At 37.3% G+C, this 72,089-nt stretch overlaps 1 protein-coding gene and 1 pseudogene across 1 annotated transcript; both read left to right on the top strand.

The window, feature by feature from the left end:
* Window positions 1-908: 908 nt before the first annotated feature.
* Window positions 909-29,322, top strand: LOC101444096 (olfactory receptor 4K13-like). The gene is made up of 3 exons (XM_004475503.2): window positions 909-1,824; window positions 7,137-7,371; window positions 29,169-29,322. The coding sequence occupies exons 1-3, from the start codon at window positions 909-911 to the stop codon at window positions 29,320-29,322; spliced, it is 1,305 nt and encodes a 434-aa protein (XP_004475560.2).
* Window positions 29,323-29,504: 182 nt separating this feature from the next.
* On the top strand, window positions 29,505-40,217 carry LOC105744373 (olfactory receptor 4K17-like; annotated as a pseudogene).
* Window positions 40,218-72,089: the final 31,872 nt, after the last annotated feature.

Below are 72,089 nucleotides of genomic sequence, written 5' to 3' on the forward strand. Positions count from 1 at the left end.
GAAGAAATTTAAATTAGTCAACTTCTGTAAGTGTTGGTCTTAAAAATGGAAATCTTAGCATTTCTCTATACTCACTACATGTGAACACATATGCATTAGCCAGGAGTGTCAGATCAAAACGGTTTTCTCTTCCAATTTTGCAACACTTCCATGAAAAAGTACAGGTGGAATACAATTACTTTGCTCACATATACTGGAATTTGGCAATGGCAGATGGCCATCTATAGTTTTTAGAGTAAATCTATGTAATTCATGTCTGAATCCTTACTTTTTCTTAAAAATTGTGTTTAATATCAAATAACTTTATAATTGTCTCAACAGTCAACTTTATGTTAACAATATGGTCATGGTCTTTAATTAGCATTTTATAGTTCCATTAGGGGAAACATATGCAAATTAAGAGATCTCAGTAATAATTTTTGAATATGGAAAATAACTCACATTACTATATTCTGAGGATTTAACACAAATAAATTAATAAATTTACTTTCAGAAAGCTACAATAGGTAATCTACACTTGTTCTGCTTTTTAAAACTTTCCTCTCACTCTAATAAGCTAAGTGTTCATGTAGAGCCTGAGCTGGAGCTGATTATGAAGGAAGACCAAGTATTCACAAATGTTTTACCGATCTTGTCTTGCAAACTAGCCAAAACATAATCTTGATTGATTTGACTCCATATCCCCAACAATTTCTATTGGCTTTGTGGTGCTATGCAATTGCTCAAACTGAAAATTACCAAGGCATATGTACAAAGTAATCTCAGTGCCAAGAAGGCTATTTCCCTGAATAAAGATTAGGAGTCTTAAGTAATGATTAGGCTTACTGCCTTATTAGTCTCCATGAATTCCTTTTGTTTCTTATTTTCCCCCTTTAGACAGTATCTAACAAAGACATACAAATGGATAAATGGATCTCCTGAGTAACAGATCAAGTGTCTCTGACTTCATCCTGCTGGGACTTTACAGTTCACAAGAAGTTCAAATTTTGTTTTTCTCAATCTTCTTACTTGTCTATGTAGCCATCATAGTGGGAAATCTTCTCATTGTGATATCTGTGATATTTGATAACCATCTTCACTCCCCCATGTATTTCCTTTTAGCAAATTTATCATTTTTCGACTTATGCTTTTCCTCTGTGGCAACTCCCAAAGTAATTGCAGACTTCCTGAAAAAGCGCAAGACTATATCCTTTTGGGGCTGCATGGCCCAGATATTTTTTATGCACTTCTTTGGGGGTGGTGAGATGTCTCTCCTGATAGCGATGGCCATCGACAGATACGTTGCCATATGCAAACCCCTGCACTACAAGAACATCATGAATTCCAGGGTGCTCATTGTGTTTCTATTACTGTCATGGACGATAGGGTTCGTACATACCACAAGCCAGATGGCATTCACAGTGGATTTACCTTTCTGTGGACCCAATGTTGTGAACAGCATTTTCTGTGACCTTCCCCTGGTCATCAAGCTTGCCTGTACTGAGACATATATGCTGGAGCTCCTGGTGATTGCAAACAGTGGACTTCTCTCACTGGTCTGCTTCATTCTCTTGCTGATATCCTACATTGTCATGTTAGTCACCATCTGGCAGCACTCCTCCCGTGCTTCCCCCAAGGCTGTGTCCACTCTGTCTGCTCACATCACTGTAGTGACTCTCTTCTTTGGCCCAGTTATTTTCATCTATGCTTTTCCATTCAATAGTTACTCTGCGAATAAATTTCTTTCAGTGTTTTACTCTGTGATCACCCCCTTCCTTAATCCAATTATTTATACTCTAAGGAATCAGGAAATGAAGGCAGCCATTAAAAGACTGAGCAGCCAACGTATTAGTCCCTGGCTGATGCATTATCTATTGTAGTTCGTAGCATGATGTTTTTTTTTTTTAATTTTTGTCTTCTGCTCCTTAAAGGTTTGAGCCTAAACTATTTATTGAAATAGTTACAAAGAAAATATAATTACATCAATTATAGTTCCTCAAAATGCTTAGAAATAAGATTTTTGATTTAAAAATTTTAATAGAAAATATTTTCAAGTCACAATGCATTTTATGCATCTCTATGCCTTAGATTATTTAAAATATAAAAACATAATGTATCCTTGACAAAATTTTATAATGTTCCTATGACTCAAGATGTAAATAGAGAAAACTTCAGTAAAGTAACATAAATATGAAATCAGTATAAGTTTCATTTTTAATTTATTTTATTACTGAATGGCTGTTAAAAATATAGATCAATGTATATCAACTTCATGGAGATTTCCTGGAGGAGTTTGAAATAGGATTAGGATTCAAAGTACATTTTTATTGCATGGCCTCAATATGCCAATCATGCAAAGTAGAATGTAGAAATATGCTTAGAATTCAATATTGCAAACATTTCTTGAGTACTCAGTTTTCTGAAAAATCAATGTCATCTGAAATATTGTGGGTTAAAATCCAGAACCATTTACTGTTTCTTCATATTCTAAAAGACATGGACTTGTCAGTGTTTTGCAACTGAATTCAGGCATTCATGAATCAAATTCTAAAAACATTTACTATGTACCATACATTGTTCCAGTAAACATACATATTGATAATGATACAGACTTTGCCCTGCTCTCATGACAATAACAAGGGCAGAGTTATGTATGTTAGGTACAGTGGTCTCAGAAGACCACTTGAAGGAGGAACCTTTTAAATCAACACAATAACACACTAAAAATTTAGAAATTTTGGAGTGAGCTAGAGCATGCACTGAAGGTAGATCTTTGTAAATTAAAGTTAACAAATAAAACAAATAAAGTAAACAAAAGTGAGAAAAATCCTTGCTAAAACTCTGAATTCATTCAATGATTTGTAACAATAACTGTGGTTTATTGCCTGCACAAAAAGAACTTCCACAGCCTAATGCACAAAACCTATAATTATGCAAACATCTACAGGACCATCTTCTAGGATGGTGATGTCATCTTTCAAAACATAACCAAATTTTACCTATGCCATATATTTCACAGGAAGTATGATTTGTGTAACGTATTCTGGGTATCCAATTTTGTACACATTATTTTTCTAAGTTCTATATTTAAGAATTATCTTCTTTCTTAACAACATCTACTCTAAAAGTGATACCACACTAAATCCTGGCACATGTCTCCTCACCAAAGAAATTTAAAGGAGTTTTTCCTTTGCATGGCAATTGTAATTGATAGCAAGTAATTACATAGAATATTAAAAAAAATTCTCAACAGACTTATAAATAGTGAGTGATCTACTAGAAATGTCTGGTAAGGGCTTATGAAGTGAATGTGGAACCATATTTAAAATACACATATTGTCTTCACTTCTCTCTATTCTTTTCCATGTGGTTGGAAATGTTGGGGAAATATGAGTGGTTACACATAAGAATTAACATAAAGAAACATTCCTTCAGCAAATGAACTCATAGGTCATCATTTGTTGCTACTCAGCCAGAAGTACAGTACTCCTTCCTTCCTTCCTCCCTCCCTCCCTCCCTTCCTTCCTCTCTCCTTCCCTCCCCTCCTCTGTCCCCACTCCCTTCCTTTATTTTCATAAAATTTAGTAATGTTGCCTCCATGCTTTTCCTTGTATATTGTTGAGTGTCGCATCATGAATTTCTATACAATATTAAAGGACCTAGTGAAATTCTAAATACAGTGGTTTATTGTTAAGCTTCACTAATATTACTATAAATCAACAAAGAGAATTTAGCTGGTGAAAACCCACTCCCTCTCTGTCTCTGTCTCTCTCTTAAAATATATTTCTCACTCTCCCTCTGTCTCTATATCCTTTTTGTCTGCAAATGCCTTTTATACAATAATATAAGATTTTTCTTTTTGTTAAAGGAATATTAGTCTATGAACTTCCTTGCAAGCCTTGACTGGGATCAACACTGCTTATTTTAAATCATTTAATTATTTTATCATAAACTCAACTATGAAGTTAAATTATAAATATTCAGATTTATAAAATTAAGTTATTACAATTATAGTTTACCTAATCTTGTCATGTATGATTAGTTCATATCCTATCAATGTGCTCACCCTCCAAGACTGTACAAACTGATTGGTACTTTCTAGATAAAACACCTTCTAGAAAACTTTCTAGAGAAAATTCACCTGGCTGATACACTTGGTGAGTTCACAGTCCTCTTAAGCAATGAGAGAGAAAGTCCTTGTTCTACCTTAAGGAAAACTAACAGGTTTAATAACTCCATCTGATAGTTGATAATCTGTCTGCATTTTGAGTATAGGTTATCTTTTTTTTTTCACTTGCTAATGATTGTTCTGTACATTCCTGGAGGTAAAAAAGATAATCCATATATATATTCAGAATCTCAATGTATGTATGTTTCACTGAAGCCACTACTCCTCGGCTACAAATGATAGGTGAAATGCAATGGTATTTAGCATGTTGCAACTGTATATTTTTTAAAAATAATTTTACTACTGTACAATTGTATGTAGTATGTAACCTAATTTTTACAAGGAAAATGATACCAAAGATGTTGACAAAAGGCAGCTAAGTAATTATATTGATTATAATAGAGCAAAATGCTTTCATTAATATAGCTTTTTCTTTACCATTCTTCCATAGTAAAATTCTTTTTGAACTTCTTTGTATGAATAATCCCACATTTATTAGAAAATATTAAAGAATTAGAAAAATTTTAATGCACATAAATGACACATATGTATACAAAGAAACATAAATAAATTATATATATGTTATCTTTGAGAGGCTTATAACAATCTGTTAGGTTAAAGAGGTGATTTATTTTAAATTTACCGAAAAATAAATGAGTTCATAAAAGGACTGACACTGTATATTCCTAGAAAAATTTGAGGCCAGGAGTAAATTTTAAGTCTTGACTCTTCACTTTTAAAAAAAATTCTTATATTTGAACTAAACAATATCATCTGAATATTTGATGACTATTAAGTAAAAAAATTGAAATCCAGACCAGATTTTCCACATTTTGTTCTGGTGCTACATATCTAGAATGTGGTATAAGTATGTGTTTATGTGAGTGTGTGTTCATTTGTGTGTGGCATATCAATACATATGTTTTAAATATAAAAGAAAAATTAAAAAGAAAGATGTATTCAAAGATTTAAGTCAAGTTGGGACAAATATATTAGAAAGCTGGGATGAACAGATTTAAATCAAGACTGAGAAGTAAGATACAAGTTAGCATTAGTATCAGTTTAATCTGGAGTATCACCTAGATTTAAATGCCGAGAATGAGGTTCAAAACACCAATAACAAAAATTTTGAACACTGCAAAACATTTATATTCCTGCCAGAAACTTCCTGGAGAGTTCATTGTGTTTTTTAAGCAATTATATTGAGATATATTCACATACCTTGCAATCCATCCAAAGTGTACAATCAATGGCTTGTAGTATAATTGCAGATTTGTGCATTCATCACCACACTCAATTTGAGAGTAATTTTCATTACTCAAAAAAAGCAAAACCCCACACCCCTTAGCAGTCAACTCTTAAAACTTCTATCATTCCCTAGCCCTATATAAACACTAATCTAGTTCATTTTCTATAGATTTATTTATATTTACATTTTATACAAATGGAATGGGGAGCTGATGCATAGTTTGGGCAGAATTTCTGTATGGCTAATTGAAAATATTTGGAAATGGACAAAGGTGATGGTAGCACATTATTGTGAGTATGATTAACAGTGCCTAAGTTGTGTGTGAATGTGGTTGAAAGGGAAAGTTTTGGGTTGTGTATGTTACTAGAAAGTAAGCTAGAGGATAAAACATGGAACTATATAACACAGTTAACCCTGTGGTGAACGATGACTGTGATGAATGGAACAAATATAAGTATGTTCCTTTATGAATTACAACAAATGTATGTCACTATTACAGGTGTTAATAATAGATGGTAAATGGGAAAATACACCTACCATTTTAATATTCTTTCATATATTGAAACAAAGGTATCACACCAATGTAAAATGTCAGCAATAAGGGTATATGGGAAAATGATGGATGTTTTGCATGACTTTTATGTAAACCCACAACTTTGATTTTTAAAATTACAATAATTTTTAAAAAACCTGTATGCCAAGTGAAATGAACTAGGCAGAAAGCATTACATGCAGTATGATTTCGTTGCATTTTATTGTTGTACGTTCTCTGTGGGGAAGAGGGTAAGAATATGTTGCAAAAAAGCATATATTGCAAACTATAGCCATTTTAATCCTTCAGATATAACTGAAATTATTGGTATATATTCTGAGGATGAAACAGAGGTTAAAAATATTATCTGATATAACAAAGAACACCAAAGTAATATGATGAAGGGCCATTTAATTCCACTCAATTGCATATATCTGACTATTTCAAATTAAGGGAAGATACAGGGGTAAAATGTGAATGCTATATACAAAAAGATAAACTCATCTGACTGACAGTAATTTCACTCATTTTGCACATTGATTCATTGAACTCACGGGTCATGAACTCATGAACTCGTGATAGTAGCAACATTAAATTAATATGGAGATACAATCTACCCTGGCATACTACATTAACATAGCTTTACAATATTTTTCTCATATTTTGCACCTTTCCGGCAGAAAAAAAAATTCAGTACTATGAATATCGTTTGTATTAATCTGTTAAAATGAATTTTTCAGAAATGTTCATCTTAACTGTCTTCCTATAGGATCAAATATTCACTTTTATATAACCTGGCTTTCAAAAGTTAACAGTTTAAATGGTAACATTTTCCAGATAATCTTCATTTAAAAGGCTTCCTGAAAATCCTACATAGACTAAACGGACAAGATGAATAGCTCAATGATATCTGAGTTTCTTTTAATAGGATTCACCAGCACTTAGGAACTTGGAAGTTTTCTCTTTTTTTCATATTTTTGTTGGCTTATGCAGCAATCCTGACAGGAAACCTTTTCATGTGGTCACGGTAATCTTTGACTCCCACCTACACTCCACTATGACGTACTTCCTGCTTAGAAACTTCCTTTTTCTTGACATGTCTATTTCCACAATCACAACCCCTAAGTTGGTAATAGATTTCCTCAGGAAGAATAAAACTATATCCTTGTGGGGCTGCATGGCTCAGATGTTCTTCCTCCACCTTTTAGGAGGCAGTGAGATGACTCTTCTCATCGTTATGGCTGTTGATCGGTACATTGCAATATGCAAACCTCTCCACTGTACAGCAATCATGAACCGCCGGGTACTCACGGGTTCCGTGCTGCTGTCATGGGCTGTCGGTTTTGTGCATACCATGAGCCAGATGGTTTTTACTATCACGTTGCCCTTCTGTGGCCCCAACGTAGTAGACAATATTTTTTGTCATCTTCCCCCAGTTCTAAAGTTTGTCTGCACTGAGACTTATGTTCTGGCGTTGCTAATAATTAATTGCTATCTTCATTTGCTTCATACTCTTGCTCATTTCCTACACTGTCATTCTGATCACCGTCCGTCGTCGATCCTCTGGTGGACTATCCAAGGCCCTGTCCACCCTCTCTGCTCACATCACTGTGGCCACTCTATTCTTTGGCCCATGTATTTTCATTTATGCTTGGCCATTTAGTAGCCTTTCAGTGGATACATTTCTTTCTTTCATTCAGTTATCACACCTTTACTGAACCCCATTAATTATACTCTGAGGAATAAGGAGATCAAAGCAGCGATGAATAGACTGAGAACCCAGCACATCAGCTCCAGACAGTCTTTCTAAGCAACGACCGTGATCATTGAAAGTGTTCAGTGCAAAACCCATCTGCATTACATCTCAGAATAAGCTGTTATTAATTTGTTTTGTATGTAGATTTTAGAAAACATATTCATACTGTTTACTGAAATTATAAAATTTCCCATAAATATATTTCTATCACATGTTGGTTTTATTGAAAGGAATTATATAAATTTGAATATGTTATTGAATATTAAAAAAACGTGTAATTGAATAGAAAACTGGCTCATTAGCTATAGTTGGAAGCCCATAAATGTCCAAGACTCAATGCCCTTAAATAAAGAGAAATCAAATATATATTCATTTGTCTAATTCTAGTTGAAAATTTGGGGACTTTCTGCTAAATTGTTTATATAAATAAATATGCACAAAATTATGTGAACTCTAATCATTCCATAAGCTGACACTCATACATCCACAGTTGTTGTTTTTTTCATATATGGAAGTATTATTGCTTTTCTTTTTGAAAGACAAACACTAATTTTTTGAGTGTATTGGCCCATATAGTTATTGCCTCCCACTGACATGAAGCACATTTATTTCATTTTTAAGAAAACAGGAATTCCACCTGACAAACATGTGACAAGAAGTTGCATTTTCTTTTCTTCTTTTATTTATGTTTAGATTTGTATTTGCTCATATATCTCTTGAGAATCAAGTAAGAACCTATCATTGGGTTAATCCCCATGGACTAAGAATTAATGAAGAAGTTTTTCTAAATTCCAGGGATTCACATCACAATTTATGGGGGAAAAATTCAAATGGGTTAAGTTGCATAAATAATGTCAGAAAGTTTCTGCGTTATAAAGGTTAATTTAAAGTCTATGGACATTAGTTGTAAATAGATTCTCCTTTTGAATATTAAATTCATATTGTTGTTTTGTCCCTAACACCTAGTGTCATTTTAGAGTTCTTTTCGTTATTTTTCTTTCATTTCCTCTTAAGCAATATGTATAATAAAATAGTTAGAGGCCAAAGGAGACTTCAAAATGTATTCCAAGCCATATGAACATGGCATAATTTAGACTAAATTTTTATTTAAAAAAATGCATTGAGGAGGACAGCAACTGGATCCCTGGGGATCTGTGGGCATATTCACATGTTTCTTCTAATCTATTTCAGTTAAAGAGTTAACTGTTGATGCTGTTACAACATATAACTTTTCAAATTTATACTATTTTGCCATGTTTCTTTCAGATACTTTTTAACTTTAAAAAATAGATTGTTAGAGTCAATGAATATCTCTGAGCAAACTTCACATCAAATTATTTTATCTTTGTAAAGATAATAATGATCAAGCCCATAAGCAGTATTCCTTTGTAAGATTTTAATTTTTTGTCATGTATAAATACACTGTGCATTATTTACTCATGTTAAAACTTGATATAAATGTTATTTTAAATTTTATTTTAACTCAATTTTGTATTTTAAGATTTATTTAGTTAGATATGTCATTCTAGTCTATTCATTCTAATGGCTATGAAGTCTTCTTTTATTTGGCCCTTCAAAAATTTATTTAAATCTCCTTCTTTTGGAAGATAGAGTATTAATATGTCCTGTTTTAAATAATGTTTCAACTGAATATAAACATTAATTGCTTTTATTTGGTTAATACAAATTTAAGCATCATTTATATATTAATTGGATAATCTCATTCCCTTTGAAGACTTTCCAATTGATGTCCATTGCTGATTTATATATTGGTTTAAATTTTATAAGCTGTTTTTAATAATTATACATAATATAAGATCATTTTATCCATTATTCAGATATATGTACTGCCAATGATTTTACTCCTGTAAATTATTTTTAATGTTTTGTGTTTTAAAAAATATATAATAAATAATATATTCACATTTATCAGTTATTCCCTCATAGTTTGGGGTTATTTTACTGTAAATCATCTCTACAATTGAAAAGTCAAAATAGTTATTGTATTTTTATTCTTCTTTACATTTGGTTATTTAATCCAACTGGTAGTTAGTTATTGGTATTTAATAGAAATCTAATTTTTAAAAAAATATGGTACAAGTAATTATCCAAATACCATGTATTGAATAGCATTTTCTTGTGGATTATGGTGTCATTTTTACAATTGATCAAGTATCCTTATATTCCTGAGTCTGTTTCTGGACTTCCTTCACCTATGCATTTGCCATTTTTATTCTGAAACAATACTACACTTTCTTACATATAGTTTTTTATAATAATGTTAAAATTTTAATGTAGTGAATTTTATAAATTTTATATGTTAGTTATTTATTTTAAAGCTGGCATCTGTTTGCTAATTTTGTTTCTAGCTTCCTTCAAAAGACATATATCATTTTTATTATTAATATTTATATTTTGATATTTATTAAAATGTTCCTTTTGTATTTATTTTTTAAAGATTCATCTATAAGATATCCTTCCTAAATTAGATTAGCAATATACATCTCAACATTTTATTCTGTAAGTGTTTCATTATATTTTTTACATTTTGCTGTTAAATGTTTCTGGAGTTCATATTTGAAACCATAGCCAAGGTAGTGACCCAAGTTTCTTTATCTCCTTGGAGTCGAACTTTATCCCAGCAACATACACAAAACCATCTGCTCTTTCTCAATTGCGTGGTTGTGTCATCATATAAGACTATCAAGTCAATCTATCATCTATTATGAATTATCTATGTGTGGATAGATGTCTCTATCGATCAATCTATCACCTTCTATCTTTCTAGTGTGTGTTTATCTAATTTTCTATTCAGTTCCACTAATTTTTAATTTACTATTATTTTATTATTTTTGGTATTACGACTTTGCATATGTTTAGTATCTAGTCTATATGTTCATTCCCTTTGTTCTATTTAAATCTGACTTCACAAGCTGTGCATCTTTATTATGTACATTTTAAGATGAGTTTGCAAAAGGCTAGCTGAATTTTTATGAGAATATATTAATAGAAATATATATTATAATATTGACACCTTTTCTATGTTTTGTCATCCCTCTTGTGATTGGGGGTGTCCCTTCGTTGATTCAAGTCAAAATTTATAACCTCAGAGTTTTAAAATTTCCCCCATGATTCCCTCCCTTTATTTTCAACTTGCAAATATTTTAAAGTTTGCTGTTTGTAGGTAATTAATTATATTTTTGGCTGTAAAATCACTGTTATTAACTATTATTTGCATGGGTTATATATAAGATATATAATATTGTATGCATATAATGAATATACATTCCATATATTTTTATTTATTGATATATACATATAGATATGTGGATCCATTCATATATAAAACCTTATTTGTGTGTGTGTGTGCATATATATTCTATAGGACCTTGTAGAGTAAGTTAAAGACATGATATCCTCTTACTCGTAAATAACTCTGTTTTCCAAAGGAAGGGTGCAATTTTTAAAATTAGGAAATTATTAATATAAGCTTCAATACCTAATATATAGGCCTTATTTAAATTTTTGCAAATTGTTCAAATATTGTCTTTGTAGAGGAGAAGGAAAAAACAATCTGGCCCAGGAGCCAACCTAGGATCACAAGTTGTATTTCACTGTCATGCATCCTTATTACACTTTATTCTTTTTTATGATTTTCATATTTTTTAAGAAGACAGATCACAGAAGTTGTAGAATCCATCAATTTGGGTTTGATTCATGTTTTTCATAATTAGATTAAAGTTGTTCATTTTGGGTAGTAATACCACTAAAAATGGTGCTGTATTCTTTTAAGTCCTTTATACCAGAAAGTAAATGAGGTTGATTTGCCCATCACTGGTAGTATTAATTTTGAGAACTTGGTTGGGATGATCTCTGCTAGGTTCTCCACTCCAAAGTTACCATTTTCCCTTTGTAATGAATAAGTATTTTGCAGAGAGTAATTTGAGACTATGTAACTATTCTGTTTCTCATCAAAATTTTATCCATTAGTTTTAACTTCCATGTATGATTCTTGCCTGAATCAATTATTATAATGATGGGTTCCTAATGGTTGTTTTCTAATTCATCCTTTCTTCTGTATCCTTCAATTGTTACTCTTCAAAAGGCAGGTTTGTAATTTCTTTGCTATTTATTTGTTTATTCACATATTCATTTATATCTGTATGGACTATTTTCAATTTTTTTTCATTGGTTTAGAATTTGTTACCATAATTATCATAATGCTTAAATTGTCCACAGTGGGTTTCATTTCAAGTTGTCTTTTCTGTGGGCATGCACTCAGCATTCTTTGAGGACATCATTACTTTCTGGTACAAAATGATGTTCCAGACCATTATGTGATATTCCACCTAGCCCTTGGAGTAAGACATTTCTACCAAAACCCTCATCCCTTATAATGCATAAAGTTTGTTACCAAGATTTTGGAACTATTTTAACTCATTGCTGCTGCATAGTCAGTTGCTTTTAGGCCCTTTAGAAGACAGAGATAAAAAGGAAAGAAATGATTTTGTTTATATATAAATACAGATAATATTTATACTTATATGTGTGTAATTGTATAAAACATGTGTAAATCCATAAATATATGTCTATTAAGTAAATATTTCATGTGATAAATATAAAAACAGTCATTCATACTGATATCTTCAAGTCCAATCACAAAACACACCGATTCTATCCTTCTCTCTTCAATACTTTTAACTCCCTTTTCTAACATTGAGAAACCTGGCACCCTTTATCCACTGTATCTCTTCTTGCTTGCTCAATTCTAAAGTACATGTAGTGTATCATTCAGAAATTTAAACCATACCACTGTGTACAATTCAATTTTTATGTTTAACAATTATTTTTATTTATTCTTGTGGCATATAGACAAAGCACTGTGATCAAAGTTAATTGAGGGAAGGGGATGTAGCTCAAGCAATTGGGCTCCCATCTACCATGTAGGAGGTCCAGGGTTCGACACCCAGGACCTTCCTGTGAAAGCAAGCCGGCTCATGTGGTGAGCTGCTCCATGGTGAGTGCCACCCTGTACAACAGTGACAGCCGATGCGGAGAGCTGACACAGCAAGATGATGCAACAAAAAGAGACACAGAGCAGAGATAATAAGAGACTCAGCAAACCAGGAAACTGAGGTGGTGCAAAACAATGCTTACCTCTTTCCCACTCCGGAAGGTCCCAGGATCAAATTCTGTGGTTCTCTAATGAAAATACAAGCAGACACAGAAGAACACACACAGAATGGACACAGAGAGCAGGCAATGGAGGGAGAGGGGAGAAATAAATAAATCTTTTTAAAAAATGGTTAGTTGTGTTAATTCTACAGTGTCCTCTTTTATGTGGTTAGTTTACCTTTTTGAAATAAGCTAAATTTATTTTTCCTTTCATTTTTTATTGTATGGTATTCTTCTCCTCTTTGCTAAATATATATTGGATATACATACATAGATATGTATGTATGTGTGTGTGTGTGTGTGTGTGTATATATATATATATATATATAACTTTATTATAGTTTCAAAATTCAAAACTACAAAATGGGATAATCCAAACAATAACACTCCCCTCTCAGCCTTTCAAATCCATTTCCAGTTTTCCACCGTTTCCAAACACTACTTAAAAGTAACCAGTCTCTTTATTTTGTGGTTTCATATGTTTCATTTTTCACAGTGGATTTTTTCCTGTTTTCTTTTTTTTTCTTTTGCTCTTTTCTCATAACAATTTATCAGGGAAATATCAGGCCATATGACCTCTCTATGAGGTGATAGTCATCTTCCTCATTCCTTATTACAGTTGTATGTCTACAATGTTAAAATAAACATAATAGAAAGGAAAAACAAAACAAAACAAGGAAGATGATTCAAATGCTCTCTGGAAGTTTATCACATAACCCTGGCAAACAATTTTCTGTCTATATCTAAAGTTTCTTTCCCATATCGAATCAGGATCACCAGCTGCTTCAGCAGGGTATTTTCACACATTTTAATCAAGCTTCTTAAATCACTCACTTTCTTCTCATTTCTGTGACATTGATAGATTGTATCTCATGAAGTACCTGTCCCCCAGTGGTTTGCTGCCAACTTTTATTTTCACACTAATTTATAAAAACATGTTATGTGAATTAATTTTTCATCCCTCTGTTGCTGAGGTTTTATTCTTTAATTTATTCAAAATAGGAACTATCAAAAACTTCCACCATTTCTTCAACCTGCTCTTCAGACAATTGGACAATGAGAGCTTGAACCACATTCAAATTCCATAGATTTAACCTGATCACATATTCCCTGTGGTGTGGGGTAAGGAGGTGTAATATGTCTGCCTTTTATATCTGAAGTAACTAACAGTGGTCATATTGATGGACACCTCTATCACTCATAACTGCTTAAAAGCTTTTGAGCACCCTTTACACATGCTTTTAATCTTCACTGAGTGCCCCCTGTCTTGCAAATAAAGAATAAAATAAAGACAGTATTTCCCAACACGTTTTTTAAAGATACTTAGATTACATAAATGTTGCATGAAAAATATAGGGGATTACCATATACCTGCTCCCCATACCTCCCACAATTTTCCACATTAACAACATCCTTCATTAGTGTGATACATTCATTGCAATTGATGAACACAATTTGGAGCATTGCCACTAAGCACAGATTGAAGGTTACATTGTAGTTTACACTCTCTCCCACCCAATTCTGTAGGTATGGCAAGATATATAATGGCCTGTATCTGGCCTTGCAATGTCATTCAGGACAATTCCCAAGTCTCAAAAATGTTCCCTCATTACTTATTTTACTCTCTCCTGCCCTCTGAACCTCCAGTGGCCACTGCCACCACATCAATGATATAATTTCTTCCATTGCTAGAATCACAACAAGTTTATAGTAGAACACCAGTAAGTCTATTTTAGTCCATAGTTCATTTCCTAATCCTGAGGACTCTGGGACAGTGATGTCCACTCCACCTCCAAATGAATAGGGGCTGCATCCATTAGGGCTGATGGATGCTACTTTCTTCCCTGCCGTTGTAGACTCTCCACTCCTTGTATAGTAAATGGCCACCACCATGTCTTTGCTGGTTGTCCTGGGTGAGACCAATGAACTGGAAAGTAAATGTTCAACTTGGTTGAGATTCCAGGCCCACCTCCAAGTGGACAGCCCAAAGATTCAAGTCCCCTGGACATACCCCTACCCACTCCAGCACTAATTAAAGGCTCAAATAAAAGGACAGAAGAGCCATGTGTAGGGAAACCACAACTGAGTCCAACCTTGTCACTCTGGGGAGCATAAATTCCAAAGTAGGGCCCACTGTCAAGGCCCCAAACTCCTGAGCTATCTGCACTGACTATAGTGTCTGGACATCTCCAGAGCTCTCAGGAGCTCTGTTATTTGGGGTATTATCTACTTTGGCAGTCAATGAGATCCTGCTGAGAGGTGCATAAGCACAATATTTGGAATGACCTGCCGACCCACAAAGAAGTCTCCTAGCCATACAAAATTCCTTTGCCTCACCTTTCCCCCTTTTGTTCAAGGTCTTCTAATGCCTAGTGGCAAATATATGACCTAAATTCCACCCATCAGTTTTATCTACCTGTGGGATACTTTTATTTGAATGTAAGTCATATATATATATGTATATATATATATATAGCCATTATATATATAACGGCAGAGAATGTAAATACATTGTTTTTCCACCAGTAACTGCAAGTCTTCATATTTGTAGGGTTAGCAATGTCAATGTCATTTAACCTATTATAACCCCATGGGAGTGGATGCAGGATCAGCAATAAGATAAGGTCTCCAGAAATAGTTTTGCAATGTAGGTTTGGGCTTTGTTCCTATAAACAATGCAAATCCTGTTTTTCTACTACTCCCCACATTCTATGAAGGTTCTAAAGACCTCAAAGAACCATTCCTGGTAAAACCATTAGATTATGTTACATAGTTTGAAAATAAACATTTCATACATTTTGACAAATTACATTTTTCCTATCTCTTTGGGGACCGACAGGGATTATATCTAAGAATATTAGTATTATAATGTTACAAACGAGAATAGTATGTTTTGGCATGGAATGAAATTTAAGGACTTAACTATTATTCATAAGCTTCTATTATATATTACCATTGCTAAAATTATATAGCATATTTCTTGTGATAAAAGGTTATATTGTGGTATTAGGTGTCTGTGTTGTGGTAAACTGCTACTGCCACTGTAACATTTTGTTGAATCTACATTTGCCCAGATGAAGGAAAATTGTCAAATAAGAATACCTTGCATTCTGACACACTAGGAAAAAATTTTAAGGGTACTCTCAGAGGGCACTTGAACTTTGTTGCTTATTTAAAATATTTTACAATAGAAATTATAATAATGGATTTAATTGAATTATATATAATGAATGGTCATGGAGTCAGAGTATAAAATGAGCACAAAGAACATAGGGCTTTTTTAAACATAAATATAAGAAATCTAGACTGTGGCTGCACAAACATTGTGACTGGATAAATTTCTGAAAATTCTAAACCTATTGTTCCTCATCTTTAGATGGCTAAAATAACAATGACAATAATGACAATTATTAACATCAATTTTAGGTGAGGAGCAATTGTAGGATGTATATTAAAGTTCAGCCCAACAACTAGAATATAGAAAGCCCTGTATAGATCGGATTTTTAAAAAATCAATTAACTATAAGCTTATGATGAACTAGGAGTTTGTCTTTGTTCTTCATCTCCTGTGTCTAGGCTGGAGTCTAACAAGAATAACTGTTTGCTTTAGGAATTAGGAAATTAACAGATGAGCATGTGAATGAAATTAATTTATGTTTGGAACATCAGAGAAGTAACTTGGCATATAGTGGTAATATTATCATTAAACTCCAAATTTAAACTTGACTTTCCTCCCAAGAGCCTTCCTCACATCCCTTTTGGGGCCTTGTCTATCTCTCTATAAGACAATCTGTATATCTCCCCTCCTTAACATGATCCAGCACAGTAAGTTCCTTTGGAGCACCTCATAAGAGAGGTGACATTTATCACACCAGAAGAAAGACCTTAAGTGTCTCCTCAACATTCTTTTATTTTCATATAATTCCTTATTAATTTTAATTTCATTCTTATAGAACCAACAACCAAAATATTATGGTTCTACCATCACCTGAAGATGAGAGAAAAAACCAAGCCACCAGCTCTAAAAACCTGTCCAATATCCCTAATCAATAAACCGCAGGTGTCATATCATATCTAAATTCTTATTGATATTAACAAGTCACACTGCCATGGACTAGTGTGTAGCTCTAAAGCATCAGTCCCACAGCTGGCACAATTCCCATTAGAATCACCTTTAAGTATTCTCAGGGTTCCCCATTACTAACTGGACACTATCTAACACAACAGACATTATATTAGGAAGACTTCAGATTGAATTTTATATGATTTTGTGACCTTTTTATGGGTTACATGAGCAGAAGTCTCCTGGACTTCAAGATATTTTCTCTTCTGAACACATCGCCTATTACTGCTTCTAAACTGGTAAGCTGAAGAGACATTTCTAACATCATCAAATTTGCCTGTTATAGCCCCCACAAAATATCAATTGTTATATGAGTTTGGCATTATCAATTTTGAAAATGCACTGTGTCAGGTTTGGAAAAATGTGACAGAAATTCTGGACAAAGTCCTCCAAAAATGAAATAAACTCAGTGTTATGAAATCAAAATGAGGTGATTTATGTGAATTTCCTATTAGTAACCCTGGTAAATAAAACTCCATAAGTAATTGCATTTATTATTATGAGAAGATAATTTGAATGTGTATTATATACTAGGACTTATGTTCTGTACTAAGGTACCACTAATGAATAAGTCGAAGAATTCAGAATCTTGGAAGGAAGACAAAAATATATTAAAAACAAAAACAAAGCAAAACAAAAACTAAATCACAGTACCATGAAACACAAGAGAAGAGAAGAAACAGTTCAGACTCATTTCATTAGAAAAGGCTCCTGTTATGTTATGTGAGCATGGAAAGTAAATTTTAAAAGTTTGAAATCAAGAGAATGATTCATTGATTTGTGTGTGTACATTTCATCTAAACAAGGAGCTAATTTCCTGAGACCATCCTTTTAGCCTTTGTGTGATTTGTTAGACTGCTGCTGAATTCAAGTCCTTAAAAGAAGCATCCAACGTTCAATAACCCATTCTAGTATAAGAGAATCTAAGCATCTTTATGTCCAAACAGACACCTAAATTTAGGTTTTTGCTAGGTGTTGTTGTTGTTGATTAAAGTACAACAAGTTACAGGAGAAAAAATTTAAGAGCCAGAGTTGCTCTTTATAGATCTTTTAATGAGAAGCTGGTTAGAATAAACAAAAGCTTGGAAAATATGTGATTAAGATGATGTTGTTGATGATGATAATTATAATAATAATACAGACCTTCCTATATTTGTGTTAAAACTGTAAAACATAAGTTTTACTACACTGACCCCAGCCATAATTGATTCCTCTTTTCTTTGCATGACTCCCCATAACAGCATAATCTCATGAGTGTATCTGTCCAGTTTTTCTCTCCATTTGGAAGACTGCCAACTCAATATTTTTTAAATCGGGCTGAAAAGCAAAGGAAAGAACTAGAATTCTAAAAGGCCTGAATAGGTTGATGTCAAAGAATAACTTTAGATCAGGTCATTTTTCCAGAGGACTGAGGAAAACAATGGGAGGTAGGGAGTCACAACATAAGGTTTGGGGTGAGAGCAAGGGGGAGTCCTGGTGAGGGAAATTATTGAGGAATCTTGAGAGCTGCGAGTGAAAATCAGAAATAAAGCCAGTTCCTGCTTGTTGTTATTTTTGTTTTGTGTGACTACTTTTAATCCGCATGGAACATACTCTTCATGGCCTGAGCAGTGCCAGGGTCATCTAAAATAAGAATCCAATTGAGGGTCAGTTTTCTTGTATCACAAAGCTATCCAGGAAAATCAATTTATCAGGAAAGTTTATTCCTCTTTAACAAGCAAAACATACAACTATCATATCTGCTCTGTAAACCTTTACTTTCTGTCCCACCAGAGTTTACAGAGGGTTGAAACACATTCAAAAGGCAGGTGAGCAGAATGGAGTCAGGGTTCCTCAGTTGTTACTGATCAGAACAAAGCAGTGTGTTCAAACTATGGGGAAGCAGGCAAGTAGAAACCAGGAAAGCACCAGTAACCTAAGTTAAAACAAACTAGTTAGGTGAAGCCCTAACACACAGTCCTCCAACAGGCCATCCTCATATCCAAAGGGGGTGGGGAGGGACACAATCCAGACCAACAACTAAAGTCAACTAGGAGTAGGGGGTGTTGAGTAGGAGGGGGTCAGCAGCATAAAGTAAGAGAAGACCAAAGTGCCAGCTCATAAAATTCTAGAATCTGGAATAAATGTTATCCCCAAAGAAGATCTGCAAATTATTCCTCCTGGGTTGAGACTTACAAATATGTACAGGTAGAGGGAAATGAATTTGAACTTCTGGTGTGAGAAGTATTTCAGTATATTTCAGATAAAATACATATGCATGAAAACTTCCAAGTTCAGGACTAAAAATATGCATCCTGTGATGGAATGATGAAAATAATTTAAATTTCCTTTACGTAAAAGTGTTTTTGGCATGCAGGCTTGAATTATTGTGCATAAGTACTCCAGTAAAGCATCACATAGATATGAATGTTAAAATTTTAGTTTTTGAAGCAACTAATGATACACTTAGTTACAGCAATGTATAAAATACATTAATTCAGGGTAGAATATAACTTTTTGTGAGTAAGGAGAAAACTATCACAGCTAAAATTAATTTTATACTAAACAAAGATTACATGTTAACTAAGTCATGTGAGTATTTTGACTTGGAATCTCAGCTGGAAGACCACAGGGTCTCCTAGAACAGACTGGACCATAACCAAAGAACATTATGAACAATCCTAGGCAGAAAGCTTTTGGATACTTATGCCTTATACCTCTTAGCCATTCCCCTAGCACTTTCCACTCCTAGATTCTTTGTCACATATTCTGAAACAGGTAAGCAAGCAAGATGTCTTATTTATAGAACAATAGAGAATCTTTTTGTACACAATATGGTTGTCACATTCTTTCATTCATAAGAACCTGTAAAAGATAGAAACCAGTAGTAAAATAAATAGAATAACTAAGGTGGGTCAAAAAGACAAGGTGTTGATTGTCAAATGGGGGCAATTTTGCCGCCCAGAGGACATTTATAATCTGGTGGCAATTTTGGTCATTGTAATTGAAGCCCTACTGTCATTTAGTAGGTAGGGGTCAGGGATATTTCTTTTATTAAAATTTAATTTAATTTAATTTAATTTGTAAAGAAGCTATAGATTACATAAACGTTGTATCAAAATACTAGGGATTCCCATATACTGCACCCTTCCTGCTCCCACACTTTTCCCCATTAACACCTTTCATATATGTGGTACATTTCTTACAATCCATGAACACATATTGAAGAATTGCTCTTAACCATGGTCTATAGTTTACATAATGGTTTACACTTTGCACCTCACAATTTTATAGGTTTTGACAACATGTATAATGTGTATAATGGCCTGTATTTGCCATTGCAATGTCATTCAGAATGTTTCAAAAATGCCTCATGTTATACCTATTCTTCCTTCTCCCTTCCCTCAGAACCTCTGGTGACTATTGCCTTTATTAGTGTTACAGTTTCTTCCATTACTAGAATAATAATGTCTACTATATACCACAGTTGCATTTCCCCCTTATGTTTGTTCATTCCTCAATCTTGAGGATTTGGGGATTGTAATGCCCACTCTGCTTCCTATTGAGAGAGAGCTTAGATACCAAGGTGCCAATGTATGCAACTGTCTTGCATGCATTTATAGATCATCTGTCTCTTTGTTAGTTGTCCTGGGTAAGCCCAATAAACCAGAAACTAGGTGTTGGTTGCAATTCTGTTGAAATTCAGAGCTCAACTGACATTTGAACAGACAGAAGATTTACGTATCTGGGACACATGCTTAACAGATCTAGTGCTAATTATAGATTCAGATAAAAGGGGCATAAAAACTGTGTGGAGGAAAATTCTAAATGAGTTCCAACTCTGAGACATAGGTGGGATAGGTTATCATAAGTTTCAAGATAAGGACCACGGACAGGGTGCTGAATTCCTGACATTGTCTACCCTGCCTATAGTGTCCAGATGTCTCTAGAGCCTTCAGAAACATCCTTCCTGAGGTACTGTTTACTGTGTCAGTCACTGAGATCCTCTTAAGACATTCATAAGTGTATCCTCTGGAATGACCTCCTGACTCACTTTGAAATCTTTTAGCAATAAAAATTCATTTGTATTTAATATTTCTCCCTTTTGGTCAAGGTCTTTTCCCTCTTACATTTTTCCCTATTAATAACATATTACATGTATATGGTACATTTGTTACAATTGATGAAGAAATATTGAAACTTTGCCACTAACCATGGTCAATGGTTTACAATATGGTTTACATTCTGTACCACACAGTTTTATAGGTTCTAACAAAATACATAATGGTTTCTATCCATCATTGCAAGATCATGCAGAACAGTTTCAGTGCCCTAAAAATGCACCATGCTCCATTCGTTCTTCCCCCCCTCTCCCTTCAGAACTTATGGTAATCACTAAGTAGCAATTTATGAAGAATAAAGTTCAAAATTACATGCATTAATGTTGAGGGCTTGTCATATTTGCCCATATTCTTTTATTAGGCACTGCCTATGTTCTTGAGAGACTTTTACCCCTCTATTTGAGAACATAGCAGGACTCCCCAGGATGGGGACCCACATGTTGTGATAATACTCTATAACAAGATGAACACTTTAATATTCCATATAACCATGCCCTAGGTGTGCTCTTTTCCACATATCTCCCCAACCCTGATGCCCTGCACTGCCAATGTTCCCCTATCATATTTGCTAAAAGAACATTCCCACCACTGTAGTTTTAACCACAGACCTACAAATCCCCTGAGTTCATGTATTCCTTCCTCCAGCCATCTCTCCCAGTTCCATGGATAGTCCAACATAATCCCCACCCTGCTCACACTCACATTCCAACACTGTCAACCTCACTCACATCCCTTTACCACTAACACCTCATCCACTGTCAGACTAACCCATTCTACCTCATCATAAGTTTTGTCCATATTGAGCATCAACTCACCATACTCTACTCAGGGATACTTCTAAACACTCTACAATGCTCAGAAAAGCCCCCTGCAAAAAAAAAAAAATTGTACAGTGTAAAATGTCAATAGTGATGAAAAACCCTGGAATAAAGGAATATAATGGAGTGATTCATAAGGACTTGAATATTAAGAGATTTTTCTATATGGAATATAAATTTAAATATTAAGCCAGAGTTTTAGTAATCATTATCAGAAGACAAAATAATTTAGATGATTTTAAGGAGTCGTTTGTGAAATGCAGTTTTAACTGGTTTGGGGTTATAGAAGACTGGAATAAGCCTCTTCAGGAGGGAAGTTCTCTGGCTACACACTCATAATGGGGGAATTGGAGCTTCTAGGGCTTCTGGTCAAAATTAAGGGAGGAATATGGTTGGGGTAGAGACAGTAAGTGGGTCAGTTTAGGTAATTATGGGGCAGAAGGAAAGAAAAGTTTTTATGAGCTCTTCCTCCATGAGCTTTGTTCTGGCTATATATTTATGCATAAAAAACTAACACAAAACTTAGTGGTTCAAAATATTTATTATTACCTCTTGTAATTCCATAGTTTGATTGAGTTGAGATTGGTGTTTTCTCAGATATCATTCTAGCCATTGTGCAATATTATATCATATGGATTTCCTATATTTCATTTAGGATTATGAATACCAGTTATAAGATACTTAGGCTGCATTAAATAATTATATATAAATAATGCTTTCATGAGAATTTTATAGCCTACTTACACAATCATTACCTTGAGATAAGTTCTAAGGAATGGAAGATTGGTCTCAAAAGTTTTGTACACTTTAAAGGTTTTGAAATATTTTAAGTGGAGAAACTTTAGAGACTAGGTCACTTTTAGACGCAGATGAGCACAAGGAGTTGACCAAGTGGCATGAGCATTAGAGGCCAAAAAGAAGTGTAGTGGGACCTTCAGCTCAAAAAAAGTACAGTAAACATATAGGGTAAAGAAAAAGTTACAAACAAGAAGGAAAATTCTATCTAAGACAGGAGGTAAAATATTTATCACAGAGAAAGTTTAGACAACGATTTTCCACATAAGCATCAGATATTTATATGAGTTAATTCAAAGTTAAAATCAAATTAACTAATAAGCAATAAAATCCTGAAATGGGGATAGAATAATAGACACATTGTATTTGTAGGCTGAAAAGGAACCCAGAGATTCAGATCCAAGACCTTGTTTTACAAATGAAGAAACAGGTCCAGAGGGAAAGTTAGACTGATGATTGAAGGCAGAGTTGATTCTCAGTTGCGGTCACCCCTCGGGCTGAAGTGTGGTTTGCTGGCCTGGCGGGGGAGCAGCCGCGGCAGGCCAAGCCGCTGCCCCCATAATAGGGTGGCTGGTCGGACTCACCGCCACTGCTGAAGGGAGCTCGGCATGGGCACAGAGTGCCCTCAGGTCTCCCCTTCTCGGCAGCCATGCTTCCGCGGCCGCCCCTCCTCCTGGATGGCGCCACACGATGCCTGTGGGGCGGCACCCTTCTTCTTCTTTCTCCCTGCACAGGCGCAGGGCGGAAAATTCCAATCTGCCCTTTTCCCCTCCCCCGACAGCAGCAACAGCCAGGCGTGGGCGGAAAAATCCAGTCTGCCCTTTTCCCTTCCCCCGGCAGCAGCAACAGCCAGGCGTGGGCGGGAAACTCAAGTCTGCCCTCCACCCCAGCAACAGCAGCCACCAATCCCTAAACCCTGCCCCTTCCCCCAGCAACAGCGACAGCCAATCCCTAACCACCACCCCTCCCCCGTCCAGTACCGCCCACTGACCTTTCGCCGGCAACCAATCAGAACAGGGCGTGGCTTCGACCAATCAGCCTTCCCCAGCCCCTATAAAACTGTTGCCTCTCCCTCAATAAAGTGGACTTGCGTGTTTACCTTGTTCCGCAGTAGTTCTTCTGCCATGCGCCCTCCAGTCCTGAGAGCCCCCGACAAGGCCTGGCCTCCCTTGTCCCCAGTTCGTCGCCTGCTTCTCCAGGCGACCCCTTCATCGCCGGCTTCGCCAGGCGACCCCGTCAGCCGAACCACGCAACCCCTGTGAGACCGACCCCTTGTCTGCTGCCGGACCGACCCCTCGTCCCAAGCGGGACCGATCCCTCGTCCCAAGCGGGACCGACCCCTCGTCCAGAGCTGGACTGACCCCTTGTCCGCAGCCAGACCCCACCTCTACTGACCGAGCAAGCCGCCGCAGTTGGCGCCCAATTGTGGGCTGGGCAACTCCACCACAGCCTCACTCCATAACCTGGCGGCCCCCCCCCTTCTCACCGTGGGACTTCTCTCATGCAACATTGCAGCTACCTGAGCCTTGGCTACCTCATATGATCCACGGCGGTCTGGGAGAATCGCTGGATGGCTTTCTCCTTCCATGTTGGGGGCTTATACCAACCCGCTATGATTAAGAGGAGCCTTGGATTTCTCGGGAGCGCGCGCTTGCACGTCTGAAGCAACCCTACCACAGCCCTACACCCTCCTCTCTTCTCAACCCTATCTTTTCGCTCTGCATTGCTGCTCCTGAACCTTGGTGACCTCATATGATCCACGGCGGTCTGGGAGAATCGCTGGATGGCTTTCTCCTTCCATGTCGGGGCTTATACCGACCGGCTATGATTAAGCGGCGCCAATAAAACTCTCAGGAGCGCGTGCCTGAGCACCTCCACACCTGCCTTCACCTCTGCCTCCTCCCCTCTGTGCTTGCTCCCCTTTGCCTTGCTCCACTGCTCGTCGTTCCGCCCTCCCCTCGTCGGGGCCTTCTCTTGGCCCGTGACCACCGTCGGAGTCCCACCGGCTCCGACCCCTCGTCTCACCATGCACCTCGGCTCCCATCACCGTGCTCTCAAGGTAAGGGCCCCTTTTCTTATCAGCTCCAAAAGGCCATTAGCAATGGGTAACATCCTATCTGCTAAGCAAGCCCCACAAGTTCGGGCTCTTGCCGGTCTCCTAGACACTCACCGGTGTAAGATCTCTTTGAAACAGCTCCAAGTATATTGGGACCTTCTTCTCCCCTTTAATCCATGGCTCACCACATGTCAGCTTTGGGACCCAGACACCTATAATCGCCTTATAGATAGGGTCACTTCTGCTGTGGAGCAGGAAGGTAAAAAATTCCCTCCTGGCTTATTACAGGCAACATGAAGTCCAGAAGAAATCTTGAAGGGTATAATCTATGATATGCTATATAAAAAAGGATTTAAAAGCAGCTATACCAAGAAAGTAAGAATTATGAGTCAACTGTAAATAAATTATATATTTCTGTTAATGTGTTGTAATTGTTCTGTGTTTGTCTCTCTGTTTGTTCAATGTCAACGTATATTGTGATACCTCTGGATGGTAAATATAAATTACTAGAAATCTTTAAAAGAGCTCTATTCAAATGGCCAAAAATTAAATAAGCGCTTATATTAATACTTAAGTTTATTATATTAATACATAAGTTTAAATGTTAATAAGATATCTACAATAAAAAAATTGTAAGTCTTAATTAACAAAATTAACTGTATGTCTTCATAAAAAGTTGTTCTTGCCTAGATTAAAATGAATAACTTATTTTTCTTCACAGGATAATATAAAGAATGTAAAACTTATATGAATATTAAAAAGGTTAAAAGTTTGTAAAAATGCTAACGGAAATGTAATAAGTTTTGCAAAAAGACGTATTTTGTCCTAAAGTAGGATGGCTAATTTTTCATAAACTCTTGAAACTTAATTTGCATGCGGCAAGTGTAAAAGGTATTGTGATAACTTTACGTAAGGGAATGTGTTCTGTAAAGATAAAATTTATCTTCAATAGTCTATATGGTTATAAATAATAATAAAAGGTTTAATAAAGCATTGTTTGCATTAAGGTATTAAATGTCTAATTCCAAAAGGTCATTCTTAAATATATATATATATAACTGAATTGATGATAATAATAATAAAAGGTAATTTTATAACAGGAAAGATTAACAGCAACCAACCTCCCCTGCCAACTTGCTTTTAGGAAACGGTTTCTAATATTGCATGCTACCAAGAATTTAAAGAAAAATTCATTATTTTAACAAGCTTGTTTAGTGTTCACAGTATTGTTATAAGAAGTTGCTTAATAACTTTGTATGTAGGCTATATGGAATTTGTTTTATTTATTAAAGAAACAGAAAATAATTTTGTCCTGAAATAAAATAATTTTGACTATTGGAAAGAGTAGAGTATAGGACGGAACCTGAGTGAATGCTGAAACTGCAGAAGATTAGTGGACACAGAATTTTTACAGTTAAACTTAAATAAAATTTAATGGGTATAGCTATAAAACTTTACAGGCTTTGGTGTCGGGTAGTATGCTGATGCAAAGTTAAAAATTTTTGTTCTTTCTCAAAGCCAAGGCATCATAGAACGTGCCCACCGCACCCTAAAAAACACTTTAAGTCACTTAGCTGAAAGTTCTCTTGGTCTTTCTAAACAGTGACCACGAGACCTTCTACATCATGCTCTCTTTGTCCTCAATTTCCTTACCCTGGATATGAATAGGCAATCTGCAGCCGACAGGCACTGTCATCCTGCCACACAAACTCAACAAGCTATGGTTATGTGGCGCGACCCTCTAACAGCGCAATGGAATGGGCCTGACCCCGTAATCATCTGGGGACGAGGCTCTGCCTACCTATATGACCAACAAGGAAATGGCCCTCACTGGCTACCAGAAAGATTGATAAAACATTGCAATCCCCCACTCCTTCAACCACAAACTAACCCTTCCAGGGGGATAATCTCCCCCTGAGAAAAACTCCCTCTTTTCTTTTACAGCTCGTCCAATAGTCCAGAAGAGGCCCCTATCACCATGACAACCAACACCAAGAAGACATCATATCTCAACTAAAGGTGACTCAGCCTTTCCAACTCCGCCTAGTGAAGACACTTCATCTCAACCAAGCAGCTCCAAACAATGCCTCTGCCTCTCCTGGCCTCCCGGAGACTTTGGCCTTCTTGTTGTCCTCGCCTACGTCTCCACCACTCCCGACGCTGCCGCCACCACTGCTGCTGGTGCCCTGACGCGACTTGTCCTCACAGCTGCCATCCTCTAGACCATCACACAGTCTGCCTCTACCGCTCTTCGCCACCAAGAAGAGATCAACTACCTGTAACGCGCTGTCATCCTGGACTTTTAACAACAGATGGATCTTATAGCCGCCGAGATCAACAAGAATTGGACATTGGCCACCCTTGCTTGCGACGGCAAGATACCGCCCCCTAAATTGTACATTTATATCCCCGTCATACTCACCTCCCTCTTCAGCCCCGCTTCCCTCATTGCTTACTGCCTCTTGGGCCTCGGCTACTTGTTGCTGCTGCCATCCTGGCCCTTATTTGAAAAGAAGGGGGAAATGCGGTCACCCCTCGGGCTGAAGTGTGGTTTGCTGGCCTGGCGGGGGAGCAGCCGTGGCAGGCCAAGCAGCTGCCCCCATAATAGGGTGGCTGGTCGGACTCACCGCCACTCCTGAAGGGAGCTCGGCATGGGCGCAGAGTGCCCTCGGGTCTCCCCTTCTCGGCAGCCATGCTTCCGCGGCCGCCCCTCCTCCCGGATGGCGCCACACGATGCCTGTGGGGCGGCACCCTTCTTCTTCTTTCTCCCTGCACAGGCGCAGGGCGGAAAATTCCAGTCTGCCCTTTTCCCCTCCCCCGACAGCAGCAACAGCCAGGCGTGGGCGGAAAAATCCAGTCTGCCCTTTTCCCTTCCCCCGGCAGCAGCAACAGCCAGGCGTGGGCGGGAAACTCAAGTCTGCCCTCCACCCCAGCAACAGCAGCCACCAATCCCTAAACCCTGCCCCTTCCCCCAGCAACAGCGACAGCCAATCCCTAACCACCACCCCTCCCCCATCCAGTACCGCCCACTGACCTTTCGCCGGCAACCAATCAGAACAGGGCATGGCTTCGACCAATCAGCCTTCCCCAGCCCCTATAAAACTGTTGCCTCTCCCTCAATAAAGTGGACTTGCGTGTTTACCTTGTCTCCGCGGTAGTTCTTCTTCCGTGCACCCTCCAGTCCTGAGAGCCCCCGACAAGGGCCTGGCCTCCCTTGTCCCCAGTTCATCACCTGCTTCTCCAGGCGACCCCTTCGTCGCCGGCTTCGCCGGGCGACCCCGTCAGCCAAACCGCGCAACCCCTGTGAGACCGACCCCTCGTCTGCTGCCGGACCGACCCCTCGTCCCAAGCGGGACCGATCCCTCGTCCCAAGCGGGACCGACCCCTCGTCCTGAGCTGGACCGACCCCTCGTCCACAGCCAGACCCCACCTCTACCGACCGAGCAAGCCGCCACACTCAGTTCCAGTCTTCCATCTTTAGTTTAGTGTTCTTTCCAAATGACATGCTGCTTGTTCCACATCTTCATTCATTTAAGCATGGCTATATAGCTTTCAATCTGTTCTCTCTGTTCTTTAATTTGTCTCCTCAGAAAGAGTTTTCTGCAATATCTCACATCCACACAATGCAGCATTCTCCATAGTGAAACATCATGGTCTACCAATTTTGGCTTCATTGAGTAATTATTAGAGTGCTCTCCCTATCTGAGACTTATAGAATGGGTGCTGTCCCCAGCTCACGTCCAGATTGTTGATGGTGCTTTACATGAAGGTCTAGTGAAGAAATTGGTAAATGCATGAATTGTAAAATCTGGCATTCAAGTATACAATTTTATATTTTGGGATGCAATTGGCATGGGGACTGCCCATGACAAAAATGTACAGTGGTCATATAGAGTAAAGAAAATGAAGGAGGACATTTAAATGTCACATGTAATGTCATTTGTAATCACAACATCTTTCATGCTCACTTCATAATATATAACCCTGTTTGAAACTGATAGGACTGCTAGAGACTCTGAACATCAATCCCTGCTGCTTCACCACAAGTTGTCTTTGCAACTTCTGGGCCTTTTCAAACCTGTGTGGGAAAGTGAGTTTCAGTCACAGCAAGCCATGGGCAATATAATCACCTTAGAAAAAATGTCCACCACAGAGGCTTCAAAGGAGTGTCCAGAGCAGAAACCCACTTACGGTTTGATGGGAATTCAAGAGGAAAAAGATGGCAATCTAGTCCAAACCTTTAATCATTTATACAGAGCAGCTTTATATCTGCTGCATCATAACCCCGTTAAAACCTGAGAATGATTCAGAACTAAATCAGAATTTCTTAAGGTAGTTTTTGACAGATTGTAATTTCAAGATTCACTAAAAATATGAATTTTAAAGAGGTTTTGCACATTGTCTCTATTCCCCAAAGGATTCAGACCAAGGGATCTCACTTCCTGCAAAAACACAATGTTCTTGAAAATGGAGTATCGCCTTTCACCTATGATGATGAAGCATATGCCTCTGCATTCATGGACTGTTTAAAGGAACTAAGAGATCCATTTAAGTTTTTACTCATAAGCTAGGTTTAGAGTCTTCTGGGAGGTGGGCAGTTTCAGTTTATCTCCTTCCTCTTAGAGGTTGCAGAAAATGATGAGATGGTTGAAAGAGCCACACATGAATAAAACAGCTTGGCAACCTCCATGGTATTACTACTCTCTTCTTTTTCACTACAGGTCATCCCAGTGCACACCATAAAATGGAGTCCATGGAGAAATTAAATCAACCTAAAGTATCAGAATTCATTTTGCTGAGACTGACCAGCTTGCAGCAAACACAGTTTATTCTCTTTCCACTCTTCTCTATTAAGTATGTATGCATGGTTTTGGGTAACCTTCTCATTGTTATCACAGTGTTTTCCACTCCAAACCTGAACACCCCTATGTACATTTTCTTTGGCAACCTCTCCTTTATGGACATGACCCTTGCTTCTTTCTCCACCCCTAAAATGATAGTGAACTTAGTTAGAAAGCATAAGACCATTTCCTTTGCTGGATGTTTCACACAGATCTTTCTCCTTTACTTACTGGGTTAGGTTGAAATGGTACTGTTTGTTTCCATGGCATATGACAGGTATGTGGAAATTTGCAAGCGCCTACACTACATGACCATCATGAAAAAGAAGGTATGTGTTTTGCTGGTATTTACTTTATGGTTCTCAGGTCTTCTTCACTCAGGGCTTTGGATACCCTTTGTTGTGAACTTGCCTTTCTATGGTCCCAATGTGGTGGACAGCATTTTCTGTGATCTCCCTCCAGTTACTAAGCTTGCCTGCATAGATACTTGTATTTTAGAGATTTTTTTTTATTGACTTTGTAATAATATTACATTAAAAATATATATACATGTGAGGTCCCATTCAACCCCACCCCCCCACCCCCCTCTCCCCCCCCAACAACACTTGTTCCCATCATCATGACACATCCATTGGATTTGGTAAGTACATCTTTGGGCACCTCTGCACCTCATAGACAATGGGCCACATCATGGCCCATACTCTCCTCCATTCCATCCAGTGGGCCCTGTGAGGATTTACAATGTCCAGTGATTACCTCTGAGGCACCATCCAGGGCAGCTCCATGTCCCAAAGACGCCTCCACCTCTCATCTCTTCCTGCCTTTCCCCATACCCATCGTCCACCATGTCCACTTTTCCCAATCCAATGCCACCTCTTCTATGTGGACATTGGATTGGTTGTGTCCATTGCACCTCTATGTCAAGAGGAGGCTCAGATTCCACATGGATGCTGGATGCAATCCTCCCATTTTCAGTTGTAATCACTCTAGGCTCCATGGTGTGGTGGTTGTCCTTCTTCAACTCCATCTTAGCTGAGTGTAGTAAGTCCAATAAATCAGATTGTAGGTGCTGGAGTCTGTTGAGGCTCAGGACCTGGCTATCACATTGTCAGTCCAGAGATTCAAATCCCCTAAATATATCTTAAACCCCAACATTAACTGCACCTCCAGCACATTAGCATGAAAGTCTTATGAAGGGAGATCCCATCTGAGTCCAGATTCATCACACATAAACACCATTTCCAAAGAGGGGCCATCTGCCCTGGTAGTTAACCCCATCGGCCATGACCATAACTCTCATGGGTCTTTTTAGCCTTCAAAGGAACCAATATCTGGGGGTTGTATCTGCTTTATCTGTCTCTCTGACTCTGCTCAGTTGTGCATGAGGGCTATCCTTCTGCCAGCCTCCAGACTCTTTTTTAGAAACTCGTAGCCATATAAACTCATTTCTCCTTTCCATTTCCCCCTTACTTTAGGTCAAACAGCATTTTAAAGTCATGTTATTTTATGTAGACATGGATATTCTGCTGATCCACATTGAACCTTCCGTATAAGGTCCTTTTCCAGTTGCGTCATCAGTTGGTAGTTGATAGTGGTCCCTTGTTGCCAGGGAGGCTCATCCCCGGATGTCATGTCCCACGCTGGAGGGAAGGCATTGCATTTACATGCTGAGTTTGGCTTCGAGACTGGCCACATTTGAGTAACATGAAGGCTGACAGGAGGAAATTCCCAGGCACAATGTTGCTCTAGGCCTTGTTCTTATTTTAGGTTTATCAGCTCACAAGCATAGTCATTAGCATCAGGGGCTCACTGTTGAACCCTCACTCCCTCCCGGTCCACGCCGCTGTACCTGGGAGACTGTCGCTGCTCCCCTAGGGACCACGACAGAGCACCACTGGCCAGGAACCCAGTACCCCCCCCTGCTGTGGTTTTTAATTGTTGCCACTATGAGTATATCCAATCATTACCATGCACCCTGGACATATGTTCTGTACAGCTCCCTGTCAGCCATATATCACCTGTCATTGGTATCCCATACCAGTATCCCTCCATTGCCATTGTTGAAACACTCTGTGATCCAGAACTCCCCGTAATTTGAAGCCCAATATAATGTCATGGTCCCTTACTAGGGAATGGCATATAGCGATGGGTTTAAAGGATAGATAAAGAACTTGGATAAAGTTAGATAAAGAACTTAGATAAAGAATGTTGATTTGAAAAAATTCCACATCCTATACTTTTTTTTTTTTTTTCTTCCCCCCCTAATTATTCAGCATTTCTTCACAGGAGTCCTAGACCATAGCAATGCATATATATAATATACAGCACTCCCACACATCCACCAGAAAACCTTTTCCCTTCCACAGTGATACTCTTACGCCCTATTCATATCATATTTACTTAAGGTGATGTACAGAGTCTGAGATATTAGCTTTCTAACAAGGTAACATCTGTGCTTACATTATGGTGCGTACTTTAGGATACACAGTTCTTTACATTTTTAGTTATCCTATGTTTTACATTATGATTTACATTATCAGTCTGTCATCTCCTATATGTTATGGTGTAATATTACATGTTTTGTATCCATCCTTGTGTACTCTCAAGAAACTCCTCTCTTGCCCCCCATTTACTTTGGTTCCACACATTTAACGTCCATTTTCCCTTCCACCTTGGTGCCCACAGTGACAGCCAACCTCCGTTTCCTGAGGAGCCACTTCCAGAGATAGATGGAATAGTGTTCAGGGCCTAACTTGCTCAACTGCCCCAATGCCCTGGGAGCCACCCTTTCTCTCGAGGGATACAGTTCCCTCTATTTGATGGCATTAGTCCTCGCCAGGATGTGGGTCCACCCCCACTCTTACTACTTGGGATTCCACCCCATGGTGTCACCCACTCTGGCAGAATGAGCATTTAGACATTCCCCAGGAGCCCGTCCTGCATCAGACCCTCCCCTCCGAGCATTCTAAACAGGTAACCCTCTTTATTATATTTTGATATGATTTTCTCGGCATTTTACTCTCCACCACCTCCTGACCCTCTCCTGTGTTCGTATGCTACCCCTCCCTCCCCCCACTTTTGGGCAACGTTACCCATCCGTCCCTCCCCAGCCACCCTCAAACCCGTAAAGCCCCAACCAAAGGCAACCCCTTGCCCCCCTTTTATCTCTTCTTTGTGTTCATACTTACCACCATCTCGTCTTAAATTCCACCCCTGCAGACATCGGCTCATATCCTTCCTCCACCCTCCGATTTCCTGTAAGCCTATCGTTCAGTCTCTTGCTATCTAGGGCAGCTTGTTTATTTCATATCATTGAGGTCATGTAGTATTTGTCCTTCAATGTCTGGGTTGCTTCACTCAACATAAGGTTCTCAAGATTCATCCATGTTATCACATGTGTTTGTAGTTTGTTTGTTCTTACAGCCGAGTAGTATTCCATTGTGTGTATATACCACATTTTATTGATCCACTCATCTGTTGGTGGACATTTGGGTTGATTCCAACTTTTGGCAATAGTGAACAATGCTGCTATGAACATTGGTGTACATATATCAGTTTGTGCCCTTGTTTTCATTTCTGCTGGGTATATACCCAGCAGTGGTATTGCTGGGTCATATGGCAAATCTATGGCTAGTTTTTCGAGAAACCGCCATACTGTCCTCCAGAATGGTTGGATCCTTCTGCATTCCCACCAGCAGTGGATGAGTGTTCCCCTTCCTTCACATCCTCTCCAGCACTTGTATTCTTCTATTTTTTTCATAGCTGCCAATCTTATGGGTGTAAGATGGTATCTCATTGTGGTTTTGATTTGCATTTCCCTGATAGCTAGAGATTTGGAACATTTTTTCATGTGCTTTCTTGCCATTTGTATTTCTTCTTCGGAGAAGTGTCTGTTTAAGTCTTTTTCCCATTTTTTAAATGGGTTGTTTATCTTTTTATTTTCAAGATATAGGAGTTCTTTATATATGCAAGTTATAAGTTTCTTATCAGATATATGATTGCCAAATATTTTCTCCCACTGTGTGGGCTCCCTTTTTACTTTCTTGACAAACTCCTTTGAGGTGCAGAAGGCTTTAATTTTGAGGAAGTCCCATTTATCTATTAGTTCTTTTGCTGCTCGTGCTTTTGGTGAGATATTCATAAATCCATTTCGTATTACAAGGTCCTGTAGATGTTTCCCTACACTGCTTTCTAAGGTTTTTATGGTCTTGGCTCTTATATTTAGGTCTTTGATCCATCTTGAGTTGATCTTTGTATAAGGTGTGAGATGGTAATCCTCTTTCATTCTTCTACATATGGCTATCCAGTTCTCCAGACACCATTTGTTGAATAGGCCACTCTCTCCCAATTGAGAGGGTTTGGTGGCTTTATCGAATATTATGTGGCTGTATATGTGAGGTTCTATATCAGAGCTTTCAATTCGATTCCATTGGTCTATGTGTCTCTCCTTATGCCAATACCATGCTGTTTTCACCACCGTAACTTTATAGTATGTTTTGAAGTCAGGTAGTGTGATTCTTCCAATTTCGTTTTTCTTTTTCAGTATGTCTTTGGCTATTCGGGGTCTCTTTCCTTTCCAAATAAATTTCATAGTTAGTTTTTCTAGTTCCTTAAAGAAGGCTGCGTTGATTTTTATTGGGATTGCATTGAATGTGTAGATCAGTTTTGGTAGGATAGACATCTTAATAATGTTCAGTCTTCCTATCCATGAACAAGGAATAGTCTTCCATTTATTTAGGTCTTCTTTGATTTCCTTGAACAATCTTGTATAGTTCTCATTGTATAAGTTCTTTACCTCTTTAGTTAAATTTATTCCTAAGTATTTGATTTTTTTATTTACTATTGTGAATGGTATTTGTTTCTTGATTTCCTCCTGATCTTGCTCATTGTTGGTGTACAGAAATGCTACTGATTTTTGCACATTGATCTTATACCCTGCGACTTTACTAAACTCATTTATGAGTTCTAGAATCTTCGTTGTAGATCTCTCAGGGTTTTCTATGTATAGGATCATGTCATCTGCAAATAATGAAATTTTGACTTCTTCCTTTCCAATTTGAATGCCTTTTATTTCTGGTTCTTGCCTCAGTGCTCGTGCAAGTACTTCTAAGACAATGTTAAATAGGAGCAGAGACAGTGGGCATCCTTGTCTTGTTCCTGAGTTTAGGGGGAAGGAATCTAGGATTTCTCCATTGTAAACAATATTGGCTTTAGGTTTTTCATATATACTCTTTATCATGTTCAAAAAATTCCCTTGTATTCCAATCTTTTGGAGTGTTTTTATCAAGAAAGGGTGCTGTATTTTGTCAAATGCTTTTTCTGCATCAATAGATATAATCATGTGATTTTTTTCCTTCAGTCTGTTTATATGGTGTATTACGTTGATTGATTTTCTTATTTTGAACCATCCTTGCATACCTGGGATGAATCCCACTTGGTCGTGGTGTATAATACGTTTAATGTGTTGTTGAATATGATTAGCAAGTATTTTGTTAAGTATTTTTGCGTCTAGGTTCATTAGAGAAATTGGTCTGTAATTTTCCTTTCTTGTGATGTCTTTGTTTGGCTTTGGTACTAGGGTAATGTTGGCATCATAGAAGGAGTTGGGTAATGTTCTTTCTGTTTCGATGTTTTGGAATAGTTTCAGCAGGATTGGTGTCAGTTCTTTCCGGAATGTTTTGTAGAATTCACCTGTGAAGCCATCTGGCCCTGGGCTCTTCTTAGTTGGGAGATTTTTAATGACTGATTCTTTCTCTCTGCTTGTGATTGGTTTGTTAAGATCATCAATTTCTTCTTTCGTCAATATTGGCTGCTTATGTGTTTCTAGGAATTTGTCCATTTCCTCTAGATTGTCATTTTTGTTGGAATATAGTTTTTCAAAATATCCTCTTATGATAGTCTGTATTTCTGTGGGGTCAGTGGTGATATCGCCTTTCTCATTTCTTATTTTGTGTATTTGCATCTTCTTTCTTTTTTTCTTTGTTAGTGTTGCTAAAGGTTTGTCAATTTTGTTGATCTTCTCAAAAAACCAGCTCTTGGTCTTGTTTATCTGTTCAAGTGCTTTCTTATTTTCTATTTCATTTATTTCTGCTCTTATCTTTGTTATTTCCTTCCTTCTTCTTCCTGTTGGGTTACTTTGTTGTTGTTTTTCTAATTCCTTCAAATGTGCAGTTAGTTCTTCAATTTTTGCTCTTTCTTCTTTTTTGATATATGAATTTATGGCTATAAACTTCCCTCTCAGTACTGCTTTTGCTGCATCCCATAAATTTTGGTATGTTGTGTTATCATTATCATTTGTTTCAAGGTAGTCTTTGATTTCTTTTGAGATTTCCTCTTTGACCCACTGTTTTTCTAAGAGTGTGCTGTTTAATTTCCAAATCGTGGTGTGAAATCTGGGCTTCTGTCCCTTGCAAATCTCCAGCTTGACTCCACTGTGGTCAGAGATAATGTTTTGTATGATTTCAATCTTTCTGAATTCGTTCAGCCTTTCTTTGTGGCCTAGCATATGATCTATCTTGGAGAATGATCCATGTGCGCTTGAGAAAAATGTATATCCTGCTGTGTTTGGGTGTAGTGATCTATATATGTCTATTAGATCGAGCTCCTCTAATATACTATTCAGATGTTTTGTTTCTTTGGTGATTCTCTTTTGAGATGTTCTGTCCAGAGTTGATAGTGGTGTATTAAAATCCCCCACTATAATTGTAGATGTATCTATTCTTTCACTTAGTTTTTCCAGCGTTTGCCTGACGTATTTAGAGGCACCCTTGTTAGGGGCATAGATATTTATGATTGTTTGATCTTCTTGACAGATTTTCCCTTTCACTAAAATGTAGTATCCTTCTTTGTCTCTCACAATTGTTTCACATTTAAAGTCTATTTTGTCTGATATTAATATAGCTACTCCTGCCTTTTTTTGGTTATTGTTAGCTTGTATGATTGTTTTCCAGCCATTCACTTTCAATCTCCATGCGTCTCTGGGTCTAAGATGTGTCTCTTGTAGACAGCATATGGATGGGTCATATTTCCTTATCCAATGTCCCAGTCTGAATCTTTTGATAGGTGAGTTTAATCCATTGACATTCAGTGTTATTACTATCAAGGAATTATTTGTGTTAGCCATATTTTGATTGGATTTGTGTTTGTCATATTTTGTTTGTTTATTTTTTTTGTCTTTTTTTGTTGTTGTTGTTGGTCTTATACTCTCCTCCAACTTTGCCTTTCCTGTTTTTTCATTTCTTCCTTCAGAACTCCCTTTAGAATTTCTTGAAGGGGAGGTTTCTTGTTGGTATACTCTTTCAGTTTCTGTTTGTCTGTGAATATTTTGAACTCTCCATCATGTTTGAATGCTAGTTTAGCTGGATAGAGTATTCTTGGTTGGAAGTTTTTTTCCTTTAGTACCTTGACTATATCATACCTTCTTGCCTCCATGGTTTCAGAAGAGAAATCAGCACTTAATCTAATTGAGCTTCCCTTGTATGTGATGGTATTCTTTTCTCTTGCTGCTTTTAGGATTTTCTCTTTGTCTTGAGCCTTGGATAATTTGATAAGTATATGTCTTGGGGTGGGCCTGTTGGGGTTTATGACTTGTGGAGTGCGCTGTGCTTCTTGGATATGTACCTCTGTCTCTTTCAGAAGGTTTGGGAAGTTTTCAGCCATTATTTCCTGCAACACTCCTTCTGACCCCTTTCCCTTCTCTTCACCTTCTGGAATGCCTATAATACGTATGTTTGAGCGTTTTGCATTGTCATTCAGGTCCCTAAGTCCTAATTGGATTTTTTCTATCTTCTTATTGACCCCTTCTACTATCTGTTTGATTTCTGATGTACTGTCTTCCACATCACTAATTCTCTGCTCTGTCTCTTCTAGTCTGCTGATATTTGCTGCAAGTGTATTTTTGATTTCTTGAACTGTGGTGTTCATTCCCATCATATCTGTTATGTTTTTGCGTATGTCTGCAATTTCCCCTCCAAGTGATGTCTTCATGTTGTTAACCTCTTTCATTACTGCATCAAATTTGTCGGTGATAAATGTTCTGAGTTCTTTCATTGCTTGTGCCAAGTTTTGCTCCCCTTCATGATTATTGGTTTGTTGATTGGATTCAGTCATGTTTTCCTGGTTATTGGTTTGGTTTGTAGATTTTTGTTGCTTTCTGGTCATCTCTTTATTTTGACGAATTTAATCAGTTCCTTAGCTTCTTTGTCTGCTTTTGGAGGTTAATTAGTTGTTATTTTTGCATAGGTGTTATATCTTCTCTTTGTCACTTTTTTCTTCTTATTCTAGTTACTTGTTGTTGGTTAAGTTCACTTTAGAGGAAAGTATTAGTGTTGGGGAAAGGCAATTGTGTAAGCAAGGGAAAAGTGTAAAGTAGTATTGGTAATGTATGTTAACAAAGCAAGAATATGAGATCTGGGAGGATGGAGGTTAGATTTATGTAGATTGTATAGAGTTATAGCTGTAGGTAGAGTACCTTTTATGAAGTAGATGACTGAATATGGGCGAAATATGGTATGAACTACAAAGCTATTGTTTTCATGAGAGAGGGAAAAAGAAAAGAAAGGTAATAGTTTCAAGAGTGGATAACAGACAGAAAACAGAACAAAGGTATTAGAAATTAAGAGTTAGACACTTTGTGGATCAAAGAATGGCAGGTAGGGGGTGGAGTATAGGAGAGACAGTAGATGATAGTGGATATCAAGATGTAGGGGAAGGGGGATAGTGTAGGTAGCCTAAATCAGTTCACACAGAAATGAGGCAGTGGAGGATGGGAAAACCCAGCAAATGTGAGGTGTTCCCTGTAGCAGCTATTGTGTACTTGAATTAAAATAAAATAAGTGGAAAATGAGGGACAAGAGGGAAAGAGAAAACCGAGAAAGAAAAGAAAAAAAAACTAATTATAATAAAGAAAAAAAGAAAGACAAGAAGAAAGGAAGAAAGAAAACGAGGATAGGCAAACGGTGGGGAACAGATAGGGGGAAGAGAGATACAGGTATACACGTGTCACAATTGCAACACTATCTAAAACAACAACCAAAAAAACCCCCCAAATAACTGTATAAAAAAAAAAAAGGACCTTGGGGGACACGCTAGGAGAAAAGACTAGGGGATAATGCAATATTAGCAATCAGGGCGTCAAAAAGAGTAAAAAATAAGATAAAGTGAAAATAAAAACAAAACAATATGAACCAATAAAGATAAAACGCAAACGTTAAGGTCCAGGGCACTCATGGACCCCAGGTAGACCCCAGGGCGTGATGGATTCAGGGGTGGAGAGTCTGAGACACTGAAGACTCAAGAGGTGTGAGTCTGGGGTGTGGACTGCCAGAGTCCAGGGGACCCAGACCTGGCAACCTCAAATCTGGTCCACAGAAAGCTTAGGAGCCCCGCAGTGCAACACAGCCCTCAGGGATCCCCGTAGCTGGGTGCCAGCCCCGTGGGGGAAGCCAGATCCGCGAATTCTATATTGAATGTCTGATCCCTGAAATTCACCTACTCCTCAGGGTTTCAACCTTTGGACAACTCCCTCCCTGTGCTCCCACGCAATGGCCACTTGAGGGCGCCTCTACACCACGGCCAGTTCAATGACCCAGATCCCAAGCCCCACCGGGTGGGGTGGGCTCCAGCTGGAAACTCCGAAAACAGACTCTAAGATCTGAAATCCCAAACTTTGCAAAATATTCCCCAATCAGCTTCCAGACGTGTCCTCCTCCCTCACTGCACCCTACAACAGTCTCCCAATTGTGTCCCCTTATTGCCCCAAATCCAATTCCGTTGCAGATCGGCAGCCGGACCTGTGGGGATGGGGCTCCTGGCGGAAGCGCAACCCCCCCTGTCCGGCGACCAAAACGTCCCCCGCTTCACAACAAAGCACCGTCTGTCTCCCCGAATTGATCTGCAAAGGAGTCTTGTCCCAACAATCCCTCACCAGCCAGCCCAGTATCGGCGAATTTCTCAGCACCGCAAAGCCTTCAGAAAAAGGAAAAAAAAAACCAAATACCCCTGGCTTTTGCGGCTCCGGAGCTTCAGGCGCGCCCGCTACCGCGGCTCCACCCACCCAAGGAGGGAACTTCCCGAGCCCAGCTGGGACCTCCGTTTATATATTATAGACGTATCCTTCCCACCGAATTGACGTCCAGACACCTTCCAACCAGCAAAAATCCCCGAAACAGCGCGGTCCCAAAGAGCCCTCAATGCTGCCCAGCTGCCCCCTGCAGAGACATTACCAGGCAAGCTCACGCAGCCACCATCTTGCCTCTCTCTCCTGTATTTTAGAGATTGTCATTGTTGCCAACAGTGGGATGAGCTCCCTGAACTGCTTCACTAGTTTGCTTAACTCCTACAGTCTTATCCCCATTACTGTTAAGAACCTCTCTTCTACTGGGCAGTCCAAAGCCCATTCCACTTTGAAGGCTCACATTGCAGTGGTGATTCTCTTCTTTGGCTCGTGCATTTTCATCTATATCTGGCCCTTCAGCAACCACTCTGTGCATAAGTTCCTTGTTGTATTTTACACCATTTTCGCCCCCAACTTGAGTCCAATTATCTATACTCTGTGAAAGAGAGAAATGATAATAGCCATAAAGAAACTCTGGAGTGTTTTTATGGGTTCCAAACAAGTTGAATAATTTAAATAAATAGAAACAGAATATTTTTAATTGTTAAGGATTCTTTCTAAAAAATAAAAGCATTGGATTCATATTGAATAAATGAAGAAAAATACAGCAAGATTATAAAAATAATATACTACAATGATGTAGAATCAACAAAAAAAATTAGTATATAAATGTTTTTGGTGCCTGCTAAGAAGGCATAACTCTGAGTTTCAGTATCTACTTATACCATGAAGGTGTGCCTCCAATATGAGGCCTCCCTTAAGATTGTTTATTGATATTATGAATTCTTACTCCCATATTCCTATATAATAATACTGCATTTCAAAAAAGTGTGTTCTTAATTCAAAAAACTACACATTACAGAAAATATATTGATTTTTTCCTTTAAAAATATTGAATTTAAATTGTGATTATTAGTAACAAGTGACATTATGCATGTTAATACTTTCCAAGAAATTAATTTAATGGCATTTGTGTCCTACCACAGCACTATTAATGCCCATTAATAAGATGTGATTGTCTGGAATTTCTCAAGCTATAAATCTGCATATAGTTTTTCTCAATATTTAATTTTATTCCCTCTGTAACATGTGGCAATGATATAGGAGATAAAAATCAACAGCTATAGAAATTTTGTTTTTTTTACCAAATTTAATCCTAGGCAGAGTCCAATGGTGACACCAAAAAAGAAATTGCAATTTATAATTTTCTAGACCTTGACTTACTTTTTGACCGTAATTATAAAATAGACTTTAATGATTAAAGAAGACCTTGCTACCTTAGGGAAGAAATTTCAATAGTGAACCCAACTGTGGTTACAGAGACAAAAGGAAGTAGGAAAATAATTCTCTGTGTTCTGTCACTAAACCAATAGTCTAAATAAAGCAAGAAGAAAATATATTTTTTTGTTATAATGAATGAAAAAAGTTGAGAACGGGATTTTCTTAATGTCTGTTAAGTTTATGACCAAGCTATTTAGAATACATTTCTAACAAATTCCAAATTCTTTAGGGATTATTTTCTTTTGTCCAATTCAGAGAGTATATAAAAATTTTCCCATTCTACAGAACAAATCAAGGTTTGTGAACATGAACCATAACTGAAGTGAAAACTGCACAATAGGTAGGCTCTCACAAACCCTAATATAAATGTGCACACACTCCACAACTATCTTCCCAGCCAAAATAAAAATACATTAGCTAAGTTTTGTACTGGAAGAATTTCTGATTCATCCAAAACAACTATCAGAGTCTAGGAAGAGAAGTACAATATTTACAGAACTATTTTGTGTTCTAAAAAGACAAATTTCTCCATTATATTCCACAGCAGAGATTCAAACCCACTGCCAGAAGTGGAAGCACAGTGACAATATATACATAGACCACCAACATATTTGAAGATCCTCAACTGTGCGTAGAAAAACTTTTCCAAAGATCTTCATTCCACATTACCTGAAATTTCACTACTATTTGTCATTCCATTAGTGATAAATTACTTTTATTTTTAAATATACATTAATAAAAATAAACCAAAATATAAGCAGTAATATATTTACTGGTTTTTAGCCATGAATATCATGATGGGAATATATTTATTCACAAGTTTTTTTCTAAATCCACCAGCTGAGTTAAAAATCCTGGAAAAATTTTATTCTCCTGGGCATGGAGACTGAAAAGGGTATAGTAGTAAAGGGGAAATGGCCTAGAAGAAATAGATTTTCTCTATTTGTTCTGTATTTATCCATATCCTGTAATTATTTTGCTCTTGCTTTTATCTTGCTGTATGTCATTAAGAGCATTGGTCAACAGGGAAAGACAGCTTTGAAGAAACTTGTGTTGGATTTGGGACTCTAGTTGGAGTTCCAGAACCAGTAGTTAATACTATCTAGGGTGTTATACTTTCCTAGCTGCTAAGGCAAATAGCATACAATGGGTTTGGCTTCACAACAGTTAATTATTGGCACATGGTTACAGAGGTTGGAATACTTGTTTCCTCCTATGATTAGTATCTTCTGTTTTGCAACATATCTTTGTGGTTCCTTGGCTTTTCTTTCACATGACAATGCACATGGTGGTTTTTCCTCCTTTCTCTTTTGGGTTCTGTTGACTTCCAGCTTCTGGGTAAAACCTGTGGCTTCTCTCTCTGTGGTATATATATATGGCATCCAGGAATAGGATTAATACTTATCCTGGTTTAGATGGGGCACACCTTGACTAAAGTAACATCATCAAAAGGTCCTGTTTGCAATGAGTTCACATATACAAGAATGGATTAAGATTAAGAATATCTTTCTCTGGAGTACATAACTTCAAGACACCACACAGAACTATCACATTCTAAAATAAATAAATTTTTGTCACTTTCACAAGAAGAAACTAACAAATGTTCACAGAAGCTCAAATCATTGTTGGCAAAACTTGAAATATACCAAATGTCCATCAAATAGCAAATGGATAAATAAATTGTGGTGTGTTCCTACAAAGCACTACCTTTGAACAACAAAAAGAAATACCCTAGAGACAAGTCTTCCAGACAGGCTACATGAGGAACTGGGTATATCATCTTCCCAGAAAAACCGTGATAAAACTGGACAAATTCCCCAAAAATAGAATTTAATTATCTAAAAATGCACAAAAGGGCATACAGCAAATTGAGAATAATTTGTTAATGAAAATACATCGAATCTTATTAAGAAAATTAGGAGGGTATGAAATTTAAGCCATAGACTGTTCCATTTCTCACCAACTCTGAGCTTTGAAAGTTCTTTATTGCACCGGTGGAGCAACTTTGAGGGTAAGCAGCTTCCACCCCTTTCTGACTTGAGTGCTGGCACACTGAGTGTCTACTCCTCATGGGAACAAGATGGGCCATAAAACCTGATAGTTCCTATCCTTCTGCTTCTTGGCTCAGGCTCTATGGTATGGAGGTTCTGTCCATTGTGAGCATGTCAAGTTGAAAGGACTGGCAGTTACATAGTCTGTCTTAGCAGCTGAATTTATTTGGAGTAGAACATGGGAAACCTGTGCCCCAGGCATATTGTTGAAAAGAACAGAGATCACATTTGGGAACATCTTCATCAGTCACACAGAAATAAAGAGTTTTATAAAGGAAAATTGTTTTTGCTGTGTGCCAAAAAATTAGATAACTTACATGAAATGGAAAAATGCCTTGAAAAGCATGTATTATTGAAATGACTTCCAAATAAATGTATGAACAGATCTATAACAAATTGAATTAGTTATTAAAATACTTCTAAGAAAGAAAAATCCATGTCCCAAAGAATTCACTGATAAATGACACCAAATATTTAAAAAGAAATAATACCAGTTCCTCACAAAATCTTCCAAAAAATGGACCACAAGGTAACACATTGCAACAAATTAAATGGAAGAAATATTGCCCTGATACGAAGTCCAGAAGATATCACAAACAAGAAGGTGACTAACCAATAACCATCATTTATGCTACCTACCTGAAATGCACTATATGCATAAAGACACAGTGGGTTACAAATAAAAGGAAAATCTGGAGAGTTTCCTTGGAAAATTAGGGCATTTGAACCCACAGAATAGGAGGCTTCAGGGCATCAATCTGGAGAGAAATGGACAAAGAGATAAAGAGCTGAAGGGAAAATGATGGGTTTCTCACCTCTGTGGCTGGAAAAAACTGGTGACTAAGCCCCACCTTCAAGGTAAAAAGCCACCAGAGCTGAACTCTCTGACTCCCATCAGCCACTGAGAGGGAGGGGGCATTCTCTAGGAGAAAGAGGGTTCTGGTGAAGGGTAAAGAGGGATTTACTTTCTGTGGGTTTGATAACTGGTACCCCTTTGAACTTCAGGGCGCATACCAGCAGGCACCTCAGTGACCCCAGGAAAAGGGGATAGGGGAACCTGCTCAGGTAGTTTGACATCCCAGTCACCCTGGGAGAGAGGAACTTGGATGTGGAAAAGACAGAGACAGGATACAGACTAATCCTTCAGTGAAAACTATAAAAATTCAGAGCTCCCTTAAGGGAGGCAGGTGGTAGGGAGACTTAAAGAACTTTCAAAGGCCCATTTTGGGTCCCCTGGGAAGAGAAGGAGTCTGCAAGGGGGTCAAGAGTATTTTTTGCTGCGACATCAGTCACCAGGGTCCCCTTTGAGTCATGGAAGGGATACCAGTCTGACCAGGAGAAGGGGGGCACTTATGCAGGTTGCCACACCCAGCTGCCTTGGGAGAAGAAGCAACTAGAATAGAAAGGGGGCAGGGACAGACAGGCACCTAATCAGCAGGAATCTTGAAACTGCTAAGAAACTAACCTCCCTGAGGGAAAGTGGGCTAATAGCTTTCTCAAAGGCTAACTGACTCAAGGAGAAAGTTTAGCTCAGTACAGGAGTTCTACCTTGAATATAAGAGATCCCTGGTTTAACCCCTGGGTCTTAGAGAAGTGATCCACCAGGCTATCAGATATCCAGCCATTACTTTAGGACAGGAAACATACAGACATTCTTTTTGTATTAGCTTTTCATGGCTCTCTTATTTTTGCATAATTTGAGTGATGAATACCAGCAGCCTGAGAAAATCATTAGGAGGAAGTTTGTTTTCCGTGATTTTTGTTTGCTTGCTTGTTTGTTTTCTTGGGTTTTTTTTCTCCTTTTTTTTGTCTTCTTTCTCCCACCCCTTTTTGTTTTAAATTAGTTGCTTCCTTCTTATTTCTTCTTTAACATGCCTTCCTTCCTTTGTTCCCCTATTTTTTTGTTTACCAGTGTAATGGTTAGGCTATTGTGCCAACTCAGCCAGGTAATTGAGCCCAGTTGTTTGGTCAAGCAAGCACTGGGCTAACTGTAATACAAGGGCATTTGTGGACTTTAGTCACCATTGACTTTACTGATAAATTATAGAGAGCTGATTATAAGTACTCCAGTCAGGGAGATTGCTATCAGCAATGAGTGACTCTTTATCCAATCACTTGAATGCCTTTAAAGGGGAAGTGATTTCAGGATTGAGTGAGAATTTCCCAGCCTGTCTTTGGACAACCGGTCTCCCAGAACTCATCAAGAACCTGCATAGACATTCATTGGATCCCCTGGTTGTAGTCTGCCTGCAGAACCTGGACTTGTGAATCCTGATGGTCACATGAAAGACTGATAAACTCTCTTACTATTGACAAATATCTCTTGTTGGTTCTGTTCCCTAGAGAACCATGACTAATACAACAAGTTTTGTCTACCTGTGCAAACTCTTGTCCTTCCTTCATCTTTATATCTTCTGCATTTATTGCTTTTCCATTCCACATTTTTTTATTTGGTCTTCAAGTTCTCTTGTTCTTATTTTTCTCTCCTTTTTTCTCTGTTTGTTTTCTATTTTTCATTTTTTCTTTCTTTTCTCTTTCTCTCTCTCCTTTGGCCTTTTAATTCATCCTATATATTTTTCTATACTTGATTTCTCATTTCATTGTTCGTACTCTACCTTTGATCTTATTTCTCTGCACTTTTTACTTAAGTTAATTTGCATTTTCCTAGATCTTATGTGGTTCCTCCTCTGCTTTTTACTATAATTATTACAATTATTATTCTCTCTTCATAATTCTTTCATTTTCTCTGGCCCTAATTTTTTTTAAAAAAGTAATATAGACAACAGCAAAGAAATATAATAAGAGGAATGAAGCACCAAAGTGAAAACTGATCACAAAAACAAAAGCAACAACAAAAGAAAACCCTAGATTTGAAAAAGAAGCTAATCAACTGAACAAACCCCTGAAGATAAACCAAAGCCTAGACACCAACAAAAAATTGCAACCCATACTAAGAAACAGGATGACATGGCCCAGTCCAATGAATCAACTGAAAAACAGGAGGAGATGCAGAACATGGAACATCTAATCAGATATCTCCAAACAAATATCATGAATCAACTTAATGAAGTGAAGAAATAGATTACAGATATTAAGAAGAAACTTAGAGAACACACTGAAGAAACTGTAAGCATGCACAAAAAGACAACAAATGTGATGGTAATGAATGGTAAAATACAAGAAATCAAAAATACACTGGGAGTACATAACAACAGATTTGAACAAACAGAAGAATCAGTAATGTGGAAGACAGATACATGAAATCAAACAGAGTAGAACAGATACATAAAAAGATAGGAGAAATCTAGCCAGTACTCAGGAATTTGAGTGACAACATAAAACATACAAGCATACACATGATAGGCATCCCAGAAGAAGAAAAGAAGGGTAAAGGAATAAAAGGTGTGTTGGTAGAAATAATGGCTGAAAACTTCCCTACCCTATTGAAGGATATGGATGTACATGTCCAGTAAATGCAGTGTACCACAAACAGTATAAATCCTACAGGTCTACTACAAGACATATACTTGTCAAATTGTCCAATGTTCAAGACAAAGTGAGGATACTGAAAGCAGCAAGAGAAAAGAGAACCATCACATACAAGGGAAGCTTGATAATATTAAGTGCTGATTTCTCATCTGAAATAATGGAGGTAGAAATCATGGTATGATATAATTAAGGTGCTGAAAGAAGAAAAAAACTTCCAGCCAATAATTCTCTATACAACAAAACTCGCATTCAAAAACAAGGAAAGATCAAAATATTCACAGATAAACAGAAATTAAGAGTGTATGCCAATAAGAAACCTGCACTTCAAGAAATACTGAAGGGAGCTCTTCTGGATGAAAGGGGAACAAAAGGAGAGATTTGGAGGAGACTGTAAGAACAAATACAGATATAAGAACAGAAATAAAAACAACATATGACTTACATTAACCAAAAGAAAATATGGCTAATGGAAGTAATTCCTTCAGAGTAAACACACTGAATGTTAATGGATTAAACTCATCACTCAAGAGACACAGATTAGCAGACTTAATATGGAACTGTGACTTATCTATGCTGTCTACAAGAAATCCACCTTAGACCCAGGGATGCAATAAGGCTGAAAGTAAATGGTTGGAAAACAATTTTACAAGCAAAAAAAAAAAAAAAGACCAAAAAAGGGTGGGAGTAACTATACTAATATATCAGACAAAATAGACTTTAAATGCAAAGATATTGTAAGAGACAAAGAGAGACATTATATAGTAATAAAATGGGCATGCTATCAAGAAAAATGAACAATCATAACCAATTATGAACCTAACCTGGGACCCTCAAAATATATGAGACAGACACAGAAAAACTAATGGGAGAAATAGATGCCTCTTCAATTAGAGTGGGGGACACCATTATCACCATTACACAGAACCTCTTGCCAAAGGGTCAATAAAGAAACAGACTTTGTTTTTTTTTTTTTTAATATTTATTTATTATTATTTTTTTAAATTACATTAAAAAAATATATGAGGTCCCATTCAACCCCACTGCCCCCGCCCCCCACTCCCCCCACAGCAACACTCTCTCCCATCATCGTGATACATCCATTGCACCTGGTAAGTTCATCTCTGAGCATCACTGCACCCCATAGTCAATGGTCCACATCATAGCCCAGACTCTCTCACGTTCCATCCAGTGGGCCCTGGGGGGATCTACAGTGTCCCGTAATTGTCCGTGAAGCACTATCCAGGACAACTCCACGTCCCGAAAACGCCTCCACATCTCATCTCTTCCTCCCGTTCCCCACACCCAGCAGCCCCCATGGCTACCGTTCCCACACCCATTCCACATTTTCTCTGTGGACATTGGATTGGTTGTGTCCATTGCACACCTATGTCAAGTGAGGGCTTAGATTGCACATGGGTACTGGATGCACTCTTCCCGCTTCTAGTTGTAGACACTCTAGGCTCCATGTTGTGGTGGTTGACCTTCTTCAACTCCATGTTAGCTGAGTGGAGTAAGTCCAATAAGTCAAAGTGTAGGAGCTGAAGTCTGTTGAGGCTCTGGGCCTGGGCAGACTTTGAATAACACATTATAGAATGGAAACCTAGTGGAAATATACAAACTCTACACCAAAACAGTGAGATACACATTCTTCTCGAGTGTACATAGATTATTCTCTAGGATGGGGCACATATTAGGCCACAGAAAAAACTCTCAGTGAATTGGGAAAGATTGAAATTGCACAAAGCAATTTCTCTGACCATGATGGAGTGAAGCTGGAATTCAGTAAGGGGCAGAGAACCAGATCAGTCACGAAGATATGAGATTCAAGCAACACACTCTTGGACAAACAATGGATCAAGGAGGAAATCACAAAAGAAACAAATATCTACCTTGAAATGAAAAACAATGACGATACAACATATTAAAACCTGTGGGATGCAGCAAAAACTGTACTGGGAGAAAAATTCTTAGCCATAAATGCCTAATGTTAAATAAGAAAAAAGAGTTAAAATTAAAGACTTAACTGCACACCTGAGGAATTAGAAAAAAGAATAAAAGGAAGTAGAAAGAAGGAAATAACAAAAATTAGAGAAGAACTAATGAAATTAAAAATAAGAAAACACTAGAAAAAATAAACAGGACCAAAAGCTTGTTCTTTGAGAAGATCAATAAAATTGACAAACCACTAGCTAGACTAACAAAGACAAAAAGAAGATGGAAATATATAAAATAAGAAATGAGGAAGATGATATCACAACTAACTCCACAGAAATTGAGAAAATCATGAGAGGATACTTTGAGAAACTGTATGACAAGAAGATGGATAATTTAGGGGAAATGGACAAATTCTTAGACACAGAAGCAGCCAACATTGATGAAAGAAAAAAATTGATGAACTCAACAGAACAATGACATGCAGCAAGATAGTCATCAAAAACCTTCCAACTAAAAAGAGCCCAGGACCAGAAGTCTTCACAGGTGAATTCTATCAAACATTCCAGAAGGAACTAACACCAATTGTGCTTAAACTTTCCCAAAAATTATAATTGGTGAAAACGTTATCTAATTCATTCTGTGATGCCAACATCACCCTAATACCGAAGCCAAACAAAAATGCCACAAGGAAAGAAAACTATAGACCAATCTCCCTAGTGAACATAGATGCTACAATCCTAAATAAAATACTTGTTAACCATATTCAACAACATATTAAATGAATTAAACACCATAATCGAGTGGGTTTCATCTTTGGTAGGCAAGGATGTTTCGACATAAGGAACTCAATCAATGTAATACACCACATAAATATAACAAAAGAGAAAAATCAAATGATCGTCTCTATATATGCAGATAAATCACTCAATAAAATAAAATACCCATTCCTGAAAAAAAAACCACTACAAAAATAGGAATAGAAGGAAACTTCCTCAACATGATAAAGGGTCTATACGAAAAACCCACAGCTAAAATCACATTCAATCGAAAAATCCTAAAATCTTCCCCTTTAAGATAGAGTACAATAAAAGGATGCCCACTTTCACCATGCCTATTTAACATTGTGTTTGAAGTACTTGCTTGAGCATGTAGAGAAGAAAAAGATATAAAAGCCAACCAAATTGGAAAGGAAGAAACAAAAATTTCACTATTTGCAGATGATATGATCCTATACATAGAAAACCGTGACAAATCTACAATGAAGTCTCTATACATATAAATGAGTTTGATAAAGTTGCAAGTTACAAGATCAATGTGCAAAAATCAGTAGAATTTCTGTACTCTAATAATGAGTAATCTGAGGCAGAAATCAAGAAAAAATCCCATTTACAATAGCAACTAAAAGAATCAAATACATAGGAATAAATTTAAATATATAAATGACTTATGCAAAGAAAACTACATCATACTATTAAAGGAAATTTTTTAAAAAGACTCATAGAAATGGGAGATTATTCCCTGTTCATGGATAGGAAGACTAAACATCATTAAGATATCTATCCTATCCAAACTGATAAACAGATTCAATGGAATCCCAATAGAAAGTACCATAGCACTTTATACAGAATTGGAAAAACTTACTGTGAAATTTATCTGAAAGGGCATGAGACTCTGAACAGCCAAAGACTTATGAAAAAAATGAAATTGGAGGAATCACACTAGCTAACTTTAACACATATTAAAAAGTGACATTGGTCAAAATTGCATGGTATTGGCACAAGGAAAGACATGTTGACAAATGGAACAGACTTGAAAGTTCCGATATAGATCCTCACACATAAAGTCAATTGATCTTTAACAAAATTACCAAGCCCATTTAACTGGGAGAGGATGGCCTCTTCAATAAATATTACTTGGAGAACTAGATATCCATACCCAAAAGAATGAGAGAGGAACCATTTCACGCCTTAAACAAAAATCAACTCAAAATTGACCAAAGATCTAAATATAAGAGCTAAGATCATAAAGACCTTGGAAGATAATGTGGGGAAGTATCTACAGAATTTTTTAATAGGATGTGGTTTCATGAACTTTATACCCTAAACATGAGCAGCAAAACAAAATATAGATAAATGGGACCTCCTCAAAATTAAAAACTTTTCCATTAAAGGAGTTAGTCAAGAAAGTGAAAAGACAGTCTACCCAATGGGAGAAAATATTTGGTAATCATATATCTGATAGGGGCCTAATATCCTACATATATAAAGAAATCCTACACCTCAAAAAGAAAAAGAAAAACAGCCCATTGAAAAAAATGAGCAAGTGATTCTTCAAAGAAGAAATACAAACCACTAAAAAACACACAAAAAGTGCCCAACATCAGTAGGTATTAGGGAAATACAAATCAAAATTACAATAAGTTATCATCTCACATCCATTAGACTGGCAGCTATTTAAAAAAAACAGAGGACTATAAGTGCTGGAGAGGATGTGGAAGAATGGCAACCCTCATCCACTGCTTGTGGTTTGTAGAAAAGTGCAGCTGTTATACAACACAATTAGGCATTTCCTCAGAAAACTAACTGTAGAACTGCCAAATGATCCAGCAATTCCACTGCTGGGTATACATACAGAAGAACTGAAAGCAAGGATATAAACAGATATATGCACATCAATGTTCATAGCAGTGTTATTTACTATTGTCAAAAGTTGGAATCAACCCAAATGCCCTTCGATAGATGAATTGATAAACAAATTGTGATATATACATACAATGGAATATTACTCAGCTGTAAAAAGAAATACAGTATTAACACCTAGGATAACAAGAATGAATCTTGAGGGTCTTATTTTGAGTGAAGCAAGCCAGGCCCTGAAAGACAAATATTAATGGCCTCACTGATATGAATTAAGCAAATTGAGCAGACTCAGAAAACTTGAGTCCGGAAGATAGGCTTACAGGAAATAGAAAGGCAGAAGAAGATTGTGAGTTGACACTCTTATGGACAAAATCTGTGGTAAAGTGGAAGTGTGTAGTTGTAGAGTGGAGAAACATGACTGTGTTATAATGATACAGTTGGGTTGACTGGTGCTGGTTTTTCATGGGTGTGGGGTGGTATGATGGGTTGGAGTGTCCATGGAGCAGGTAAACACTGGGGATTTATGGATACATGGTTGAAACTACAATATTGGAAATGCTCTGTTGGCAATATGGCAAGTGAGGATAAAGAATTTGCAAACTTGAAAATGTGTTGATTGAAGTTATATACTTGAAGAAAGAGAAAAACAAAAGAATAAAATCAATAGATCCTATGAAACATATAGGGAACCATTAAGCCTACCAACACAGGCTAAATGGGAATTCCAAGTGGAGGAGAGAGAAAGAGAAAGGAACAGAAAGAACATTTTTAAAAAATAATGGCAGAATACTTCCAATATTTGATAAAGATATAAATCTATACAATCAAGATTCTTAATTAATTCCAAAATGTATAAAGGAAAAGATATTCACATTGAAATACATAATCATCGTGGAGAATTTTTAAAAGAGCAAGAATGACTTTTCACATTAAAGTACATGCCAATAAGATTAACAGCATATTTCTCATCAGAAACCAATGAAGTAAGAAAGGAGGGGGAAGACACTTCTGATGTGTAGAAAAAATTAATTGCCAACTAAGAATTATATATCCAGCAAAACTATCCTAGAAATGGAGGAGAAATTAAGACATTCCGAGCTACAAAAAGAGCTGAGGGAAGTCAATGCACATAGACTTGCCTTACAAGAAATGTTAAATGGAATCCTTCAGGCAGTTGCCCTAATACATTTTATTGAAGACTATTCTGTCCCCATTAAATGGTCTTGGCATCCTTGTCAATACCAAGTTGTATATACATAGTATGTTGAATTATGTATCTCAAAAAAGCACATGTTCTTAACCTTAATCAAATTTCATATGGTCATGAAACCATTATAAATAGGATCTCCGATGACAGTTTTAGTTAAAGTTGGTCAAATGTAGCTTGATGGGTCTGAATCCCACATTCAGACCATGTAAAAAGGAGGCCACATAAAAAAGTAATGAATTAGAACTTTACATTACACTATATACAAGAATTGCCTCAAAATGGGTCAACAACCTACATATAAGGGCTAAAATAAAAAGCCTCTTAGAAGAAAACATATTGATGAATCTTCATAGCCTTGGATTAGACAATGAATTCTTAAATATTACATGAAATGCACAAGCTACAAAAGAAAATAGATGAATTGGAATTCATCAAAATTAAAAACTTTTGTGAATCAAAAGTCATTATCAAAAAGTGAAAAGACAAACTATTTAATGGAAAAAATATTTGTAAATTATAAATTATAAATCTGAAAAGAGTCTAGTATCTAGAATATATCAAGAACTCCTAAAACAAAACAACCAAAATTCAAGAACCCAGTTTAAAAAATTGGCAAAGCACATGAGTAGATATTTCTCCCAAGTAAATACAGTTAGAGAATAAACAGTGCTCATTGGGACATCGAAATTGATATGATTGCAGGGCAGGAAATTTATTGGGAAGCTCTCCCAATGCAGGGGGTCTGAAGAATAGACTTCAGTCTCCCCAGTGGCATGGCATGGATGGTTATGAATTTATACAGGCGGCAGACTTGGCCCAGTGGTTAGGTCATCCATCTACTACATGGGAGGTCCGTGGTTCAAACCCGGGGCCTCCTTGACCCATGTGGAGTTGGCCCATGTACAGTGCTGATGTGCGTGCAAGGAGTGCCGTGCCACAAAGGGGTGTCCCCTGCATAGAGGAGCCCCACGTGCAAGGAGTGCGCCCCGTAAGGAAAGCCACCCAATGCGAAAGAAAGTACAGCCTGCCCAGAAATGGTGCCGCACACGCGGAGAACTGACACAACAAGATGATGCAACGAAAAGAAACACAGATTCCCGTGCACTGACAACGACAGAAGCAGACAAAGAAGAAGATGCAGCAAATAGACACAGAGAACAGACAACTGGGGTGGGGAGAGAAATAAATAAATAAATCTTTTAAAAAATAAAAAAAAAATGAATTTATACAGTACATCTATAGGTGAGAACATGCTTAGTTAGTGAGAGTGGGTTGGGGCTTGTTTAAGACCCAAGGGTCAATAGGGGTGGCTAGGGGGTGGTGGGCTAGAGTAGTGAATTCTAGGGATGAAGGAGGAGTTGGTGGTTTCATGAGACTTCTGTCTGTTCTTGTGAGGAAATGAACTGTATCTGAACATGTAGGCTCTGAATGGGGAGCTGTTCTATGTCATGGGAATGCAAGTCACTGTTAACCATTGTAAACCTTGTGATCAGTTAATCAGTATAAATCTTGTAAGGGAGAAACCTCTAACATTCCTAACTCTGTGGTTATACATATATATGGCATATATATATGGGATAGGGTCTATTTAGGTGTGTAAGGTGCTGGGCTGGATGGAAGGGTGAGGGGGTTGGGGGCATTGACTCCATTTAGCTACTCCTGCTGCTAAGGGGTGGCAAGGGGTTCCTTCCATTCTGCCCAGTGGATTTTGGTTTCTGGTTCTGAAGAGGCTGGCATCGGTGTTCATGCAGGAGAAAGATGTCTTTTATATATTTTTGAGTTATTGATTGTATGTTTTGGGTAGGAATTGGACAAGGAGCTGTAAGAGACAAGGACTAAAGAGATGAAGCAGTAATCATATCAGTAGTGGTGTAATAATGGGTAAAGTATTATTTTAAGGGTGAAGAAAAAGAGGAATAAGGATAACCATGATTGATTCCTATAGTTATTAATCATTTCTATGGTTTCTTTCTTTTACCTGTCCACTTCTGTTAATATAAAAACAATAGAGATTGAGGAAGTAAAGGTTCTTAATGGATTAGTGGATTAGTGGTTAGAACTGTGGTGTGGCTTGCTGGGTGTTCTCTGGGGTTTTGATTGTGCATGGAATCTGCAAAAGTGGTAACAGCCATTCAAATGCAGTTGTGTTTTTTTTTCAGATGTGGTTGAAGAGGTAAGCATAGTGTATGTAGTCTGATATGTGTGATTATAAAGTGGGTGAGGTGTTGGAATTCTTTGATATATGTGGTGGTATTTTCAGAGAGTGAGCCTGACCAGGTTTTAATCTGACTTAAATCTGAGAATGAGAAGGGAATGTGTATTTTAACTATTCTTTCAGCTTCTGCTATTTTTCTGAGAGGTAGGAGAAATGTTGATGTTTGTGTAGAATTAAGAGGTGGAGGGGGTTAATTTTTGTGTTCATGGAGGTGGAGGTGGGCAGTGAGAAGGGGGGAGGATGTAGTCCTCATAAATGAGTATGAGGAGGGGAGAAAGTAGGGGTAGAAAATGGAGCAGCAGAGGTGCTGGGGGTGGAAGGTGGCAGTGAGGATGAGGATGGAGATGAAGTTGGAGGCAAATAGGAAGGAGGTATAGGAGGAACTTGCCTTGATGTGGGCTATGGGTGGGAGGCTCTTTGTCTCTTCAGAGATAACCTAAGCTGTTTGACTTGTGGGTGTGGAAGGGTAAGAGGCTGCAGGCCTGCCCTTAGTGACAATGGCAATGACTCCAGTCCCAAGAAACAGTTTAACAATGCAAGGCCTATAAACTTTAAGTATTTAGGGGAAATGCAAACAAAATATGCTAAAAGCTTATCTAGAATGTCTGGAGTCCATGCTAAAAGCTTACCTAAGATGCAGAAGATATATATGCTAATTCAAGCCTATTGAGAACTGAAACAAAGGGACCATTTGGCCTTTCCTTCCTCTCTGTATAAAAGAAATTTGAAAACCTTGTTCAAGGCTCGGGATTCAAACAGAAAGCTCCCGAGTCCGGCTGGCCATCAATAAACCATTTTTCCTTCTCAAAATCATTCCTGAGTCCTGGCCTTTCTATACGCAAATAATTGAACCTCTCTCAAATTCTACAACAGGAAGCTGGATGAAAGTTGAGATTTTCAGGGGATTTTGGAGATGGGTGAGAGGGAGATGAAAGATTCTGAGGTGGTTTCTAGTATAAAAGAAGAATTTGGTAGCAAGAACAGGATTGAAGGAAGAAGGAGGGGCATTTCACTCACTGGGATTGCAGGCAGAAATGAGGGAAAAGGAAAGCCTGAATGTAAGGAATGTCAGACTATTGGCAATGGCCCTGAATGTAGTTTTTTTAAGTTTTGGAAAATTTGGAAATCGAAAGTGCTGTGTTCTGACCATTGACTTTCATTGTTTGGTTGCACAGAGGTTGAATATAAATGTGTTTTTTAGGTCTGATGTTTCCTTTTGGGTACAGAGTTTTAAGGTTATGAGGGAGACAGCCTCGAGTCATGGTCTTTGGCAAGGGCCAATATTGAATTCCTTATTTTAGGTGGCTTGGGTGAGATTAAGGATATCTATAAAGTAAAGAAGAGGGAGGATTCTGTGTGAGAGAGGCATTCCTGAATCAGTCAGAAATCTCCAGGGAAAAAGGAAACCACACTTGGAGGCAGATATCTCCAGAGCCAAGGGGTTTCTTCCTACAAGAATACAGGCCTCCCACCCACCATGGCCCTTGGGGACAGTGAGTATCATTGATCTGGCACTAGGTTTTTTCAGTGGGTTGTCCTGGACAATGGAAACAGGAAAGAAAGAGAACAGGATTCTCTGGTGGAGAAATCCTTTATTCCCCCAGCTATGATTCAGTGTCCAGTGTTGGAAGGGTTCTCAGTAGTAGCAAGGGGAGATTTTTCACCAGTCAGTCTCAACATGACCCCAGTCCTGGGATCTCAGCACCAAATGCTAGACAAAAACCGATGCTCACTGTGACATGGAGACTGACGTGGCTGAAGGTTGGAAGTTTATTGGGAAGCTCTCCCAACAGAGGAGGTCTGAAAAAAGATTTCAGTCCCCCCACTGGCATGGCAGGGGTCTGAAAAGATGTCAGCCCACCCCTGGCAAATGTGGTTATGAATTTATACAGTACCTTTATAGGAAGGAACATTTTTAGTTAGTGGGAATGGATTGGGGCTTGTGTAAGGCCTGAAAGCCAATAGGGGTGGCTAGGGGGTGGTGGGCAAGAGGTAGTGAATTCTAGGGAAGTGGGAGGGGTTGGTGGTGTCATGTGACTTCTTTGTCTATTCTTGTGAGGAAATGAACTGTATCTGAATATGTAGGTTATGGATGGAGGCTGCTCTATGCCATGGGAATGCAAGTACCGTTAACCATTGTAAACCTTGTGATCAGTTAATCCTTACAAATCTTGTAAGGGAAAAACCTCAAACATATACAAATGTCAAGAAGCACATACAAAACTCTTCATTAGCATTAATCATTAGGAAAGTTCAAACCAATACCCAATGAGATGTCATTTCACACTATTGGGATGGCGATTACCAAAGAAAACAGAAAATAATAAGTGTTAGCAAGACAACATGGAAATCTGAACCCTCCAATATTGCTGGGGAATTGATGTGGATGGAAGTGGAGCTCAGAGTCAGTGGCATATGGGACAGTGGACACAGGATGAAGTGCAACCTGCCTTGAGCTGAGAGCCACTGAAACAGGGCATGTATTTGTCTAGGAGGGAGCTAGGAGTGAAAGGTCTCATTTTAAATTATCTTAAAATATTGCAGCAAAGTTTCCTGCTCACAGAGATGGTCATGATGGGGACAAAACTGAGCAATTCTACTCCTTCAGTGCCTTGTTACCTATGCCTAAGAGAAAGCACATAGAAGAGTTACTATTAATTCTGTATTAAACTGACTTCCTGTTTACCAAAGCATGTACAAGAATCACTATTACTTCTCTATTAAACTGACTTTCTGTTTACCAAATTATAGGTGCCCTCAACTGCATTCCCAAAACATATATTCTGGCAGAACACTCTGACAAATCATACCATTAACATTTTCAAGTGATACAGTTTATCAAATATTATAACAGGATTCAACACATAGTAAATAATTTACTGTACTTTACAAAAATCTCTAATGATAAAATTTTAAGAAGAGGAAAATCCCAAGACTCTCCTCTTTTGTTTTGGGTTTTCCAGTGACATGAGGACAAAGATAACAATACCTCACACCCTCCTTTATCCCATTTCTCGTTTTCCAAGGCCCTTTGGAGTTTTCTTTCAAATGTTTTGGTTAATGCTTATGTTTCATACTGATCATGATATGATCTCTCTTGCAATGAGAGCTGAAATCATAATTGAATTTTATTATGTAGATCTAGTTAAAGATAAAGATTGTAAGATATATCTCCTTAGTACTTACAAGTCAAATGAAGATTAATTTAAAACTTCATTAATTTTTAACTGTTAACTGCTTGACATGTAATATTTTCTGTCTCCTTGTTATGATTTTCAGAGGATACAAAAGTAAATATCATTCTTAACAAAGAAGGCCACAAGAAAAGTCAAAGGTAAATTATTTCCTTGATCTTTGTTCTGTTCTGAATATAGAATAGGAAAATTTCACCCAGGTGGGTACTTCCTATAGTGAATATAAGTAAGGCTGAAGGAAATCTCTTCCACAGATAATGTCTCTTCCGAACCATGGAGATCATTTCAAGTGCACATCAGAAGAATCTGATCTTAGAGAAAATTTTTATTTAGTAAGTCTTCTCTTTGATTCTTTTAGGATAATTAAAAAATATATATTTCTATGTAGTTGTATCACACATAATCTGTTATGCTTGTAGTTGAAAATGACTTGTTTAGCTTCAGATTATTTATTATACCAATGTTATAAAATAGCAAAATTTTTTTAAAAAGCAGAATGCTTTATACTGATAAACTCTTCTCTAGGAATATATATTTCCTTGTAAAAAATTCCTGTCTCACACATACTTGGACTATTATATTTGTTATTAGCTCTCTTCTCTGTCATTTATTCCAACACATACAGAACAAATGATTAAAATGTTATCCTTGAAAGGTTTCTGTTGATGAAAACTTAAATTCTAAGGTAAAGGTTAAATTCCTCATGTTTTTCAGGAAACATAACTTATAGATTGTATTCAGGTGAAACACCAGCAAATTGTTTTTAAAATTAAGTAAATCTTCTCTGCTATGGAAGATATGTTTATTTGTGAGTTGTGAGACTATTATTGCATGTCCCTTTTTCCATAGCAAATACATATTTTATAATTTCTTTAGGAAAATCTACTTTTTATTTTTTTATTAGAGAATTTGTAGGTTTACAGAAAAATCATGCATACAATATATAGTTCCCATATATCATTCCATTATTAACACCTTGTATTGTTGTGGTACAATTGTTATAATTTGTGAAAGACCATTTTCATAATTTTACTATTAGCTATAGTCCATTTTTTAAAAGTGTTCCCTGTTTTATTGTACTGTCTTACATTTATTTTTAAATTTTTACTCTACTAACATATATAACCTAAATTTTTCTTCTTTTAATTATTGTATATTCCTATACATAATTCAGTGCTGTTATTTACATTCACAAGATTGTGCTACCATAACCATCACCCATTATCAAAACTTTAAGATCAACCCAAAGAGAAAGACTGTACAATTAAAGTGTTAAATTAGCCCCATCTTTAATTTATGCTTCTAATTTTCAGTTTTGGAGAAGGAGAAAGTGGTACTCATAGTGAAGTAATGGCTTTCAATGTTTGACTTTTCTCCTTGGCACTACCCTTAAGATTTCTAAGGATAAATGAAGATGAGAGACACATAAATGAAACAAGCCAAGGGAGAATAAAACTAAAGCGTGAAGGAAAACAGGTGCTTGAGCAGAAGTCTCAGCTTACCCAGGGATCAACATAAACAATACCACTAGTACCGGTAGAGGTGAATAATCAGTGAGCAGTGAAGTTTTAACTTCTTTTGAAACTTTGTTAGGTAATTGTCTTATTTAAAACTTAGGAATTTTCTTGACACCTAATGACATAATTGAAGGTAAATAACTTCTACTCACATGCTTGAATTTCAAAGAATTTCTATTCAGAGCCCCTGAAATCAGAATCTGAGTTTCCCTCCAGCTTTTCAGTACCTTTCTCACATGTCTCTTGACTAATTTTTTTTATCCATTTAATGAACTAAATAAATTACATTTAATTGTTGATTTAAGCTAATGATATATTATGTGCCTGGTCTTACACCAGAATCATCATGTCAGGGTATTTATATATAGCCCTTTAGATAGCATCTTTCTTAAAGGTTGTGCCATGATATATTTTAAAGCAATAACATACCCAAAACATAGATAACTATTTTCTTAAATAAACTAATATTCATCATACCATAGTAGATGCTTTGCATGTCTGAAGCCTGCTATGATGCTATGACATTAGGTTTGTTCAATAACAAATTTTAGAGCAAAAACCTCAAAATTTAATTTTATGATATCTTACAAAATGGTTTACCTGAAGCTTGAAGGAATTGTTACTCAAAATGAAAAAACTATCATGTCATTTGTTCTAGATTTCAGTAATAATTAGCAGTCAATATATTAAAGGTATGGCATAAGATTTAATTACTTATTGTACTGAGTGTTCTTGATGTCCAACCCAGATTCTTTTTCCTGGAAAAGTGAACTGAAGCTCATCTTCAAGTGACACATTTTTTTCCCCTTTCCTTTTGACCTATCTTACTTTCCTCACTTTTTCTCCTGAGGGCACTTCCTCAATGAATCTTTTGTATAAGAATTCTATCTCACCCTATGCTTCTTGTGAAGCCAATATAAGACATTGAAACAACCTTCTGGATGTAAAAGTGTGCATATTTTGCTAGTAGTTTTCATCATAATTGTACCTTTCACTTGCAAATACTGATATAAATTTTTTTGTAAACACCAAATTTTAAAAGTGACTATCTTGCCCAACCCATTATCTATCTCTCTCTAGGTTATTTTAGACAAAATTTGAATAAAATAGATGAAGGAAATCAATCCATTATAACAGAATTTGTGCTTCTGGGTCTTTGCCACTCATGGAGTATGCAGGTTTTACTTTTAATGATATTTTGTATCCTTTACCTGACAATCATACATGGAAATATTGCTATTGTGACATTAATCATTATTGACCTTCACCTCCATTCCCCCATGTACTTCTTGTTGACCAACCTATCCTTTGTTGATATGTTGCTCTACTCAGTCACCACACCTACAATGATCACAGAATTTCTCAGGGAGATGAAGACCATTTCATTTGGAGGATGCATGTGTCAGATCTTCTTTGTCCATTTTATGGGAGGTGGTGAGATGGTGCTACTGGTGGCAATGGTCTATGACCACTACGTGGCCATCTGTAAACCCCTGCATTACTTCATAATTATGAACCTATAAAAGTGCATTTGGTTGGTGGTGGCTTCCTGGACAATTGGTTTTGTGCATGCCAGGAGTCAAATGGCCATGATTGTGCAGCTGCCTGACTGTGGCCCCAGGGAATTAGACAGCTTCTTCTGTGATATACCATTGATAATCAAACTTTCATGCAGGGTTTCTTATACTTTGGGAATACTCATGAATGCTGACAGTGGGTTCCTGGCCATGACATGCTTTATTCTCTTGCTGATATCTTACACATATATTATCTTAACTGTCCAGCAAAGCTCAAAAAGTGGTGCATTGAAGGCACTCTCCACCTGCACTACACACATCACAATTGTAATACTCTTCTTCAGGCCCACCATCTTCCTCTACATGTGGCCACTCAGTATCATGTAGGTGGACAAAGTTCTTGCTGTATTTTACTCTGTCCTCACACTTCTCCTAATCCATGCATTCGTAATCTAAGAAATAATGAGATAAAAACTGCTATGAAGAGATTTAGAAGCTAATACATAGATTTCAAGGCAAAGAGTTAATGCTCAGAAATCTCACTTTAATCACTGTAAATTGATAAACTATAAAGATCTTGTAATATAGATTGAAATTCCTAGGAATTTTGTTTATATCTACTTACCATGACTGTTTCAAGATGCAGGAATAGGCTTAATATAACTCAGTGAATTATAAAGTATATTACTTAATCTGTGCAATACCATGAAATATTCTTCTCAAACCCAAATGTTAGTGATAATTTTGGATTTGACAGTCAATCTTTCTATATATTCAAGTAAGCTCAATGAGAACCTTGATATTAGATCTGCCAAGAAATTCATCCTTTTAGACTGCATCTTAATTAACTTTCCTGAGACTTTCCCTTAATTCCATTTAGAAACAAGTGATTCTATGGCAGTTTAAGATTATTTTATGACCCCCCAAAAGAGGATTACATTTGTAAACTATTCTATTCCTCTGAGTGTGACACTCTTTGATTGAATTATGCCAGGGGTGTATTTTTCATGTTGACTTTCCACTCTCTTGCTGGGTCTCATATAAAGGGAGACACAGAGATTCAGAGAGATGGAAAGAAAAAAAGAGCTAGCATATTTGATTTTGCAACATGAAAGAGGGGATTGCTTAAGCACAAAGCCCCCAGTAGGCTGGACCTGTTGTGCAGCTCAGGAAGAGATCACAGCCTTGCTATATGCCTGATGGTTTATAAATGAACTTGGGAAGAAAGTGAACAACCAAGACTCATGTAGAAGGACTGGAAAGAGATGAGTCAAATGCCTGGTCACTCAAAGCTGAGAAACAAAGGTAGCTTCTGGAGGGGAAGGCAGAGAACTCGGGCATCTTCCTCTACACTGTGGCATCAACAGCAGGACCAATAGCAGCTGACTGGTGAGAAAGCACCTCTTATGATGCCTTTGAGTTGGACTTTTCATGGCCTTGGAACTGTGATCTTTTACACCAAATAAATACCCTTTATAAAAAATAACATATATCCGGTACTTTGCATCAGTAGCCCTTTGGCAAATTAAAATACTTTTCATAACATTGACCCTTCTTCCTAAACCTTTTACTTAACTTTTGTTATAAGACAATTAAATTATTAATTCTTCTTAACCTAGCTTCCTTCTCAAATAATAAGTGGAAAAGAGGGAAGAGGAAAGGTAGATAAATGAAAATGTATTTACAGGGAAAAAGCAACAATGTTTAATCCATGTTTGATTTGTACTGACTAAATAAGGGGAAAAAAAAGTCTCCTGATAATTCCAGAGGGAGTCTGCATCAAGGACTGAAATTTATATGCCTTAAATTTTTGTGAACCATTTGTATAAAAATTTATCTCCTGAAATACAATCTCCCTGAGGACAGAGACTATGTCTTATGTGGTCAATTCATGAAACAACACTATGTAGCATAGTGATTAATATCTATTAGAAGCTCAACAAATGTATTTCTTTGAATAGAGGTCAATTGTTCTACTTACATACCTAAATATATATTTTATTGGTAAGAGTGTATAATATAGTCTGTTGATACTCTAAAAATATGCTTACAAATATAAATCATAAATAAAATTGATTTTCTTTCTTATCAAACAATAATTAAAGTGCATGGAAATTCATTTGAGAGCACCAACAATAAAATTCTTAAAGAAAGCACACATGCACTTTTTATTTCTTTTAATATGGGAAGAATATGAATAAAATGGCAGAATAAAAACAATGCAGTTATCATCCTTGACAGCCTAATCTATAACACTGTTATATGCATTATATTAAATGCTTTTTTTTGTTTTCCCAAGTTGTGAATGAGAAAGCAAGAGGCAAATGTGTGAGTTAAATGTCATCAGAGTAACAGAACTATATATATATTCTCTATATAGGATTCACAGATCAATCAGTTTTCTAGGTTTATTCATTTATTAAATTATACTGCAGAATGCAGAAGAAACATAATTCCTGCAAAGAAAGAGGAAAAATAGGTCATACCAAGAAAAAAATACCAAAATATCTTCATTAATTTAACATGGACCCCATTTCTGGTCATTTTGTAATTCACTGGTTCAGCAAGGCATGGTAACTTACACAGAACTTATTTTTCTGCCTGATGGCTAAAGCTTCCCCTGCAGTAGATACCTACGGTAATGCATTAAAATGAGACACTAGATTTTTACAAACTGTGTCCATTTAAGGCAGCTACACTATTCTGTCATGTTCTCATTGTCACCAATTTTCCAATTCTATTCTTTCTAAGTCCTTCGTAATTCTTCCTAAGCCATTAGTAATTGTTTATGAATCAATACACATCTATCTTTCCTGCCACATTAGACATCCAAATATACTCCTTGAATTTTTTTCCAATAGAAATATTTCTCCTCCCCCACTGATCTTATTAATTAGGCCAGTTAAAACTGCAGATTTGAACTTCTACCTGGTGCCAACATACCATGTGAAACCACTGCATAGATTGACTTCCAGCACAACAGCATGAGGAAATCTACTGACCCATTCCCCATTGTCGAAAATATAAAAAGCAAATAAATAAACATTTAAATCCTCTGAAAAATGTCCTGAGGGTGAACAGCAAATCAAGAAAGACTTGTTTAAGAACACATATTACGATTATGTAAGAGGGGTGAGATTCTGCGGAATTTTAACCAAAGCAGTTCCCTTCCTTTCTCTCCTTGGCTCATTAAGGCAGAGAATCCACACATGATCACTGCAGCAAAAAAAACAGAGGGTACTGTCTTCTATCAGCTTCCAGTCAGGGAGCTTTTCTACTGTAGGAGAAAAGGTCAGCTTTCCCATCCATCTCCAGCTACCTTTTGCTGAGGTTAAGTTTCTGTCAAGTGTGGTTGAGAGGTGGAGGCTCCTTTCTGCCACCCATTCATGGAACAGAGACATTAGATTGGCCATGGCATTCCAAGAAGTCCAAATTCCTGATCACCTTGCTCCCTGCTATGAGGTAGTGTTTCTGTGTCAGGAGAGACAAATTGGCCCCACTTCAGGCCACCACAAACCTTTCCACTGAGTGCTCAGCTCTTAGAAAGGGGGTTTCTCCTCATTTCCACCCCCAAAGCCCTGGTTAAGAGATAATATTTAGGGTGAGAAAGAGACATTTAAATAAATAGCTCCTAATAGCTTCCCCAAGAAAATGACTTAATTTAAAAAGCATTTGGAGAAAGTATAGATGACGTGTGCTTTCACAAACGGTGGAGTTTGTGATGAAAAACAATGGGAATGAGATTCAATATAATGGCCATATTATACATGGGCCAGCTAGTTTGTTGGATAAAACCAAGGAATATGGCAACTGGGAGGTACTGCCTTGGAGCTATAACAAATATAAAACATTGCCCTCAAAAACGATTCCATTCTTGGTCCAAAATTTATAAGTTTACTACAAGTTTTTTAAAAAACCTGCTTAATACACAACAGATTACACACACACACTGATATATATATCATGAAATTAGCATCTTTGCTATGTTAGGCTATCCTACTCATGATCATGATATATCCCTCTACTTATTCAAATTACAATTATTATCTTCTAACAGTGCTTTCATTTTTTCTCTGTAATATCCTTTTATTTTCAACATGCACATAATATTTTGAAGTTTGGTGCACATCAATAGTTAGATTTTTTGCTCTAATATTAATATTTAATATGAATTGTATATGTGTATAACATCTAAATAATATAGATATGAATATAATAAATAAATTTGCCTATATAGATGTATATGCATATAAATATACACAGCCAGGCACTTATAAAATCATGTGTTATATAATATAAAAATGTATTGTATGTGTGTGTGTGTATATATATTTGTATATATAGGAACTTGGAGAAGGTTTTATTCTCCTAAGCTGAAATGCAATATACCAAAAATGGGTTGACTTTCACAGTGGGGATTAATTGGCTTACAGGGGTAAAACTCCTGGTGCATCACATCTCAGAGAGAAGACATCTTCCCTACCAGGTGCTTTGAATATATATAGAATGGGAGGGTGCTCTGAGTCATCTAGTAGAGTGTTGGAAAGATAAGCTAAAGGAAAACTATGAGTTGCTCCCCCCTGTGGCTGTAAGGGGCATGTATACCCTGCTTTCCGTCAAATAACCTAGGTGGAGCGACTGAGGGGGTGAAGAGTGGATTTTTTACAGTAAGTTTGACTTGCTGAGCCTCCTTGGAATCTCAGAAGGGACCCCAACCCAATAGCGAGAAGGGACTTGATCTCTCAGGCAGGCCGTTACACCCAGCCGTCCCTGTAAAGAAAGGAATTAGATTAGAGAAGGGCAGGGACTGAAGGAACAGACAGACTCCTAATGAGCAGCACTCTGGCAAACTGTTAGGAATCTAAACTGCCAGAAAGAAAGGAGGAAAACAGCTTTCTGAAAGGCTAACTGATGTAAGGAGACACTTTAGCTCAGTGGAGGAATTCCTGCCTTGCATATATGAGGTCCCTGGATTTATTCCTTGCTCTTACAGGATTGATCCACCAGGTTACCAGGCATCCAGCTCATACTCTTGACAGGGAACATATAGATATTTTTCTGTATTAACTTTTCTTTATCTCTTATTTTTTAAAAACAAGGTTCCTTCTTTATTTTTCTTATTTTACTATTTTTTTAACCTATGCTATTTTTTTTCTTTCCTTCTTTTTTCTATCTTCTGTTTTCTGCTCTTGATCTTCCAGTTTTACCTATTTTTGTTTGGTCTTCAATTTTTCTTGTTTTTATTTCTCTCTCCATTTTTTCTGTTTTCTTTCTTTTTTTTACTGTTTTTTTTTCTTTTTCCCCTCTTCTCATCATTCTTGCTTTTTAATTCTATTTTGTTTCTAATCTGTTTTTTCATTTCATTGTTTTACTCCATTTTATTATTCTTATTACACTGCTCATATTAATAATGCATTTTTCCTATGTCTTGTGTGTCTGCTGTCTACCTTTTAATACTATTATCACTATTATTTTTTCTCTTCTTGTTCCTTGCCTTTTCTCATGTCCAAATACTTTTTCAAGAGAATATAGATAACAGCAAAGAAATAGAATAAGAGGAATGAAGTGTCAGAGTCAAACCTTACACACACAAAAAGAGCAACAAATTTTTTTTTTAAATCCTGGAGTAGAAAGAGAAGTTAATCAACTGAATAAACCAACCAAGATAAACAGATACCTAGGCACAAACAAGGAATCACAATCCATGGTAAGAGACAGGAAGACTTGGTCTAATCTAATAAATAAACTAAAAAACAGGAGGAGGGACAGAACATGGAACAACTAATCTGAGATGTCCAAGCAAATATTATGAATCAACTTAATGAAATGAAGGAAGACTTTATGGATATTAAGAAGACACTGGGAAAACTTAAAGAAGAAATTGTCAATGTATATAAAAAGATAAAGGATATGATGGTGATGAATGGCACAAGACAAGAAATAAAAAATACAGTGGAAGCACATAACACCAAATTTGAACAGGCAGAGCAAAGAACCTGCAATGTGGAAGACAGTACATCTGAAATCAGACAGAAAATAGAATAGATAGATAAAAAGTGAATAATCCAGCAGGTATTTAGGGATTTAATGACAACACAAACATGCAAACATATGCATTAGAAGCATCATAACAAGAGAAGAGAAGGAAAAGGGAAAGAATATGTGTCGGAGGAAATAATGGCTGAAAACTTTCCAATCCTAAAGAGGGCCATTGATATACATGTACCAGAAGCACAGCTCACCCCAAACAGTATAAATTTTATCAGGCCTACTCCACAAGATATACTTCTCAAATGCTCAGAACAAAGAGACAATTCTGAAAGCAGTAAGAAAAAAGAGATCCACGATATTCAAGGGAAGCATAGTAAGATCAATTGCTGATTTCTCATCAGAAAGCATGGAAAAAAGAAGGCAGGTATGACATAGTTAAAGTGATAAAAGGAAAACAACTTCCAGTCAAGAATTCCCTATCCAGCCAAGCTGGCGTTCAAAAACAAAGGAAAGGAAAATGGGTGTAGCTCAAGCAATTGGGCTCCTGTCTACCATATAGAAAGTCCAGAGTTTGATGCTAAGGGCCTCCTGGTGAAGGCAAGTGGCCCATATGGCAAGCTGCCCATATGGCAAGCTGACCCAAGTGGAGTGCTGGCATGTGCAGAGTATGGCCCTGTGCAGGAGTGCTGGCCCATGTGGAGAGCTGGTGCAGCATTATAATGCAACAAAAAGAAACACAAAGAAGAGATAACCAGACACAGCAATCTGGGAGCTGAGGTGGAACAAGAGAAAGATCTCTCTCCCACTCTGGAAAGTCCCAGGACTGGTTCCTGGAGCTGCCTAATGAGAATGCAAGCAGACAGAGAAGAACACACAGTGAATGGACACAGATAGCAAACAATGGGTGGGGGGGGGGGGAGAGAAATAAGTAAATCTTAAAAAAAATATGAGGGAAAGTTCAAAATATTCACAGATAAACAGAAATTAGAAGAGTATGTCAATAAAAACCTGCCCTTCCATAAATACTAAAGGGAGTTCTGCAGGTCAAAAGGAAAAAAAGAGTACGGAAAGAGTTAGAGGAATGGGTAAGAACAACTAAAAATATGAAAAGAGAAACAAAAACCCTATATGTATACATAAACCTAAAGAAAATAAGGCTAATATAAGTAATTTCTTCCAGTGTTATTTCTGTTCATTAAACTCATCAGTCAAGAGAAACAGGCAGAATGAAAAAGGAAATATGACCCATCAACATGCCATCTACAGGAGACCCAGCATAGACCCATGGATGCAAGGAGGCTGAAAGAGAATTTGTTGGGAAACAATTTTACATGCAAACAATAACCAAAATGGCAGGAGTAGCTATACTAATATCAGAAAAATAGACTAAGCACGAAAGTATTGCAAGAGGCACAGAGGGACACTATATATTGATAAAAAGAGTAATCTATCAAGAAGAAAGATCATAAACACTTATGCACCCAACCTGGGCATCTCAAAATACCTGAGGCAAAAACTGGAAAAACTAGGTGGAGAAATAGATGCATCTACAATTATAATGGAGGAGATAAATACACCATTATCACCATTAGACAGCACATCTAAAGAATCAATTAAGAAACAAAGACTTTGACTAATACATTAGAAGATCTGGATGTAATAGATAGATACAGAACACAAGTACAGAAAGATATACATACTCCTCTAGTACACATGGATCATTATCCAGGATAGACCACTTATTAGGCCACAGAACAACACCCAATGAATTCAGAAAGATTGAAATTGTTCAAAGTAATTTCTCTGACCACAGTGGAATTGATCTGAAAATCACTGAGAGGCAGTGAACCAGAACAGGCACAGAGATAAGAAAGTTAAGTAACACATGCTTACCCAAAAAAAAGGGCCAAGGAGGAAATCACAAAATCAATCAGTGACTACCTTAAAACAAATAAAAATGACAACACAATGTATCAAAATGTATGGGATGCAGCAAAAACTGTACTGAGAGGAAAATTCATAGTAAAAAATACCTATATTAAAAAAGAAGGAGCTAAGATAAATGACTTAACTGCACACCTGGAGTAATTGGAAAAGGAACATCAAAGGAACCACAAAGGAAGTAGAAAGAAGGAAATAACAAAGATAAGAGCTAAATGAAATTGAAAATAAGAAAACCCTAGAAGAAATAAACAAAACCAAAGTATGGTTCTTAAGAAGACTAAAGAAATGAACAAGCCCTTAGCTAGACTAACAAAGGAAAACAGAGGGAAGATGCAAATACATAAAATAAGAAAGGAGGAAGGAGATATCACCACAGACCCCATAGAAATAAAGAGTACATAAGAGGATAATTTGAAAAATTGTATGCCAACAAGATGGATAGTTTAGAGGAAATGGACAAACTCCTAGTAACACACAAACAGCCTACATTGATGAAAGAAGAAATTCATGAACTCAACAGACTAATTACAAGTAATAAGATAGAATTATTCACCAAAACCCACAGTTAAGAAAAACCCAGGACCAGATGACTTCACAGGTGAATTCTATCAAACATTACAGAAAGAACTAACACCAATCCTGCCTAAACTCTTAAAAAAAAAAAAAAAAAAAAAGAAGTGGATGGAACATTGCTTAACTCAGTCTAAGATGCCAACCTCACCCTAATACCAAAGTCACACAAAGATGCTAATAGAAAAAGAAAACTACAAACCAATCACTCTAATGAATTTGGATGCTAAAATCCTAAACAAAATACTTGCTAATCATATTCAACAATACACCAAATGAATTATAAGCCATTACCAAGTGGGTTTCATCCCTGTATGTGAGGATGGTACTACATAAAATTTATCAGGAGGCAAACATGGCTCAAGTGATTGGGCTCCCATCTACCACCTAGGAGGTCCAGGGTTGGATTCCTGGGTCCTTCTGGTGAAGGCAAGCTGGCCCACACAGTGAGCTGGCCTAGCGGGAGAGCTGGCCCATGCAGAGTGCTGGCCCACATGGAGTGCTGGCCCTTGCAGAAGTGCTGGCTTGTACAGGAGTGCTGGCCTTCACAGAGTGCTGACATGCACCGAAAATTAGCACAGCAAGATGATGAAACAAACAAACAAACAAAAAACACAGAGAAGAAACAATAAGAAATGCAGCAGACAAGGGAGCTAAGGTGGCACAAGAGATTGAGAACCTCTCTCCCACTCCAGAAGGTTCAGGGTAGGTTCCCAGGCTGCCTAAAGGGAAGACAAGGAGACACAGAGAACACATAGTGAAATGACACAGAAAGTAGACAGTGAGTGCAAAAACAATGGGGGGGGGGGGAGAAATAAGTATTTTAAAAAAAGAACATCAATCAATTTAATACACCACATAAACAGATTGAAAAAAAAACACAGGATAATCTGTATAGATGCAGAAAAGCATTTAACAAAATACAGTACCTTTTCCTGATAAAACCACTGCAAAAGATAGGAATAAAAGGAAACTTCTTCCACATAATAAAGGGTATATATGAAAAACCCACAACTAACCATCATATTCAATGATGAAATCCTAAAAGCTTTCCTTCTAAGATCTGGAATAAGACAAGGATGCCCAGTTTTACTGCTTTTACTTAACATTGAGTTAGAAGTACTTGTTCAAGGACTTAGGCAAGAAAAAGATATAAAAGATATCAAATTGTAAAAGAAGAAGTAAAAATTTCACTATATGCAGATGATATGATCCTATTTGTTAAAAGCCCTGAGAAATCTACAACAAAGCCTCTAGACTTATAAATGAGTTCGGTAAAGTTAAAGGTTATAATATATAATATCAATGTGCAAAAATCAGTAATATGACCTGAGGTATTGGTGCTCCTGAGGGCTATGGAGACACCCAGGTTCTATGATCATGAAAGATGGCTCTAGAGTTCAGTGCCTTGTCAGTGGGCCCTACTTTGGAATTTGTGTTCCTGAGTGAGATGGAGTTGGACCCAGATGTGACCTTGCTACACATGTCTTTTCTGTTACTTTTACTGAACCTGTGGTTGGTATTGGGGTTGGTGTATACTAAGGAGACTTGAATCTCTGTGCTGTCAATGTGCCAGCTGGGCCCTGAGTCTCAGCAGAGCTGCACCTCCCTTTCTCTGATTCATTGGTCTTACCCAGGTCAGCTACCAGGGAGGTGAAGATGGTCAACCACCACATGAGGGAACTGAGAGTGCCTACAAATCCAAGCAGGAGAATCACATCCATCAACAATGTGGGATCTAAGCCCCCTCTTCATTTAGAGGTAGAGTGGAAATCACCATCCCAGGGAGCACAGGCTGGAGGAATAAAATATGGATTAGAGTGGACTTACTGGTATTCTACTATAGAAACACTGTGACTAGTAATGGAAGAAATTGTAGCATTGATGTGATGTGGAGAAAGTGTCCATGGTAGTTGCTGAGTTCAGGGAGAGGGAAGAAGAGATGTGATATGGGGGCATTTTTGGGACCTGGAGTTGTCCTAAACCTGAGTGTCCATCAACAGATGAATGGATAAGCAAATTGTTGTACATACATGCAATATTATTATTCAGCTGTAAGAAGAAGCATTAGTATTAACACATGGGATAACAAGTGTAGCACTTTGACATAGTTATGAATTTAAAAAATAGATATTGGATTATGTTTGTAATCTGATCAATACTTGGGCATGATTGGGTCATGATTAGGGATTTGATTTTGCCATGTCATTAGGGCATTGAGTCTCTACCTCTTAGTGGTTGAAGACTCACAGATAAAAAGCATGGCAAAGGAAAAAGTTGAAGGTTCTTAATTTTGGACTTTTGATGTTGGATTTTTATGCTGAAGCCTTAAGCTGGAGTCCCAGGAAGAGAGAGAGCTGTTTACCTGAGGGTCTACCTGAGGGTTATGGAGAGAGCCAAAACCTAGAGAACCTCATAATCTACAGCTGACCTTGTGGAAAAAACAGAGGAGCTGAGCCCAGGGGAACCCAGGATGCCTGGACCATCATAGACATTGGCAGTGATCTTGCTCCAACACATGGAAACAGACTTTGGTGAGGGAAGTAACTTATGCTTTATGGTCTGGTAACTGTAAGCTCCTATCCCAAATAAATACTCTTTATAAAAACCAAGCAATTTCTGGTATTTTGCATCAGCACCTCTTTGACTGACTAATACAGAATTTGGTACCAAGGAGTGGGGAAGTGCTTTTGCAATTACCAAAATGCTGGGATGGTTTTAGAAATGCATAAGGGGTGTTTTTTTGTTTTCTGTTTTCTTTTTGAGGAATTGTGAGATGCTTGGAAGAAAAGACCTATGGTGCTTTGAAGAGACTGTTGATAGCAATATG

This window comes from Dasypus novemcinctus, chromosome 3, assembly GCF_030445035.2.
Source record: "Dasypus novemcinctus isolate mDasNov1 chromosome 3, mDasNov1.1.hap2, whole genome shotgun sequence".
Lineage (NCBI taxonomy): Eukaryota > Metazoa > Chordata > Mammalia > Cingulata > Dasypodidae > Dasypus > Dasypus novemcinctus.

Excerpts from the sequence above, each read along its gene's own strand:
- LOC101444096 (XM_004475503.2), top strand. The coding sequence starts at position 909 with ATGGATCTCCTGAGTAACAGATCAAGTGTCTCTGACTTCATCCTGCTG. Across the intron at positions 1,825-7,136 it reads TAAAAGACTGAGCAGCCAAC|GAGGCAGTGAGATGACTCTT; the intron begins GTATTAGTCCCT and ends TCCACCTTTTAG. Across the intron at positions 7,372-29,168 it reads CATCTTCCCCCAGTTCTAAA|GATTCAGACCAAGGGATCTC; the intron begins GTTTGTCTGCAC and ends TATTCCCCAAAG.